The sequence below is a fragment of the Phocoena phocoena genome, chromosome 12 (assembly GCF_963924675.1).
Source record: "Phocoena phocoena chromosome 12, mPhoPho1.1, whole genome shotgun sequence".
In the NCBI taxonomy this organism is placed as follows: domain Eukaryota; kingdom Metazoa; phylum Chordata; class Mammalia; order Artiodactyla; family Phocoenidae; genus Phocoena; species Phocoena phocoena.
In genome coordinates, this window is record NC_089230.1 from 48,664,358 (window position 1) to 48,735,785 (window position 71,428).

At 43.4% G+C, this 71,428-nt stretch overlaps 2 protein-coding genes across 3 annotated transcripts; both read left to right on the top strand.

Moving 5' to 3' along the window:
* Positions 1-4,027: 4,027 nt before the first annotated feature.
* On the top strand, positions 4,028-37,720 carry SLC22A16 (solute carrier family 22 member 16). The gene is made up of 8 exons (XM_065889056.1): positions 4,028-4,152; positions 13,973-14,452; positions 17,570-17,687; positions 23,171-23,702; positions 26,579-26,706; positions 28,827-28,936; positions 30,288-30,387; positions 37,349-37,720. The coding sequence occupies exons 1-8, from the start codon at positions 4,085-4,087 to the stop codon at positions 37,544-37,546; spliced, it is 1,734 nt and encodes a 577-aa protein (XP_065745128.1). The 5' UTR covers positions 4,028-4,084; the 3' UTR covers positions 37,547-37,720.
* Positions 37,721-47,061: 9,341 nt separating this feature from the next.
* DDO (D-aspartate oxidase) lies at positions 47,062-65,127 on the top strand. 2 transcript variants are annotated; one of them, XM_065888786.1, is made up of 5 exons: positions 47,062-47,121; positions 48,962-49,137; positions 53,476-53,584; positions 56,789-56,965; positions 63,679-65,127. In XM_065888786.1, exons 2-5 carry the CDS (start codon positions 48,966-48,968, stop codon positions 64,244-64,246), a joined length of 1,026 nt encoding a protein of 341 aa, XP_065744858.1. In that variant the 5' UTR covers positions 47,062-47,121; positions 48,962-48,965; the 3' UTR covers positions 64,247-65,127. The 2 variants fall into 2 exon arrangements, with proteins under 2 accessions (XP_065744858.1, XP_065744857.1); XM_065888785.1 differs by lacking the exons at positions 47,062-47,121; positions 56,789-56,965 and having other exon boundaries at positions 48,966-49,137; positions 63,679-64,246.
* Positions 65,128-71,428: the final 6,301 nt, after the last annotated feature.

The window sequence follows — 71,428 nt, forward strand, 5'->3', positions numbered from 1 at the left end:
GGCACAGGAAAAAGTAAATAGACCAATGGAACAGATTTAAAGAGTCCAGAACAAACCCACATGTAAATAGAAACTTTATAGATGACAGAGGTGAAAATGCAGAGAAAAGGATGGAATATATTCCATAAATGGTGCTGGGACAATTTTTACATGTATGGAAAAAAACAAAATTGGATATTTACCTCAAATCAAATAATCTGTTCCAGTGGCTTTAAGACCTAAATAAGAAAAGCCAAAGGCTAAAACTTTTAGAAGAAAATAGAATATTTTTGTGACCTCATGGAAAAACAAAAATTTAAAACAAAATACAAAATCACAAACTATAAAGGAAAATATTTATGGATTTGACTTAATTAAAATAAAAAAATACTACTTCTGATCATCAAAAACACCATAAAGAGATTGAAAATACAATTATTCCTAATGCTTAACTGACAAAGGTGTCTGGAATATGCAAAAAGCCCTTACAAATCAAAATAAATAAAAAATAACCTAATAGAAAAATGTGCAAGAATATGAATAGGCAATTCTCAGGAAAGGAAAACCAAATGATCAATGAAGATATGAAAAGATGTACAACCTCAGTACTAATTAGTGAAATGCAGATTTAAACTCCAACATAATACCATTTCACACCTCTGAAACTGACTAATGTTTAAGGGTCTGATGAAACAAGTATTGTGACAAAGGTGTGGGGAATTTTATAGCCTCCCAGTTGGAAGGCAAATTGGTATGACCACCTTGGAGAGCAATTCAGCAATATTTAATAGTTGATGTATGTGCCTTACAGCACAACAACTCCATTCCTAGGTGTATACTTTAGAAAAACTCTAACATATGTACATAGGGACTCTTTATAGCAGTACTGCTGTAGTAAAAATCTGAATACAATCTGCATGTCCGTCAATTAGAAAATGGTTAAGTAAATTGTGGTTTGTTGGAACAATGGAGTACTAAATAACAATGAAAAAGAAATGAACTAGAGCTACACATATTAATATGTATGAATTTCACAAACATTCAGAGGAAAAATCAAGTTGCAGAGTACATGCACATACCTAGATTTTAGTGATATATCTTGCACATTTTTTGGTTAGATTTATCCCTAAATATTTATATTTTCAGTGCTATTAAAATGTTTTTTTAATTTTAATTTCCAGTTGTTCATTGCTAGCATATAGTCATACAATTAACTTGTTGTATATTAATCTTGTTATCATGCAACTTTGCCAAAGTCACTTATTCTAATAGGTTGTTTTGTGTTTTTTCTTTTTGTAAACTCCATCAGATTGTCTACATAGATTATCATATCATCTGTGAATACAGACAGTTTTACTTCTTCCTTTCCAATCTGGAGAACTTTTTCTTTTTCTCTTTTCTTGCCTGAACCCCCAGTACAATATAGCGGCAGTGAGAGTGGACATCCTTATTTTATTCCTGATCTTAGGGAGAAAGCGTTCAGTCTTTCAGACATTAAGTATGCTATTAGCTATGAGTTTTTTGTTGATGACTTTTATCAGATTGAGGAAATTCCCTTCTGTGATATTGTAATATAATAAGAAATACATATGCCGTCTTAATTCTCAGTTCCTGATACAGAGCTCCTAAAGCCTTTGTAAGTTCCTGAGTGATAGGGGTGATAGGAGGATCTATTGTTATCATATTTGGTCTTAATTCCCAGTTCCTGACACAAGAGCTTCTAAGACCCTTAGAATCTCTAGAGTGATAAAGGTGTCTTTCTGGTATGGTAGTAAGATGACAGGTGGCTGGAGGCCCCTAGATAACTTAAAAATGGGGGCTGGTTTCTAGAAAGACCAAAGCAGGCATTAGAGAGTTAGAACTTGCAGTCTTACTTTCTGACCTCCCAGAAGGCAGGGAGCTGGAGTGTGAGTTAATCACCAATGGCCAATGATTTAATCAACCATGCCTGTGTAATGTAACCTCTATTGAGACTGAGAGAGCTTCTGGGTTGGTGAACATATGGGGTGCTGGAAAGGTGGCGTGCCTTCCATGCTCCTTCCTCCATACCTCACCCTATGCATCTCTTCATCTGGCTGTTCATCTGTAGCCTTTTATAATAAACAGGTAAATGTAAGTAAAGTGTTTTCCTGAATTCTATGAGCTGTTCTAGAAAATTATTGAACCTGAGGAGGGGGTAGTGGGAACCCTGATTTTTGTCAGTTTATCAGAATTATGGGAAGCCTCAGACTTGCGATTGGCATCTGAAATAGGGGACAGTATTGTGGGACTGAGCCCTCAACTTGTGGGATCTGATGCTAACTCCAATAGTTAGTGTCAGGTTTGAATTACATTTAGGTAACCCAATTGGTATTTGGAGAGTTGGAGAATTGGTTGTTGGTATGAGCAAAACCCCACACATTTCATGCCATAAGTGTTCTATGGGCAGAAACAGATCATAATACCGTCTATTCCTAGTTTGTTGAGTGTCTTTATTATGAAAGGATGTTAGGTTTTTTGTCAAATGCTTTTTTTTGCATCTATTGAGATAATCATATGGTTTTTCTTTTTTAGTTTGTTAGTATGGTGAATTTTATTGATTGATTTTCAGATGTTAAATCACTCTTGCTTTCTTGGCATAAACCTTACTTGGTCATGATGTATTGTCCTTTTTATAGAAAGATGCATTCAATTTGCTCAACTTTTGTTAAGAATTTTTTATGTCTATCTTCATGGAGTATACTGATCTGTGGTTTCCTTATGTCTTTGCCTGGTTCTGGTATCAGGATAATACTGGTCCATAGAATGAGCTGGGAGGTATTCCCTACTCTTCAGTTTTCTTGAAGTGTTATGTGCAGAATCAGTATTATTTCTTCCTTAAATGTTTGGGCCTCGGCTTTTCTTTGCGGGAAGGTTTTTAACTACACATTCAATTTCTTTAATAGATATAGGGCTATTCTGGTTATCTGTTTTTTTCTTAAGTGGGTGTTGGTAGTTTGTGTCTTTCAGGGAATTTGTCCATTTTATCTATGTTGTGCCATTTCTATTTGGTGTAATTAGAATAGCAGATAAAAGTTCAACTTTCCCCATATCTCCACCCCCCCCCCCCCACCGCTTCCCCCACCATGTGTACCTCCCCAGCATTTCCAACCTTAAGACTTTCTAGTTAGTAAGAATCTACCTAATTAAAAAAAAATCCATTCCAAATTGTTTATTACTTAATGGATTAATCATTCCAGGAGCATTTGCATTTCAAAAGAAAATAGAATTATTCATAGCAAAAATAAATAAATCGTTACTGGTGTTATTTCAGGCTTTGTGACAAGTAGGTAAGGGAAGTACTTTGGGAGATGCGCTTTCCTCTTTTTCAAATCCTCTTCAAGTACAAGTTTGCTATTTTCACTATTCTGCTTAGGTTTCTACCCAGGGAGTTCTCTTTGCCCTTTGGTTAACATAAGATATTTCACACAGCTCTGCAAGATCCTGCCACTTTTCAGGGTCATCAGAATCCATTCTCTATGCCCTGCTCTTGTACATCCCTGTCCTGGCCCTCAAAAGGGTGGACTTCTCTGAGAAAGCGATATTTGTGCCCAAGAGTGGCGTCCAGAAATGTGCATATAAAACCAAGTGCTGGGGTAGACTCAAGCACAAGTTTGAGAGCCACGGAGGTAAGGCGCGCGGCTCCAGACCGAACCCCGGCCTCCGCATTCCCGCCTTGGGGTGTCGGGCGACAACCTTTACCCAGGCACCGGCGCTTCCCTCGAGCGGCGACCCAAACGGACGTGGTAAATGTCCAGAGTCTGATGGGGCGGCGGGGAGGCCGCGGGAAGTGGCGGGGCTGGGCGCACCGTGCTACTGCGGGCTCCGGGAGCACAGCGCCCTGTGAAAGAGGCCGCGGCGGCGGGGACTCGCTCGATGGGAAGAGAGAGGAACAAAGCCTGGCCCCACGCGCGGCTCGAGCACTTTGACGCGCGGGGGACGCAGAAGCCGGGGCGGGCCGAGGCGCGGCGGGCGGGGGCCGGGCTGGGTTGGGCTAGGCTGGGCTGGGCTGGGCGCTGTGCCCGCAGCCCCCGGCTCTAGGCGAGCCTCGCGCGTCCTGCTTAGGAGCGCGGGGCACGGCGGCAGCATGGGGTGCGGCAGCGTGGGGTCCGGCAACTTGGAGCTGATTTTTGACAGCGTGGGGCACTTTGGCAGGTAGGGAGTTGGAGTGGGGGTGAGGAGGGAGGTCGGTGCCTGGGGGCGGAGGGGGAGCCGAGTCGGGGGAGGCGCCGGTGGGGTCTGTTTCTTCCAGTTGCGACGGGGTTCTCGCGCTGAGCTCGCGATCCGAAAACATTTCCATCCCTCCTTTCCCAGAGAAGTCGGGAGGCCTGCGTCCTGACTCCTGGCCCTTGCTGGGCTCATCCTCTCGAACTCTGGCGGCGGCACCTCCCCAGAGCAAGCAGTGGGCTCTGGGGCTTGCTTCGGGAGTGGTGGGTGCAGGGCTCGTCCGGCGCGCCTACCGCTTGGCAGGTGGAACCTGGGGCGCGCCGTCTGCGGGTGCCGGCGTCCGGAGGCCCGGCTGGAAAGCCAGCTCACAGGAGTAGAGGAATGCCGGTTCTTGGCGGCTCATTTCTCTAATTGGCCAAACGGGCTCCTCTTTCACTTCCCCAGACGACTGCTGCCCCGCCCCGCCCCGCGGTAGAGTCTTCCTCAGTGCCTGGCAGGTATTGAATTGCTCCAGAAACAACCGTTAGCGGTTGTTGTTTTGTTTTTTTCTGTTTATAGAAACCTAATATGTGCCAGCTACACAGTGCTTTATTTGATGCCCACGGAATCTTGCAAAGGGGGTGAATCCTTATCTTAATGATTGGGAAACTGAGGGACCCACAGGTCCCTCAGTCTGTGGGTCAAGGACCCAAAGCTACGGCAAGGTGGGACCTAGGTTTAACCTTTGTACGATTGTCACCCTCTTTTCATTTGTCAAGTTAATTTTAAAAATTTAAAGTGTATTCATTCATTCATTCATGGAGAAAACACTTCTCTGTCTGACCTGGAACGTTTTGGGAGGAGAGGTAGCTGGGTGAGGGGCCATACAGCGTGCGGATCAGAGGTTGGGAGCTCAGTCTGAATCCTGGCCTGCCACTCACCGCGAACGTGACCATGGGAATACTGTGCCTCAGTTTCCTATCTGCCAAGTGAGAATTATAATCATTCCTGCCTTTAGCTCCCTCCCAGGCTTGTGGTGAAGAGATGATGATGTGCTGTTCTCCAGGGTGGAAAGTTGCACAAAAAGTTGGTTATGATTCTCAGTGTCCACAAAAAAGAAGTGGTGGAGCAGGTAGAGGAGGGGCAGGAGGTCCCAGCTCTCCCCTGCTTCCTCCTGATACCTGCGTTATTGAATGCTGAGCTGTGCCTGGCTCTGTCATAAGTTCTTTGTATATGTTACCTTCTTTAACCTTCACTACAGTCCCATGATATGGGTGGCATCACTCATTTCACACATGAGAAAACCAGGCCTTGCGCCTAAATCACAAATCTGTTAGTAGCAGAGCAGAATTGGACGTCCATTGGCCTTCACAGTCCATGCTGTCAACCATGGTGCTCTCCTGAGCACGACCCGGGGACTCAGCCAGGTCCTTCATGTATTCCCAGGATCACGTTAGCAGTGAGTGGCAGGCCAGGATTCAGACTGAGCTCCAAACCTCTGATCTGCACGCTGTATGACCCCTCGCCCAATATTCTCTCATCTTAGACTCCTTGAAGAGGAATAGCATGAGGATTACAAAATCAGCTCCGGAGATGGCTGTCTGAGTTCCGATCCTGACTTACCAATTATTAACCGTATGGTCTTGGACATTTGACTTACCACCTCCTCATCTGTAAAATGGGGGTAATAATAGTACTACAAATGTTTATTGTAAGCAATCCACCTTCAGCCTCTCATTTCATCCTCAGAGTAACCCTATGAGGTAGTAGTTACTAATGCCATTCTTTCCCCATGTATTTTAGGGATTAACTAAGATACTTAGGTGCTATAACAAAAAGATCCCTCAGTTGGAGTTTGTTCCTCTCTGGTAACTGTGTAGGGCAGGTTGTGCTCCATGGGGCCGTCCAGGGACCCAAGTGGGTGAGGCAGCTCCACCATCCGCAGCACCGGGGGCAGCTGCTCCATGTCCTTACCCACATGGTCAAATGTGGCTCACCATGGTGGGAGAGGGGAGAATGGATTTTGAGAGACAGCTCTTAGCCAGCCACAATAATGTATGCAAAAGTCTTATTATTCAGTAAGTTCTCAGTAAATCATGGCTATTATTACCTGAGTCCCCATCCTAGTGGGAAGGGTAGATTGTGAAAGCTGCTTATAGGAAGGAAAAGGGTAACAAGTCAATGCTTACAGCAAAAGGTGAGAATAGTGTAAAATATCACAGTACCCATATTTTCTCTAATTGGCATTTGCTCTAATTGGTCTTTTTATTCTTTATAAGTAGAGAGTTTATTGTGTATTATTATTTAGTCTTTTTTTTTTTTTTTTTGCGGTACACGGGCCTCTCACTGCTGTGGCCTCTCCCGTTGCGGAGCACAGGCTCCAGACGCGCAGGCTCAGCAGCCATGGCTCACGGGCCCAGCCGCTCCGCGGCATGTGGGATCTTCCCAGACCGGGGCACGAACCCGCGTCCCCTGCCTCCGCAGGCGGACTCTATTATTTAGTCTTAAGGAAACCTAGTGAAAGTGTTAAGTAGAAAACCCTAATGATCTCTCATTTCTCATTAGTCATTTCTAAGGTGAGGAAGCACTACCCTAATCGCCTTTAAGAGAGGAAAGCGGGACACCTAAGAATTAGGTTTCCAGGACTCGTCCTGAAGCCATATTGAAGTTACAGAAACTTCATGGCTTAAGTCCCATGTTAGAGGGAGTTGAGGAAACCAAGATTCAGGCATCTGTGTTGGGGGATCTAAGACCCTGCATCTTTGAGTTATCTTGGGATAAAGGGAGAGAGGGTTTAAAATTTCAGAGTTGGAATGTTGAGCCTTGTGACTGACTTAATCTATGGATATAGGTACTGGGGATTTTTCCCCCCAATATATGAACTTTTAGGTTTTTTTTTTTTATTTTGGCTGCGTTGGGTCTTCGTTGCTGCACACGGGCTTTCTCTAGTTGTGGTGAGCGGGGGTTACTCTTCGTGGGGGTGCGCAGGCTTTTCATTGCAGTGGCTTCTCTTATTGCAGAGCGTGGGCCCTAGGTGCATGGGCTTCAGTAGTTGCGGCGTGGGCTCAGTAGTTGTGGCACGTGGGCTCAGTAGTTGGGGCTCACGAGCTCAGTAGTGTGGCTTGTGGGCTCTAGAGCGCAAGCTCAGTAGTTGTGGTACATGGGCTCAGTAGTTGGGGCTCGTGGGCTCAGTAGTTGGGGCTCGCGGGCTCTAGAGCACAGACGCAGTAGTTGTGGCACATGTGCTTAGTTGCTCTGCAGCATATGGGATCTTCCTGGACCAGGGATCAAACCCTTGTCTCCTGCATTGGCAGGTGGATTCTTAACCACTGCACCACCAGGGAAGTCCCTTAGGTTCTTTTTTGACTTCACCTTATGAACATCATAATAACTAGCACTTTTATGCACCTACAGTATGCCATAGTGCTTTCCATGTATTAACTCTTTACGTTCCCACAACAACCCATTTTTCACATGAGGAAACTGAGGCTCAGAAAGGGTAAGGATCTTGCCCAAAGACCCAGATGTTAAGGAACCAGAGACAAGATTCAAACCATGGCAGTCTGGCTCTGGATCCATGCTCTTAACAACAATAGGATGACACTAGTTATGCTTCATTATACAGAATTATATAAATCTAGGACCAAAAGTAATCTTCTTCACCTGTCACCCAGATAGCATGAGTCTGTTTCCTGGGGGTTCTGATCATCTTTGCTTTTCCTTGCCTCTGGGTTTCCTGTCTATTGTGTCTGTATGACTCTTTTTCCATTAGCGTTTCTCTCCAGCTGTGGGCACAGTGATATGTTGTGTCTCTGTTGTTCTTTTTTTTTTTTTAATTAAAAAAATTTATTTTGCCCACACCATGTGGCATTGTAGGATCTTAGTTCCCTGACCAGGGATGGAACCTGAGCCGCCTGTAGTGGAAGTGTGGAGTCTCTAAGTCTGTTTTTCTGAAGGGGCCTTAGGCTGGGGGGGACACCTGATGGACAACAATCTTTATAAGGGACAAAGTGATATGTTAGAATGCTAGACACCTAAGGAAGTAGGGTTTTGTTTTTTTCAGGAAGTTATCCTTGTAACAGGGAAAGGGAAATTCAAATTGAAAGAGCGCTCAAGACCTTCCCAGCACGTAGAAAGTATAATTATATGAACTAGCATGGTTTGTTTAGGGACTGCTAAGTGGTTTATTATTTATGGAGTATAAAGTATGAGGGTGAGAGAAGGCCAGTGAGGGGGACACTTACAGTCATCGACAAGAATATTTTTGATGTCATGCTAAGCAGTTTGGGTATTAGGATCACTATGAAGAATGAAAGGTGCATCGGAGGGGCAGAAGTTGGGGCAAAGAGACTGGAGAAGACCCAGGTAAGAGCCCTGGTGGGAGATAATGAGGGTCTGGACCGGAGCAGGGGCAGTGTGAACAGGTAGGATGGGATAGTTTTAACCGGTGGAAATGATGGGTCCTCCAGGCCCTAAGGCATGAAGGAGAAGTGGGAAGGACCATGAGGGGCCCCCATGCCCTGCCCCTACCCCATATTTCTGGTTTGTGTGGATGGTGGTGCCCTAAACTCAGAAGCAGTTACACTCCAGGTGGGGCAGGCTTGGGACTTAGGTATTGAGATCCATTGGAGACTCTTAACGCAAATTCATTGTGGGAATTCCAGGTCGAGACATCCAATAGGCATTTGGGTAAATATGTATTGTTCAGGTAAGACACCTTCTTGTTTTTGTTTTTGTTTTTAATTTTCTTTACTAGTTTTATTTCAGAAGAAGCCAAGAAGTGGTATTACATTGGTACATTAATGATAGAGGCTTGATGGACCCAATTTGACACTTTTATCATTGTAATCATTGTTTTTGAATAGCTAGAAATGCTCATAATGTATATGTCTACACATTCCTATATATTTCTTTTTTTTTGAATGTTGGACCATAGTTTATTCCTGCAAGTCACATTGAAAAGAAAAAACAGCTAACATGGAGGTGGTGGGTGTATGCTGCTGTTAGAATCTTGCGCCACTAAAGTTCTCCATGGCACAAATTATACCCCTTTTGTTGTCATAATAGATACACATAAATTTTTAAAATTTAGAAGTGCCAGTCTTTTTTTTTTTTAAACATCGTTATTGGAGTATAATTGCTTTACACTGTTGTGTTAGTTTCTGCTGTATAACAAAGTGAATCAGCTATATGTATACTTATATCCCCATATCCCCTCCCTGTTGCATCTCCCTCCCACCCCTCTAGAAGACACCTTCTTGTCAGCATGGATTGGGTGGCCAACCAGGGCTGCAGTCTAGACAATACGCACCATGTGGACAGATTGGGTGTGCCTTGGCAGCCATTCCAATCACACCTCAGCAGGGGCATTGGTGAATACTTTTTCCTCTCCCTGGGTCTTGCAAATATAAGACTTCTAAATTGATGTGTTATGTATATACAGAAAAGTGTGTACCTTAATCTACAACTTGATGAATCATCATAAAATGAACACATACGTGTTACCACCCCAGATCACGCCTTCTCATGCCCCCTTTCTCTCCCCCAAACTCACTGCGATCCTCACATCTAACACCATAGGTTAGTTTTGCCTGATTCTAAACTTTGTATAATTGGAGTAAAAACTCACGTACTCCCTGTCTGGCTTCTTTTGCTCAGCACTGTGTTTGTGAGATTCACCGATATCGTATGTCACAGTAGTTTGTGGACTTTCATTGCTGTGTAGTATGTCATGGCATGAATATTCCACAGTTTATTCATTTACTGTCAACAGATATTTGGATTGTCTCCAGGTTGGGTTTATTATGAATAGTCTTTCTTGTATATGACTTTCGGGAGCTCATGTACACATTTCATTGGGTATTTTCCTAGGAAAGGAATTGCTCTGTTACCTGAATGTGCATGTGGTCAGCTGCCAAACAGTTTTGCAAAGTGGTTGTAATAAATTATACCCTCGCACGTTGTTTATGAGACTTCCAGTGGCTCCACAACAATTGTTAAGTATTTTGAATGTGAAACGTTGTGTCAGCATATGGTTAAACCAGGGAATTCAATTTTTCGGAGCAGGAAGCTTACTTGCTTGCTTGCTTATTTATTTATTTATTTATTTATTTATTTACGGCTGTGTTGGGTCTTCTTTGCTGCGTGTGGGCTTTCTCTAGCTGTGGCGAGCGGGGGCTACTCTTCCTTGCGGTGCGTGGACTTCTCATTGCGTAGGCTTCTCTTCTTGCGGAGCACGGGCTCTAGGGCGCATGGGCTTCAGTAGTTGTGACATGTGGGCTCAGTAGTTGTGGCTTGTGGGCTCTAGAGCACAGACTCAGTAGTTGTGGCACATGGGCTTAGTTGATCTGCGGCATGTGGGATCTTCCCGGACCAGGGCTTGAACCCGTGTCCCCTGCATTGGCAGGCAGATTCTTAACCACTGCGCCACAAGGGAAGCCCCTCTCCTGGGAAGCTTTTTAAGCTTGTATAGAGTCCTGGATCCCACCTCAGGCCTCCTGAGGGTGGGGGAGAGAAGACAAATCCCAGCTTCAGAGGCCTGCCAGGGTAGGTGCTCTGTTGCGGGGACTGTGTGTGAATGGAGAATGAGAATAGAACACTTGTGTGACTCTATAGAGAACTCTAGTGACAACTGTGCGGTTCAGGTTGGCTGGGGAAGGACCTGAGGCCAGGAAGGTGGTGACAAACTAGAGAAGCTGGTGGGATTCAAAGACTGGAGCCCTGGACGGTTCAGGAGGTGGGGTGAGTGGGAGGGACGGGGGAGCTGGGAGGATGGGAGGCCGTGGTCAGAGAGCAAAATGTGAACTTTTCAGCAGTGGAGCTGCTCCAGGTGATGAGACTACTTAGGAACCAAACCCAAACGCCTTCAGGGGCAGGTAAACTTCAGACAAACAAAATCTGTCTGCTGCTTGCGGGGGCTGTGTCGTGCTTTGCAGTGTTGGAATTTGTGGGGTGGGGAGGAGTGGAAGACTTATAACCATGATGTATGTTACATTCTCAGTCATATTCATATAGGATGCCTCTTAGGTCCCAAACAGGATTTGGTCGCAAGAGGATCTGGTGCCCAAGTCTTTCATTGCCTCGGTGTCTGGCAGTTAGACACTGGCCCACCACAGACTCCACTCTGTAATGATCTGGACAGGGTGATTCTCCCTCTGTTCTAGACACCAGGAGCTTGCCTTTAGTGAAAGACTCCATGCTGCCCTTTTCCTCTGGCATCTCCCAGGCAGCATTTATAACTTTTACCATAATTTATATAACTAAACTCCTGCTGGAAGACATTTAAATTTCCAGTGTTTTCCAGTTACAGACTAAACTTGTACATTAACTTTGGGAGAGTTGATATCTTTATGATGTTGAGTACTTGTTACTCCAGGGAAGTAAAGAATAAAACTTACTCTCAAGGGCAGATGGTAATACCCATTAGTCTAATATCTTCTAGTGTAGTAGAGATGCTTAGGTGCTTGATTTTAAAAAAAGAATTAGTAAATCTGAACTCTTTTCTTAAGTAAGATTAGCTTTCCACTTTATTTACATGAGTAATTTGCTAAGCAAAGATTGACCAAATTTCAGGTCACTGTCGGTTTCAGTTTGTAAATTTGGAGACCCTACATTTACTTTTAAAATTTTGAATAAACTTTTAATTTTTGGATAATTTTAGAGTTACAAAATAGGTGCAAAGAGAGTAAGGAGTGTCCCTGTGTGACCCTTATCAAGTTTCCCCCATTGTTAACACTTTATATTACCATGGGATATTTGTCAAAACTGAGAAACAGACATTAGTACGTTACTATTAGCTAAACTCTAGACTTTATATAGATTTCATCAGTTTTTCCAGGAATGTCCTCTTCCTGTTCTAGGATCCAATCCCAGGTACCACACTGCATTTAGTTGTCATGTTATCCCACTCTTCTCTGGTCTATGGCAATTTCTCAGTCTTTCCTTGTTTTTTATGACCTTGACACTCTTTAGGCGTATTGACCAGGCAACCTATAGAATGTCCCCCAATCTGGGATTATCTGTTGTTTTTCTTATGATTAAACTGGGGTTATGGTTTTTGGAAAGAAGGCCACAGAGGTGAAGTGCCTGTTCATCACATCATATGAGGGGGAATGTGATAATCCATACAACATCACTGAGGATGTTAACCTTCAACATCCGGTTAAGGTAGTGTTCGCCAGATTTCCCCACTGTGAAGTTTCCTTTTATCCTACTGTGTTCTTTGGAAATGAGTCACTAAGTCTAGCCAAGGGGGAAAGAGTGGGAATTAAGGTCCATCTTCTGTAGAGAGGGAATATGTACAGGTATTAGTTGGAATTCTACTGTAAGAAAGATTTGTTTCTTCTTTCTTTTTTCTCTATTTGTTCAGTCATTTTCTTATATAAGTATGGTGTATTTGTCAGGGTTCTCCAGAGAAACAGAATCAGTAAGAGATAGATAGATATAGATAAAGGTAAGAGGAGATTTATTATAGGAAGTAGTTCATGTGGTCCTGGAGGTGAGAAGTCCCACAATGTGATGTCTGCAAGCTTGGGACCCAGTGCTATAATTCAGTCCAAGTCCAAAGGCCTGAGAACAAGAAGCTGATGGTGTAAGTCCTGGTCTCAGTCCAAAAGCCCAAGAACCAGGAATGCCAGTGTCTTTGGAGAGCAGGAGAAGATGGATGTCTCAGCCCAAGCAGAGAGATCAAATTCGCCCTTCCTCCACCTTTTGTTCTATTCAGGCACTCAACAGATTGGATGATGCCCACCCCCATTGGTGAGGGCGATCTTCTTTACTCAGTCACATGCTAATTTCCTCCAGAGTCACCCTCACAGACACACCAGAAATAGTGTTTTATCAGATGTCTGGGGATCCCTTAGCCCAGTCAAGTTGACATGTAAAATTAAACATCATAGTATAGGACATCATATCATATGACATCATATCATATCATATATCGTATATCCCAAAGTATTAAAAGGATTGTCAGTGCAGGCTATTTTTCAACAGGTTAAAAAAAAAAATGACACGAATGCTCACTAGATCTGATTTGCCTTCTAAATGACGTAGTTGTGAATACATTTTATTCAAAAGCTATCAGCACGTGTACTGCTGGAGTTCAAATAATTTTAAATGTTGTGAAACTAATTCTATTGATGTAGCTAGTGGGTGAATGGCACTTTCACATTACGGTGCTACCTCAGGTTTTAGCTTGACATTTGGAAAGAGCTTGCTTTGGCTTAAGATAGACTGAATTTATCTCCCAGCTCTTAATTCTGTGCTCTGAGCAAGTCACTGGCCTTCCCTGAGCCTCAGTTTCCCTCTCTGTAAAATGGAAATAAAAACTACTTCATGGAATTCTTTAAAAATGTTTTATTTTATTTTATACTTTGGATTATACTGTGCTATTTATTTTGTTGCTCAGATTGTCTCAGCTTTGCCCTTTGGGAGCTCCTTCATACTGGTTCCTCTGTCCCCTTGACATGCCACCACGTTTTTTGTATTTTGAGTACTTCCTTACTTTCTGATACTGTAAGATGCTCCAGGCTTATTTTGTATTCTCCCTGTCCTGGTCTTAGAATCAGACATTTTTCCTGGTTCCTATTATTGGAGAATGATATTTAGAGCCCAAGATCTGGGCACCGATGTGCTTCTGCTATTGGGATATCATTGCTTTTAGGCCCTGTTGACAGATATATACACATATGTATACACACATATCTATAATTATTTCTGTGTTTATCCCTTTATCCAAGCTAAGGCATAATGGAGACTTTTCATATTTGCATATGTCTTTTTTTAGCCCATAGGCCAGATATAATAACTTGATTTTTTTTTCTCTTTGCAGATACCAGATATTCCTCTATTTTATATGTGCCTTCCAGAACATCTCTTGTGGTATCCATTACTTGGCTTCTGTGTTCTTGTCAGTGTCCCCACAGCATACTTGCAAGCCCCCAGGCAATGTGAGTCGGGTTTTTTTCCAAGATATCTCTAGTTGGAGGTTGGAGGACATCTGGACCCAGTTTTCCATCGGCCGTGAAGATCACATCATAGTGCAGCTACAGGACGGTGAGATTTGGGAGCTCACAAGCTGTCACAGGTTCCGGAGGGATGACAAGTCGAGTTTGAACTATGATTATAACGGCCATAAGAGTAGTTTCCCTTGCTTGGATGGCTACATCTATGACAAGAGCAAGTGGCGCAGCACCGTGGTGACTGAGTGGGATCTGGTGTGTAACCGAGAATGGTTTGGAAGGCTGATCCAGCCTACATTTATGCTTGGAGTCCTGCTGGGAGCGGTGATCTTCGGCTACCTTTCTGACAGGTAAAATGAAATGTTTAGTATCGTTACATCAGCGTAGGGTTCATTTTCCTATCTGATCTTCTTAGGGGACAGGGAATTATGTTCAAAACTGGAGTCATTTTCATACCTCCTATCTAAATTCCTTGCTGATCTGTTATTTAGAGACACAAAATAACGTAGCGTTTAGGGGATGGGTTCTGAAGACAGTCTGCCTGTGTTCTGCCATTTATTAGCTGTGGGACCTGGGTGAATTGCCTAACATGTGTTTTAGAATCTCATGTGTAAGCTGGCAATGAAAATAATAGCGCTCACCTCAGGGGGTTATTGCAAAATTAATACAGAAAAAGTACCTTGGACACATAACCACTCAGTAGGTACCTATATAACCACTCAGTAGTGAATTTTTTTTCTTTCAATAGATTTGCTTTTTAGGATAGTCTGGTCCTAAGCAATAATATCTATGAAATTGTGTGATATACCAGCCATATTTTTAAGAAATACACATTAAAATGAATATGTAGCTCTTAAAATAAAGCAAAGTTCATCTCCATATGGACATGGACCACACTTTTTATATCTGTCCTAAAGTACAGAGATGAACTTATTTATTTAAGTTCATCCCCAGAGTTGTGAGTTTTACAGGTATGTGCTGGGCACTGGGAACCTAAAAACAACTGCTTAGGTCAGAAATCCCTGCCCTCAGGGTGTGCTAGTCAAATGGGGCCAACAAACACGTCCAAATAAAAATTATAGGGCTTTGTTTTGTCCAGGGCCATACTAGAAGTAAAAGCAATGGAGGCAAAGACTGTGGAAGCCTAAAGGGAGGAGTACCCAGGTCTTTACCCACCAACACACACATCCCCTCCAGGAGGTGGCATTTGAATAATAAAACTGGAGCAGAAGTGGAGTCTAGTTATTATTTGGTGATTGAAGTTATGTTTCAGTGTTTAAGAATCTTCTGCTTCATAACTGTCTTCCTGGGAAGTGTGGAAGTTAGGGTGTCAGTGGGGAGAAGAACAAAATAGGAGATGAAGAGGTAGATATTCCCTTTTGGTAAGTCTGTCAGTGGAGGAACTGCAAGATGCAAGGTGGCTACCAGCGTGATGGGGTCCAGAGAAGGTTCTTGTCTTTGACTGGAAGAGACTTAAACTGAAAGGGAGAAGTCAGAGGAGAGCGAAAGACAGAGGAAAAAGAAGTAATTGGTAGAATAAGACCTCAGAGGAGGTGGGAAGGGACATGATCCTATACAAAGACTGCAAAATGGTATTTGGAGAGAAAAGGGTGTGTGTCTCTGGAGAGGAGGAAAGAAGAGAAGCCTGAAGGCAGATGCAGGTCATGTTGGCAGGTGGGCAGACCAGGAACTTGTGGGGCTTTCTCCTTGATGGTCTCTGTTCTCTGCAGGAGAGGGCTGCTCATCTGCTGAGAGTGAAGACTTTGTGGGTGGTACAGGGGGTTGATTAGGGATGGATGAAGAATAGTTTTAAATGGCATTCAGGGCTCAAATGAGATTGGGAACATTTATGTGCAGGGCCCACAATCCCAACTAATGCATGTGGGAGCAGAGAAGGCTGAGGCCATAAAAGTGACAGTTTCCAGTTTGCTTGCATACTGCTGCACTGGGCAAGCCTGTTGGTTGGAATCTTAGGACTGTATTTTTTTTTGCCTTACAATTATCTGTCAGGGACATCTCACAGGGAGAAAATATCTGCAAATCACATGTCTAATGATAGTCTAGTATCTAGAATATATAAAGAACACTTATAACTCAACAGTAAGAAGACAAATAACCCAATTTAAAAACGGACAGATGATCTGGAGAGATATTTTGCCAAAGAATATATACAAATGGCCAAAAAACACATATAAAAATGCTCAACATCATTAATCATTAGGAAAACGTAAATCAATGCCACAGTGGGATAACCTCTGCTCACTAGAATGGCTATAATCAAAAAGACAGGCAACCACAAGTGTTGCCAAGGATGTGGAGAAATTGGTGGGATTGTAAAACTGGGGCAGCCATCCTAGAAAACAGTTTGGCAGTCCCTCAAAACATTAAACATAAAGTAGCTTATGACCCAGCAATTCCACCCCTAGGTATATATCCAAGAGAATTGCAACATAACTTTACACAAAATCTTGTTCGCAAATATTAATGGCAGCATTATTCATAATAGCCCAAAAAGTGGAAACAATCCAGGTGTCCATCAACTGATGAATGGATGAACAAAAGGTGGTATTAGCCATGCAATGGAATGTTATTTAGTCATAAAAAGGAATGAAGGACTCTAACATGGATGAAGATTTAAAACATAATGCTTAGTGAAATAAGCCAGGTTATATACTGGGCAACTCCATTTATGTATAGAGTCCAGAATAGGCAACTCTGTAAAAACAGAAAGCAGATTAGGGGCTGCCAGGGGCTAGAGGGAGCAGAGCATGGGGAATGATGACTCCTGGGTGCGGTTTCTTTTTGGAGTGATGAAAATGCCTTGGAACTAGATAGTAGTAAGAGTTGCGCAACTCTGTGAATACACTAAAAGCCACTGAATTGTGTACTTTAAAAGGTTGAACTTTATGGCATGTGAATTACATCTCATGTTTTTTTAAGTCTGCAGGCATATAATTGTTATTTGTTTGCTTTTTAGGCAAAGAAATGCACTTCCCAATTATGAAAATATAGGGCAAGTAAGCAGCTTATTCTAGTAGCAGAATGTAGCCAGACTTCTGTTTTTAGAGGGCCTTAGTAAGAGTTGTCTCCCCTTGGTGGGCTGAGCCAGCCCAACAGAGAAGATGATCCAACAGGTCACAGAGCAGGTCCTGACAGGGAAAGGACAAATCTTCCCTCTCCTTGCTCCCAATCTCAGGTTAGGTGGTCCTTTGGGGACCACCCAGAGTGATCGAGTGTGTATATGAGCAGATCAGGTGGAGACCAGTCCACTGAAAAACTGGCCTCTTGAAGAAATCATGTGTTAACTCACGATTTGCTCAAAATAAATGAATGAGTAACAACAATCAAATATTGATACATAAGCTACTAAAATATAGGTAGCACTTATCTTTCATGAATTAGGGTGGATGTTTTCAACTGTTGCAGCCACACCTTGCTCCTTCCTCTGTGTAATTCTTATTTTTCAGGGCAGGAAGACGACTTGTCCTGTGGGCCACGAGCACTGGTGTATTTTTGTTTGGCATAGCAGCGGCATTCACGTTTGATTATTACAGCTTCATAGTCGCACGCTTCCTTCTTGCTATCGTGAGTTGGGTTGTTGTTGTTGTTTGTTTTGTTTTGTTTTGTTTTGCCTCTTTAATTCCACTGCAGGACTTTTATATTCAACCTTAACTCTCTTAGTCTTGTTCATTTAGAATCTAGTGAGAGAGATCAAGGACTAATCTTTGTTCACTCCACCGCAGAAGTCTTCCTGTAGAATATTAGTGTCCTATGCTTAGAATGAAACTCATTAAAATGAAAAATTGTTGCTTAGTAGGCAGAAACTTTACATTTGACTCAATGCCTGACAGGTAATCCACATTCCATGATTGCTAACAGCAAGGATTTGTGGAACATCACTTCCACTTGGCATTGTACTGGGGATTCTAGCCGATACTCTAAAGCAAAAGAGAGAGAGGAGACAGGGAGAACAAGAGGGAGAGAGGAAGGCATAAGGGGAAAGAAAGAAAAAAAAGTCATCATTTGTAGCCATTACAAATAATCGCTACAAATTGTTTTACTTCTGAGCAATTGTATGGGTCTAGTCAGGCTTTGTATGCATGAGCCAAACAGAAGGTTCAGTTGTATTGTTAAGAAAGTCATTTGTATAATGTGCAGGAAGAATGAGAACAAGAAGGCATCGGGCATTTCTGTTATGGGGAACAGGGGAGTAGAGTGGAAAGGGCATGAGTTTGAATCCCAGCTTTGTCATGTATTGGCTTCTCAACTGTATGACCTTGGGCAAACACCTTATCCTCTTCAAACCTTAATTTCTGATCTATAAACTGTAGAAAATAATACCTGCTTCACTGGGCTGTTACCAGGATTCATGTAAGCATCCACAGTTCAGTACCTGGCACGGACTTGGCACTCCCTACAAGGGTGCTATTACTGGAAGTGGACCAGAGAGTGAGGAAGCTGTTTGCACACTTGGTGAGGCTTCCAGACAGCTTCCAAACTACCAAACAACAGCAGCAGTGGTTCTGTTTGGAGGTCACTGGTCAAGGATAACCAGGTGAAGTTTTATCTTCAGGGAGAGCTTGTGATCTTGCTGAACACAGAGCAGGGCATGCATCCCCTCTCACCAGAATGGATGATCCAAGGGTCTGGAGAGAAGCCAAGGACTTCAGTCTCAGAAGAAGAGGTCACTGCACCCCCTCAGAGGGCAAGGTGGTGTATTCTCTTTTGGAGTCTTCATCGATGGCTGGGAAGTGTTCCTAGAAGGCCACACAGATGGCCAAGGATAGGAGGATGCATTAAAAAAAATTTAGGAGAATTGAAGGTGTTGCATCTTAAAAAAATGTATATATATCTAGGTATGTAGAGAGTTTTTAATACAAAAGATAACAACCAGCGGTTCTGTCTCCACTGAGGATGGAATAAGAGGAAATGGCTCTGTAGCTACAGAGTGAGATTTGATAAGAGACCTTCTGGTGAGAATGATGGTACAACAGAGGCACAGACAGGACTTGAGAGGGTGTGGAGCCCTCTTTTGGAAGATTTAAGAGGATAATTCTAAAAATATCTGTTTCAGTCTTGCAAAATACCATGAGTTGATTTCCAGAGCCAAGAAAATGAGACAGGCCACCCATAGAATACATCTGTAAAATGTGGCCTTAATTTTCTGTGGCTCCTTCCTTTGGTTTTTATAGGAAATGTATTTGTGATACAATTTTGAGTAGGGAAGATGCAGGCAGATTCATTCACTCAGCACATTTATGGATCTGCCTACAGAGTGTAATGCTAAGTAAACCTGACCAGGCTGTTTCAGTATCCCTACATCGTAGGGCAAGTCAAGACACTGACGGGCCATTTTAAAAACCCATACAATGTTGACGATGGAGGACTAACAGTGGAGGGGGTCCCGCAGCGGGGGATGGGATGGAGAGTCTGGAGAGTCAGGGGCCTTTTAGTCTGAGGGGTGGATGAGAGAAGAACCTTCCAGGCAGAGGCAGCAACAAGTGAGAAGGCCCTGAGACGTGAAGAAACTGAAGGTCCCGATGCCTGGAGAATAGAGAGGAGGTGAAATGCATGATAAGGCTGAAGGAGAGAGAGAGGACGAGGCAGGGCCTTGTAGGATGACAGTTTGCCTGGTTTCATAAAGGCAATGGGAATTCCCTGAAGGAGTTCAGTGAATTCAGGGGTGAAGTGGTCATTTTGGCTGCTATATTCGGGGTGGGGTCAGGGTAGATGTGAAGAATAGAGTGTTATTAGTAGAGGTGACAGGTATGAATGGTGTCAAGGAGGCTTCTGGAATTATTTAGGCAGTTGTGCAATGGATTGTTTGAACCCAGTGACAGAAGTAACCAGTAGGAAGTGGGAGTGAACACAAAAAGAACTGGCATGAAAAAAACATTTTGGGGACTGATGTTATAACTTACTTTAATGGGGAAATGTGTAGTATTTGAAGGTTTAAATTTACCAAACAACTGGATTCTTCAGTATGGGAGTCCTCATTATCAGGGTTCGTTATTGAGTCTTGCAATTACAAGGTTTCGTGGGGAAATAAAAGCTGTTGCCACAAAATATGAAACTGACCATTAGTACAATAGTCCCCATCAAGCACCTCTCTGCTTACTGCTAGTAGGCTAGCCTCTTTGCGACTCTGACGCAAAGTGAAATTGCAGATCTTACAAAAGATTCTAGATTACAGAAAGTCTTTGAAAGCAGTGGGGGAAAACTGCCTGAATCCTACACAGATCCCTTGACCAATTGGGATCTGGCAGAGATAAACCAGTTAACTTTTTTTTTTAAATTAATTTTTATTGGAGTATAGTTGATTTACAATGCTGTGTTAGTTTCTGTCGTACAGCAAAGTGAATCAATTATACATACACATATATCTACTCTTTTTTAGATTCTTTTCCCATATAGAAACCAGTTAACTTTTGAAGAAATTAACATCCACAAGGATAATGACAAGATGAGCCTTCAAAAGAGTATGATTCAAATATCAAAGGATTAAGAGAGGCCTTTGGAGAAATCAGTGGCACTCTAGAATAATTTTGCAAAAATTAATTTTACGATTTGTTTTATAAAAGTCAAATGTGAAATAATTTTGTAGGAAAAATTCTAATCCTTTCACCACCACCCCCCTCCACACACACACAAAAAAATCCATCATTTGTTTCATTCTTTGTTTATTCCATGAGGGGTCACATATTGTTATTATAATCTAAATTTTGTTAAATTAAAGATAGGCCTATTTTGGGGGGCTTCCCTGGTGGTGCAGTGGTTAAGAATCTGCCTGCCAATGCAGGGGACACGGGTATGATCCCTGGTCCAGGAAGATCCCACATGCCGCGGAGCAACTAAGCCCATGTGCCACAACTACTGAAGCCTGCACTCTAGAGCCCGCGAACGACAACTACTGAACCGGGTGGCTAGAGTCAGTGCTCTGCAACAAGAGGAGCCACCACAATGAGAAGCCCGTGCACCGCAACAAAGAGTAGCACCCCCCCCCACCCCGCTCACCACAACTAGAGAAAGCCCACACACAGCAACAAAGACTCAATGCAGCCATAAATAAATACATTTATTTATTTATTAAAAAAAAAAGATAGGCTTATTTTCAAAATAAAGTTTTTTCCCCCATTTTTTTTATTGTGGTAAAATACACATAACAATATTTACCATCTTAACTATTTTTTTTTCTTTTTTGTGGTATGCGGGCCTCTCACCGTTGTGGCCTCTCCTGTTGGGGAGCACAGGCTCCGGACGCGCAGGCTCAGCGGCCATGGCTCACGGGCCCAGCCGCTCCACGGCATGTGGGATCTTCCCGGACCGGGGCACGAACCCGTGTCCCCTGCATCGGCAGGCGGACTCTCAACCACTGCGCCACCAGGGAAGCCCCAATCTTAACTATTTTTAAGTGCATATAGTTCAGTACATATTAAGTACATTTATATTGTTGTGCAAGCATCACCACTATCCATCTCCAGAACTCTTTTCATCTTGCAAATCTGAAACTCTATATTCATTAAACAATAACTCCCCATTCCCTCTTCCCCCCCGACCCCTAGCAACCACCATCCTGCTTTCTGTCTTATGAATTTGACTGCTCTAGGTACCTCATAAAAATGGAATCACATAGTATTTGTCTTTTTGGAGTTAGCTTATTTCACTTGGTATAATGTCCTCAGAGTTCATTCATGTTGGAGCATATGTCAGAATATTCCTTTTTTAAAGCTAAGTAATACTCCATTGTATGTATATACCACATTTTGCTTATCCATTCATCTGTTGATGGATGCTTGGCTTGCTTCCACATTTTAGCTACTGTGAATAATGCTGTTATGAACATGGGTATAAAAATATTTCTTTGAGATCTCACTTTCAGTTCTTTTGGGTATATTCCCAAAATAGGATTGTTGGATCATATGGTAATGATATTCTTAATTTTTTGAGGAATTCCCATACTGTTTTCCATAGCAGCTGTACCATTTTACATTCCTACCAATAGTGCATATGGGTTCTGATTTCTCCACATACTCACCAACACTTGTTATTTTTTGTTTGTTTGTTTTCTTGATACTATCCATCCTAATGGCCATGAGGTGGCATCTCACTGTGATTTTGATTTGCATTTCCCTAATGATTAGTAATGCTGAGCATCTTTTTGTGTGCTATTTGCCATTCCTGTATTTTCTTTGAAAAAATCCATTTTTGAATTTGATTGTTTGTTTGGTTAGCAGACGTTTGGTCCTGTCCAAAGCATCCATAAAACATTTGGTCCAGGCCAAAAGGTACTTGATATTTGGTCCTGTCCAAAACCATTTGACATAGACCAAATATGCTCGTGGATGTTTTGGATAGGAGCAAATTTCAAGGACCTTTTGGTGTGGACCAAATGTTTTGTGGATGTTTCTGACAGAACCAAATATCCTGTAAGGGTTTGTTTTATTGTTGAGTTTTAGGAGTTCTCTACATACTCTGGATGTTAGTCTCCTATCAGATACATGATTTGCATATATCTCATTCCGTAAGTTGGCTTTTCACTCTGGTGATAGTGCCCTTTGATGCACAGAAATTCTGAATTTCCCTGAAGTGCAGTTTGTCTGGTTGTTTTGTTGTTATTGCTATTGCCTGTCAAAATGAAGTTTTTATCAAATCTTTTTTCTTCTCACTAGTTACCATAAATTGTCCCCATTTAAAATTTAGGATTTGATAATAAGGCTCTTCTCTATATAGATGAATTGATACACACATTTGCAAGGAGCTGAGACATAAATTCACACTGTGAAGGAATATTTAAATGAAGCAAAAGGCAGTGTCTAACATTTATATCATGCATAACCACTCAAGTTTTGCCATTTGGGGTGGACAGGGTGTGGGAAGATGAAAGGACCCATTTAAAGAAGAAGGATGGATCGGATTAAACGCCATTGTATAAACATGATACGGGTTTCAGAAAACAATGCTTTGTCATTTTCCTTCTTGCCTATGTGTGATTTGCAGAGAGATTTGACTCCTTAGTAGTTATGTGTGTGACCTTAAATCTGGACCACCCTCCCTGCTTTGTTTTGCAGTCTGGAAGTGGCTATCTCGTGGTGGTGTTTGTCTATGTGACAGAATTTGTCGGCATGAAGTCTCGGACGTGGGCATCCATCCACTTGCATTCCTTTTTTGCTTTTGGAACCATGGTGGTGGCTTTGACGGGCTACTTGGTCAGGACCTGGTGGATCTATCAGATAGTCCTCTCCACAGTGACTGTCCCCTTTGTCCTGTGCTGTTGGATGCTCCCAGAGACACCTTTTTGGCTTCTCTCAGAGGGAAAATATGAAGAAGCACAAAAAGTAATTGATACGATGGCCAAGTGGAATAGGACGAGATCCTGTAAACTGTCAGAACTTTTATCACTGGATCACAATGGTTCTGCTGGTAATAAGCCCTCTCAAGTTGAGAAGCACACCCTATCAGATCTGTTTTATGACTGGAGTATTGGAACAAGGACACTTATTGTTTGGCTGATTTGGTTCACAGGGTGTTTTGGGTTCTACACCTTCTCCTTGAATTCTGTTAATTTGGGAGGCAACGAATATTTAAATCTCTTCCTCATGGGTAAGTGGTTAAATTACATTTAAGTTGTAGCCATGAAGTGAAATTTCTACCAAGTTTTGAGAATGTTTCTATTGTCTTTTTTTCTACCAGGAACAATACTGCCAACTACATGATTATGGTCTCTTTTAGTGTTACACATGTATATATTCTCTTTTTAAAAAATGCAAACAGAAGACTTGAGTCCCTTCTTCCTCTTCTGCCTCTTCTCCTTGTTTGCTTCCTTTCTTTAAGCCCATTGCCATCTCAGAACTATCTTTCAGAGGTAACTTCTATAAACTTTGGCTTGTACTTTCAGATCTCTTTTTATGCATCTCCATACATTTGTGCAGATAAACGTTTTATATTTTAACATAAATGAGATTATTCACTACATACTGTTCTTTGCAAGTTGCATTCCTTTTAATATTTAACATGTCTTGGAGATCTTCTGGTATCTTTCTACCTTCGAATGTCCTTAATTTAGGAATTTTAGTCAGTAAAATAACCTAAATACATGCAACTGTAACTTATGTTGTCATGCTTCTTTTAATTCAGTAGCAGGTTAAAATAGCTTCAGATACTGCTGTGATAGCTTGAGGTGTGACTCCTAGGGTAAACCAAATTCACACCAGACACGAGAGAATTATCAGAAATGCATTTGTCCAGCTGGTTACTTCCGTGTAGGCTGCTTGTATTTGATATTATCCCCAGAAAAGTTTGCTTTAAAATTTTTATACATAGCTAACATCCCTTCTCATTAAAGTGTTCTAATGAGACACTGTTTTTGTTTATTATAGCTCAGCAGAAATTATGAGAGAAGTAATTTGAAGAAAAAAACTTTACTCTTTCTTTGGGCAGACCAACAAGTTTGTAAAAAGAGCCTATCTTGACTTCAAACACATTCTATGTGTCAATTGGAGAAAGGATGCAGTATTCGTAGAACAGAGCAGCAAATGATAGGAGAATGAAGTAGGGTGGGGTGTGGCATGGGGAAGCTTAGGAGTGCTGGAGTTTTCGATCTTTATGCTATAGTCTTAATTTTGATGGAGATGTAAATTCTCAAGAAACCGGGCAATCTCGTAAATATAAAAATCTTTCCGAGAAAAATACCATGGTTTTATAGTCTCCACCGCCTTTGATTTTTCATGTCATTATCCTTGCCAGCAGCCCTCTGCCTGAGAGGTGATTCTAGTCAACACTTCCGTGCTGTGAAATTTTTGCACAAGTTTTCATCTCCTGAGATGGTTTGGTGCTGGTGGGAATTTCAGCTTAGGTTTTGTGCTACTTGCAGGTGATAAGCGCTACAGTAGCCTGAAGACATATCTTTGAGGTTATGTGGAGACAGGAGCAGAATGGGGTTATACATTATAAAGTAAAGAAGATAAGGGCACATGGTCCTAATCCCAGACAGATTGGGCCTCATTGGTTGCACCATTTCTATCCCAGACATAGTCAAGTCAAAATTTAGATGCAGCATCTATACAACAACTCAAGAAACATCAAGGTGGAATGTACTTTAAAAGGTCTCTTCAGCTGTTTCCCAGTTGCTGTGCAGCTTTGCTAGACTCCAGGAAGTCGGTTGCTGGCCTTGCACACAGTGCTGTAGAGAGGGGAGCCCTGAGTCAGACGTGGAGGGAACCAGACATGAGGGAGGGAGGTTGCAGGAAAGGGGCCTTGGTTCCCAAAGACCAGTCCCTGAGCTGTCACTTACTCACTGGGCTCAAGTCATTTAATCTGAGTTGGAAAGTGGGGGTAATAATCCAGGCCTATTCCCATGAGGTTCTCATGGGAATCATTGATTTATTTGACCTTGAAAAGTGTTTGATAAACAAACAAGCAAAATAAAGAGTAGAGTAATAGATGTACCTACTGTTCGGGCCTGGAGGCATGGACCCTACAGCAGGGTCCGTGAAAGGGAGGCCTTTTCTCTGGAGTTGTTTATTTTCCATGTTAATGAAAAGGAGGGAGGCTGTCTCTCCAATGGGGCTCAGAATGTTAGTTTTTTGTCTTTGCCCAGCCATTTTTTTGGGTTTTTTTTTCTGAGCAGCTGCAACTGAGTTTAATTTCTGATGTACTGCTAAGAATATTAACTCAGAAAATATGTGTCCACCTGCAGAGATATGTTCCCAAAATTGTAAGAGACATGTAGACCCAGACCTGCCGGTCCAGGTGCTTGCAGCATTCTGTAGTTGAATGGGAAAATGCACATCAGTCCTAAAAGGCAGTGGTGGGTAGTGTCCTGGGGTTAGGCAAGCTCCGGAGGGTCGAAAGAACAGACCTTTGAATTACGTGGACAAGCTAGGCTAGTAAACAGTGACAGTTTCTCAAAGGCTATTATTGGGTTTGGTCAGTTTTGCTGAGAGAACTTCTTGCTTGCTCCCTGATGCATTCTGGCTGATAGATGAAAAGCTGGCACTGAATTTTCTACTTTAATTGCTATGTTCGAAGTTACAGTACAAAGATTTCCCCATAGTTCTGCCAAGCAGAAGAAGCCAAAGGTCAAAAAAGATCAATGTTGCCTATTAATTTACATATTTATTCATTCAACCAGCCCATGCTCCAGTCACTGTGTTGTGTCCTGGGGAGCTTCCTGCCTAGTCCGGGATAAGATTCCGAAGACAGGGGATAAGTGCTAGGCAGATTATGTGAGCGTTAGTGCACGTCACAGCAAACATCCTGCCCACTCCAGTGAGTTTAAAAGTCGTGGGACTTGCTGCCTCTCAGGCAGTTGTTAGATAGTTCTTAGAAGCCCCTGGCAGCAGAGAGAGGGCTGACTATTCCTTTTGGGTGGCATAGGGAAGCTCTTTAGAAGGCAGGGTCCCCTTGTTAGAAGGCAGGGTCCCCTTGTTCAGTTGGACACTGTGGCTATTGAGATGTATCATTTTGCTCCATGACAGGTGCCGTGGAAATTCCTGCCTACATCTTTGTGTGCTTCGGGATGGACCATGTGGGGAGAAGAAGCATTCTGGTTTTCTCCCTTCTCTCAAGTGCAGTGACCAATGGTGTGATTCTGGTGATCCCCAAGGTGAGTTACTTTATGTTTTATTTAGGGAATGGTTAGTTATACTATGACAGTGTGATGGGAGCATTTTCAGCTTATGAATATGAAGAGGAATTAAGACATATGGATAGAGTATATGCTGTACATAGTATTTTAAATGTTTTCTTTAACAGTGATTCTTTCTCTGTTACACAGATAGTTGAAAATTTAAGGAAAAAAAGGAATGTGGGGCGGGGGTAGAGGGAAAAGCCTATAATCCTACTTCCGAGAGATGGCCACGGTTGTATTTTGCCAACATGACCATCCTGAGTGAGAAGAGTAGATTGCACCTTCCAGTAATTATCGTCATCTTAAACTTTTATTCATTCATGAGAGATCTATCCAGCATCTAGTATGTGCCAGGTTCTTTTCTAGGTGCTGAGGATGTGCAGTAAGTCAAGTTTCTCTGAGTATAATAAAAAAAACAAAATAGGACGAGGGATGGAGAATGACTGTGTATGGAGGGGGAAGGCACATGTGAACAATTTTATTTTATCTAAGGTGATTGAGGATGGTGTGCCTCTCAGAGAAGGTGATGTTTGATCAGAAACCTGAAGGAGGGAGGGAGCCATGGAGACAGCTGAAAGATATGATATGTCTTATGTTCAGGATTGTTCCAGTTGAAGTAGGCTTGTGTTTTTTTTTCTCCACTGTGGTAGGTTAATAGTTTCCAATTTCTAGTGTGCATAAATCCCCCGAGGGGCTTGTTTTTAAAATTCAATTTCTTAGTGAGAAACAGTGCCATAAACTACTGAAACGACTTTCACATTCCTGTATTTTGGCAAACTCCATCCCCTAGCATACCTCTTGCACCCAGAAGTGCTCTTCTCTTTCCCCCCAAAATGGAAAACCTGTATTTTCATTCTCAATATGGAAAATATGGTCACTATAACAATACTTTAAAATACTTTGTTTTAAATCGATTTAATAATTATTAAGCAATAGTATCTCAACATTTAGATCAAGGCATTTTAAGTTTTACATATTGTTTGAAATTTAACTTAAGCTAACCAGTGACTGCCTTTTATAGTAACGCTTCACTTAATTATCAGGTTTGGTGAATCAAATGTTTTATGTATTGACGTTTCCAGGTGATTGATATATACAACTGATACACATCAGTTAAAACTGCTTAAGATGAGGAGGTCTCTGCCAATTTGAGGGAGCTTCATCCACACCCTTTTTGTTTGTGTTTTTACGTAGCTTGCAGTTACATTTGTTGAGTTAATGGCAGCTGTCTTTGAGCGGTGAAGATTTAGGGAAACCCTAGAACCTTCAGGTTCTACGGTGGTTAAGCCCCAGCGGCAATGTGGAAGACAGGAAAGTGGCTGATGGGGATTTCTAGAAATAGAGTACTAACCCTTAGCCACAAATTTTTCCCCTCTAATAAAACTTCTCTCCAAATGGTAATGTCAACACAATACAAAATTTTTAAGTCCCATTAATTCATTCAACAAATATCGTCTACAATAGTAATTAAGGTGACAAGGTGACACTGGTTGCCTTAGTAGAGGCACCACCAAATCTCAGTAACTTCACATCATAGACATTTATTTCTTGCTCATAGAAAGTTCGATGTGGGTGTACCTCGTTGGTGGCTGTGGGAGTGGTGAAGGGGGTGTTTGGCTCCATGGAATCATTCAGGGACTCGGGTTGACAGAGGTGCTGCCACTCCTCACACATGAGCTCCAAGGTCACCTGGGTCTCAACACCCATCTGGCAGACAGAGGAGGAGAGAAAAGATCGACTGTGGGAGGTCTCTGAGAACCACTGCAGGAAATAGAACATGTCAGGGACAACAGCAGAAACCATCTGGGAGGGTCTCATTCCAAAGTGTCTCTCCCCAAATAGCTTTTCTTATTTAGAAATTTGAAATCTCCAAGGCTGCAGGGAGGCACAATAAAACTTTCCTCTAAATTTCATAAAGATGGAAAGCTTTTGCAGACCATGTGTTGAGTTTACAAAATAAAACTCTTCATTGTTCTGGAAAATACTGGAGAATTAGAAAGTTTTAAGTAATAATTTTAAGGATTTTCTATTTTTCTTTTAAAAATATTACTTGATGACAAAATGATGGTCTATTTTGCTAATATATATTTTTTCAGGATTACCATGTTTGGTGTGTGGTGGCAACTATGGCTGGAAAATTTTCCATAGGGGCAGCGTTTGGCCTTATATACCTTTATACAGCAGAGATGTATCCAACCACTGTAAGGTAAGAGTTACTTATTTTTCTGTTGTTTTCTTGTTATCTTTCACTTATGTGTCATTTGATTTCATCTGGCCTTTGAGTATAAATACTTTCTTTCCGTAGAAGTTACTGGAGCTCCGAGCTATGGGGGGGTTACATGATGATGCTAATTCTGAATCTGAGGCTTTGTCTATACGTCATTAGCAAGGATATTAGAGAACTTGTTTTGAAATAACACTCTTATTATCCTAAAACCATTTTAAGTCTCAAACACAGTCGACTTACATCGACTCAAGGCTAATTTTCTCAGGTTGTATCTCTTGATGTCCTGATGTCAGTTGTGTTAGTTTGTCAGCGCTGCCATAACAAAGCACCACAGACTGAGGGGCTCAAACAACAGAAGTGAATTTTCTCACAGTTGTGGAGGCTAGAAGGCTGAGATCAAGCTGTGTGGCAGGTTTGGTTTCTCCTGGGGCCTTTCTCCTCAGCTTAATAAGAGATACTTATTCATGTTGAAGGCACATTCTTTGCTTCCTACTAGACATTCTATAAGGTTTAAATAACTTTTAAAGGAAAGCACGTTAAGATATTGCTTGACTTTAAAAAATTGAAATAGGATGTTCCATAGATATAAATCTTTCGGTTTCCCAAATCCCGACTCCATACCCCAAATAAACTCCTGCTCTACAAGACTGATGTTATCCGCAATATTAGACTCAATGAGCGTATGTAAGGGCCTCATCTGCATAGCTGATGCTGATTGGTTTCCCTGCTTTTTTGGTCTTGAATTGTCTTGAATTATCTGCATGTTTGTTTACACTGCTGTTTCACAGAATGAGAATATAAATCATGAACGATTCTTAAAAAATTAAAGTAGGGGCTTCCCTGGTGGCGCAGTGGTTGAGAGTCTGCCTGCTAATGCAGGGGACACGGGTTCGGGCCCTGGTCCGGGAGGGTCCCACATGCCGTGGAGCAACTAGACCCATGAGCCACAACTACTGAGCCTGCGCGTCTGGAGCCTGTGCTCCGCAACAAGAGAGGCCGCGATAGTGAGAGGCCCGCGCACCGCGATGAAGAATGGCCCCCGCTTGCCACAACTAGAGAAAGCCCTCGCACAGAAACGAAGACCCAACAAAGCAAATATAAATAAATTAATTAATAAACTCCTACCCCTAACATCTTAAAAAAAAAAAAAAATGCATTAAAAAAAAATTAAAGTAAAATTATTTCCAAGTATATTAAGCTAAGTTTTACTATTTATTCTCTGCTGGAAGGGTGGACAGGGGCTCTGGGCAGCTGTTCCCTCACTCTCTGCAACCTGTGCCTTTCTTGTCTTCTGTTCTTGCTGCTGTATTAATCCTCTCCGCGTTTCCAGGTCGCTGGCTGTGGGGAGTGGCAGCACGGTGGGCCGTGTGGGGAGCATCGCGGCCCCATTCTGCATTTACCTCTCCAGCGTTTGGATCTTCATGCCACAGGTGTTCATCAGTTGATAGAACTTTACTGAGATAGCAGCGAGGCAGAAGAGCTGACTGCCTTCTATATTTTTATTTATTGGAAGCCAATTTATAATTCGGTTATGGGGGTTTATAGAAACCTAATTAACAGCTCACCAGCTGGTAAGTAGGGTGGTGGGTTGCTGTTTTTCTTGTTCGTTGATTGCCTTCTCCCCCTCTTCCCTATCCCGCCCCGCCTCCGGCTGTGAGCTGTTAATCGCAGCTCTGCCAGCCAGAGCAGGGCCTCTGCTCAGCACATTGTGAAGCCGGGACTGCGCAGGGAGAGCTCTGGTCTCTGGTCTCTCAGCCGGCGCCCCTCTGTCTGGATCCGCAGGCTGCCTCCCACCCCCAGCCCTTGCCTCTGTGTTCTCACCGTGTGACGGCTGGTCAAGGCCAGTTCTGGAGGCTGCTGCTCCCGGAAGGACCCAGTGGTGTCTGGCGGAGAGGTGTAGGGATCTGTGGTTTCCAGCTTCCCCGAAACTTGAGGGGCTCTTCACAGGCAAGGCTGCCTGCGTGCTTCCTCCTGGCTCCGGCAGTGTGAGCCGTCCTCCTGGTTATGAAGTGTGCGAGGGGTTCTGTGCAGTTTGCACGTGTCCTCGTGGCCGGGCTGAGAGTTTGGGAAACCACGCGGACCACTGTTACACACCCGGGTCAGGAAGAGGATGGGGGGAGGGGAGGGGAGGGGGCAGGGAAATGCGGACAGTGCGGAATGTGGGGGGTGGCCTGAGGGGCTGCACCACCAAGGGGAGAGCCCTGGGTGGGCCGGCCCTCCCTCCCCCTCCAGGCTCCCTCTCCGGGACTTCTTTGTCCTCGTTCTCTCTAGGCTGTTCCCTCTGGGGCTCCTCCTGTGCTCCTGTCTTCTGATTGCTTCATTCTCCAAGAGCCATTCTGGCTGTCTTTTTCAGTCCCTGCGCGCGGGTGACCTCTCCTGATTCTGACTTCTCTTCCAAGCAGCAGACCCACTAGCCCCATGGATAGTCTCCCTGGGTGACTAAACAGCTTCACCGTTTCCCAAACCCAGCCGGCCGGTGACTTGCACTTCCTCCACCCGTCTCCCCTCTGCGGTAGGAGTCTGTGGCCTGCAGCGTGACACTCGAGCACCAACTTTTTATTCTCCCACCCCCTCCAACCCACGACACCGAGTCCTCTCCTTCTCTCTCACAACCAGCCTACTCACCTACTCCAGTCCAGCCCCTCATCACCGCCTGCCTCTCTGGTTCCTTCCCTGCACACGCCCCCGGCCCCATCAGAGTAGTTTGCTGAACCGGAGCTCTGGTACAACTGCCCCTCACCTTCAGAGCAAAACCCAAACTCTGCCTGATACTCATGGCCTTTCCAGACTGACCCCCCTGCCCATGTTCCCTATTTTGTTTTGTTTCCTTACACACTTCCCCCTCCTCTCCACACCCTGTTCTCATTCATCCCCACCGGCGTCCTCTGCCCCAACACCCCCTCTGCAGAGAATGCTCCTCCCCCCACAAACTTCATGTATCTTTTTTTTTTTAAGAGAATGGGACCAGTTTTATACATTCTGTAGCCATGAAAGTAATGTTAAAACCAGAAAAGCAGATAAGGCTAATTGACTAAACCAGGACCACCTGTGGAGGAGAGAAGGGGAGGCTTCTGGGGTGCAAGCAGTGTTTTCTTGTGGGTGATCAAGACCATGATGTGTTTGCTTTATAATTATTTCTTAAACTGTGCATTTATTTTATGCATTTAAAAAAATTATATCATATTTTACGGTAGATAGATATAGACCTTTTTTTTTTTTTTTTCCTTTTTGAGGGGTAAATCCAAGAACTTTTAGGATCCAGGCTGCCTCAGAAGCTTGCACTCCATCTGGGTCAGAGCCCTGAGGGCTCCCAGGACCGTAAGATGCGTTAAGGCAGTGATTTCTTCCCAGTATGTCTATGAAGTCCCTTTCACAGGGTCTTCCTGGACTTCGTGGAGAGCAACGGCCTCACCAGGTTCTTCTGGATGAGAGTGTCCTGGAGCTTTAGTGGCTGTGACTTGCATGGCTGGGGAAATGAGACCAGAGCTGGACCCACTTGCCTCATTCCTAGTTCGTCCTCCTGCACTGCCTCTGCCGGACAACTAGTGGAAGGCCCAAAGCTCTAGGGGTTTAGATGAGGCAGCTAAACCTCTTTTAAGACCAGAGCAAACTCCACCTCTTTAAGAAGCCCACCCAGATCCAGTGATGCAACCTCTCCCTTTCCCAGGTCTGCATAGCACTTCGTGTGTACCCTTTCCGCAGCCCGCTGTCACAGTCTGGCTGTATTATTCACATGTATGTCTTTGTCCCCCAGTTAAATTGTTGAACTCTTGCAGGATAGGGCATTTTGTGTACCCACAACTGAGTCCACCGGAGCATTTCTCTCACCTTGCGTGCCATTCATGCTATAATTTACTTAATATTTTAAATCAAATAGAATGGCTTTTAAAATTTAGCTTTGCCCTAAACAACAATAACAGTGAAATCATGGGTGTTATACTAGTTACATGTTTTTCTAAAATTCACTAACAATCTCATAAGTAGTAAAACAAATTGAGACGTCCTTAAAAAAAAAAAAAAAAAAATCACCTGGTATACACAGGTGGTATGCGTCTGCTCTTTGGGAATCATTGGCTCAGCAGGGTTCTCTCTTGTGTCCCAGTAAAAGGCACTCAGTCGTTTGCTTAATTGGGGGCGTTGGGTCTGGCCTACACAGAAAGGAGTTTTGGAGAATCCACCACTCTTTTTAGGTCACGGACTTTTCCAGAAGCATCTCCTTTGTGCTAGCACTTTATGTTCTTTGTTAAATAAATAAAAGATAAAAATGGAAAAGATGTTTTTAAAAATAAGCTAAGACACACAGAAGAAGATAGACAAATCTATAAAAGCAAACTGCTATAAAATTACTAAAACCAAATAAAGATTTTTTTAAAGAACATCCATAACGGTCCATTATGGACTACAGAGTTAAAAGGGGTTTTTAAATTTTATTTAACAGGTACTTAAATAGTGCTTGTTATGTAACAAGCTCTATTTTTTGGGGGTTTTTTTTGCGGTACGCGGGCCTCTCACTCTTGTGGCCTCTCCCGTTGCGGAGCACAGGCTCCGGACGCGCAGGCCCAGCGGCCATGGCTCACGGGCCCAGCCACTCCGCATCATGTGGGATCTTTCCGGACCGGGGCACGAACCCGCGTCCCCTGCATCGGCAGGCAGACTCTCAACCACTGTGCCACCAGGGAAGCCCACAAGCTCTATTTTAAGTGCTTTACAAGAAGTAGTCTTCACAGGATGCAGGTACTGTTTTTGTTATCCCTATTTAAGTGACAGAACTTGGGTTCAAACCCAAATACCATGCCTTTTGCATAGGTCAAACAAATAAACAAACAGTCCTAAAAGGGATGCAGAGAAATAAGTTTTTCCTCCACCCTGACCCTGGTCCCCCCTTCCCCAGGACAACCTCTGTCAGCAGGGTCTTGTGTATATTTGCAAAAGTATTCTGTGAAGGTACTTCCTTTGGATGTAGTATATGTTACTTGTTATTTTTAATGAGTAAAAAATAAATTATTAAATTTCTCATTAAGCTTATTTATGGGTGTCAAACTGCCTAGGGAGCCAGTATTTTCATTTTGAGGAATAGGAATGGTAATCTAGAAGATAAGCTTATATTTTCTCTTTCAAAAAGAAGCACGTGAAAATCACTCCTTCTGTTGCTTTTATTATCAACCATCATTTTTTTAGTAATCTAAGGAAAAAAAGTGGACACCTAATTCATATCCTGTTTGTATTCATGAACTCATTTGGCAAAGGTTGAGTGTTGATTTTGAATTAGCCTCCCTGCTAGGTGATAAGCAGTAGAGATGAAAGAAACAGCATTTGTCCTGAGAGATGTCCAGTCTGGTGCAGAAGGCAGAAGCCCCAGAGAAGAGGGCTGTGGTAGGGAAATGCTGGGGTTATGGGGTGGTAGGCGAGGGCTACCAACCGAGCCTAGGGCCAGAGGGGAGGTTTCCCAGAGGAGGGGGCTTTAATCTGTGTCTGGAGGAGCCAGTGAGAGTCAGCAAGGTGGAGGCGGAGAGAAGGGAGTTCCACGCCGAGGAAACAGGAAGGCAAAAACTTAGAGGGAAAAGGAACTTGACCAGTTTGAGTTTGGATGCAAGCATTACTGCTAACACCCAGGGTGGGTTGAGGGAGCCAGGAGATATGGGTGAAAAGATGGGCAGGATCTCAAAGGAGAGCAGAACAGAAGAACATTCAGACCTAAAGGTGGGTTGGAGAGGACAGGATGGAAAAGTTGTATCCACAGGACCCGTGATGAGTTTGCATATGGTGGAGGGGGGCAGCTGGAAGGATGGGAAGGTTGTCCTCGGGGCTGGAGGGAACCCGGAGGGGGAACAAGGTTGAGGTGGGGAAGGACAGTGCACTTGAATTGTGGGTGATGAATGTGAGGTACCTGCTTGACGGCGGAGGCTGGGGGAGGCATCCAGGAGGCAGGTCTGGAGATCAGGGGACACCCCCATGGGAGGTACAGATTTGGGAGTCAGCTTATGAAGAGATGAGGGAGACTGAAGAGCAGAACCCTGGGAACGGTGGCGTTTAAAGCCTGATGGGAAGAGAGGTCCAGGGCAGAGACTGAGATGCAGCAGCTGGGGAGCCAGGGAGGTGACCAGAACCCCAAAGGAGGAGGGCAGGTGAGGAAGGTAGGACAGGACAGCGGCTAAGAAAGAGCAGAACAGGAAAACGTGCATCAGGTTTGGCAGCTAGGAATCTGTGGCCTGGGAAGAGCAGCTTCTGTGGGTGGTGGGAGTGGGCCATGCTATGAAAAGCAGGATGGAAGGAGAAGCAGTGAGCGCTGTGGAGAGGATGGGCTGGGGGCTGCAGTGGGTGTGGGCTGAGGCAGAGGGCCTCTTTTGCTTGTTTCAAAAGACTTGAGAGTAGTAATGATAGCTACCATTTATTGACTCCTTAACATAAGCCAGTCCCTGTTTTGAGTGCCCTAAATGTGTTACTTAATTTTATCCTTCCAACAGTCCTTTGGGGGCAGGTAGTAGTATTATTTCCATTTTACAGATAAGGAAACTGAGGAGCAGGAAAGTTAAGTCACTTGCCCAGGGTCATACAGGTCGCAAATACAAGTTCCTGGGCAGAGTGGGTACAGAAATTATAAGAGGCTCAAGAACTTCTATTTTTACCGAGGGAAGCTAGCCAGTGGAAAGGAAAGGATCAAACATCAGTGAGAATTGGGATTGACATATAGAGACTACTATATATAAAGTAGATAATCAACAAGGACCTATTGTATAGCACAGGGAACTCTTCTCAATACTCTGTAATGACCCATATGCGAAAAGAATCTAAAAAAGAGGGGATATATGTATAGGTATAACTGATCCACTCTGCTGTGCAGCAGAAACCAACACAACGTTGCAAATCAACGATACTCCAATACAGATCTTATAAAAAGTTAGATCCAATTGATGCGTTCCAAAAAAACAAATCAGCGGGTAAGAAGGGAGGTCTACTGATGGAGGAAGACCCCACCCCACCGGCACCCTTCCACCTCCCACCCGCAGGAGGAGGTGAGAGGCGACAAAGGCTCCTCCTTGCCGGAGGCGGGGGCGGGGGGGGGGGGGGAGGGGGCGGGGGGGGAAGGGGTGGGGGGAGGGGAGGTTTTTGGGATGCTTGTAGTGGGGTTGGGGGAGCTGGCCAAGGGCCGTGGGAGACCAGGTCTTCTGCTGAGAGTGAGAGAGGAGATGGAGTGTTCTGAGTTTGTTTAGTGCCTGACTATTCTTACCACCAAGTTAAAAAGGAAAATCCATTCTTGTCTTGGGTATTCCATTTGATTCTATTTCTTGTTTAGACTTATTCAGTGTTTTTCAGACCCTGGCAGAGGGCTCTTCTGGGGTTTCTACGTCCTTTGCAATGTCACCTTAGATTCTGTTACTGCTTCTAGGCTTACTCATGTATTTCTAGATTTAGGTTGTCAGCGTTCTGCAAAGAAAGTAAGGAACCGTCTTCCCGGGTCACGTCTGTTAGTGATGTGGCCTCACAGTGCGTCACAGTTGCACTGTGTCTCAGAGGCTGTAAAAGCACCAAGTATGCAGATTTATCAGAAAAACCGTGCCTTAATTTATTTTTATGGGGTCTTCCCGGGCAGTATTTTTTGCTAAAGGGGTTTAAATTATATAAGGACAAAGTTTTTACAGACCATAAAGAGATTTAGTTCTAAAATCCACCCAAAATCTACATAGTGATCAACAGAGAATAGATGTGCAGACTTTAGTTTTTAATGTGATTTGCATTTTTAAAAGCAAACACCTTGGTGCTAGTCTAAAAGTTTGCCTTTTATGTGTCAAAACCTGGAAAGTTAAGAAATACTGAATTTTTACAGGAAATCACTTGGACCCACCCCTCCCCCACAGTAGCAGCTAGTTTCCATTGCCTCTGTTTTGTTTCCCCCTAAATTCTGTAGGTTTTGGTTCATTGAAACATTCATTTGTGCATACATGCATTCATTCATTCCCCACCATTTATTGGATGCTGATAGCATGTCAATTTTTGGGGCCGGGGCAGGGTTGACTAAGACAGTCCCTGGCCGTCAAGTCCAAATCCAAGACTCTGGGTTTCCCCATGAGACTCTGGAGTCTGGGAAGACAGGGCAGGGACTTTTTTTCCCCTGTGTAGCTCCTAGGACAGTGCCTACATGAGTAATAATGCAGGTAATAACTGGGATTTATTTAGTAGGTGGTTAATGAGTGATCAGATTAAGCCTAGTCAACAAATTAAAGAACCCCTGGACCAGCATAAGTAACCAAAAGGTCTCACTGAGGAATAAATGACAACTGTTAGGTCAAATTCAATTCTGTTGCCCTCTGAAAAAGGTTCAGAAATGACTATTCTCTGAAGGATACCCTTCTTTCTCCATGTGTCACTTATTCTTTTTTTAATTCCTTCTAGTTGCTTGTTGGGACTTTGGCCTTCGTGAGTGGAGTGCTAACGTTCATGCTTCCAGAAACCCTCGGGAAGCCTCTGACAACTACTTGGGAGGAGACTGAAAAAGAGAGCAGTTCAGGCAAATTACTTTCCACGACCGATAATACTGCGTTAGAAAATATCGCGGTGGTTAACTCTGAGGATTCCGGTCTTAATAAATAAATGTGCCAGACGTGCTGTGTAGCACCTGAAATATTGTTTAATGCTTTTGTATTAGAGGAACATTATTCTCATCTCCTGCATGTCACGTGTATGTGTCTTTTTTTTTTAATTTTGTAGGAAAGTTTTGAAACAATGGTTTTGTAAAAGTAGAAGAAATAAAAAGCAAGATGAGAATTCGCATTTTTTTTACACTGCTTTCTTATTGCCACAAAATATTTTTCCGTATTTGTTCTTCTGTGTCACTGATTCTTGCAGCCCTGAGGGACTGCTACACACTCCCTTCAGTATCAGGATCCCCTCCCCCCAACACCGGGACTGTCGACTGGGAAGACGAGGGGGCATGTGAAAGTGTTTCTTTTGACAAAGCTGCTCGAAGATTCTATTTCTGATATTCCTTCATCTCTTAGGAGAATCATAGCTCTAAATTCAAGTTTTCAAGTCATTCAGAAATGCCCCATCAAAAAACACTTGTCTAACCATAAAAATTGTAGCTACACAAAAAGATACCTTGCTTTCCAGCACCCTGAAGGAAGAGGGCTTGAATATGCAGACACATGTGCTTGTGTTTGGCCCAGTTAAGGGACACACATCTGCTAGGGGCCAGGAGTGAGTTTTCTAGCCTGACAGTCTGATTTTTCCTAAATTTACCAAATTCTCTCCGTAAGTCTCATTCCCTGTACATAGAAGCTGTGGCATTTTAGTGTATTGCAAACTTTTTTTTTTAAAAAAAGGGAACTTGATTTTTATTTATTTATTTATGTCTGTGTTGGGTCTTCATTGCTGCGCGGGCTTTCTTTAGTTGCAGCAAGCAGGGGACTACTCTTTGTTTTGTGCAAACTTGTTATTGCAGTGGCTTCTCTTGTTGCAGAGCACGGGTTCTAGGCACACGGGCTTCAGTTGTTATGGCTCGCAGGCTCTAGAGTGCAGGATCGGTAGTTGTGGTGCACTGGCTTAGTTGCTCTGAGGAATGTGGTATCTTCCCAGACCAGGGCTTGAACCCGTATCCCCTGCATTCGCAGGCGGATTCTTAATCACCGCACCACCAGGGAAGTCGGCAAATATTTTAAGTTTGTAGATCATCTAGGAAATTGACATCTAGATCTGTTCCCAATATTTAAAAAAATTTTTTAAGTATTCTTGCCTTTTAAACATAATTTATAGAAAGATTTACTTTTGTAAAGATTTTACTTTTGTAAAGTAATAAACTTTGTTTCCTCAACTTCACTTTTTTTTTTTGCGGTACGCGGGCCTCTCACTGTTGTGGCCTCTCCCGTTGCGGAGCACAAGCTCCGGACGCGCAGGCTCCGGACGCGCAGGCTCAGTGGCCATGGCTCACGGGCCCAGCCGCTCCCTGGCACGTGGGATCTTCCCGGACCGGGGCACGAACCCGTGTGCCCTGCATCGGCAGGCGGACTCTCAACCACTGCGCCACCAGGGAAGCCCTCAACTTCACTTTTATTTCGCAAAAATAGATTAAGATTCTGAACATTTCAGCTGCAGAATTATGGCATAACCTTATCTGTTAGAGGAGTTTGCATTCTACATAAGTTTCCCATAGGTTTTGGGTATTTTCTTCACTTGGGTTTCATCAGAAGTTCATTATTTTTTCCTTTGCTCTTGAAATTTAGCTGTTGGATATGTCTTACGTCCAGTACATTAGAATTGATGAAGCGTTAGTGTTATCTGCAGAGGCAAGTAAAAGATTAAGACAATCGTAGAGATACTGTTGTTTAAAAAGCATTGCTGGGCTAAAAAGCATTGCTTGGGTCTTGATTTGTGACCCAAGATATGATCTATCCTGGATAATGTTCCATGAGCACTTGAGAAGAAAGTATATTCTGTTGTTTTTGGATGGAATGTCCTATAAATACCAATTAAGTGCATCTTGTTTAATGTATCATTTAAAGCTTGTGTTTCCTTATTTATTTTCATTTTGGATGATCTGTCCATTGGTGAACGTGGGGTGTTAAAGTCCCCTACTATGACTGTGTTACTGTCAATTTCCCCTTTTATGGCTGTTAGTGTTTGCCTTATATATTGAGGTGATCCTATGTGGGGTCCATAAATATTTACAATTATTGTATCTTCTGCTTGGATTGATCCCTTGATCATTATGTGGTGTCCTTCTTTGTCTCTTGTAATAATCTTTGTTTTAAAGTCTATTTTGTCTGATATGAGAATTGCTACTCCAGCTTTCTTTTGATTTCCATTTGCATGGAATATTTTTTCCATCCCCTCACTTTCAGTCTCTATATATCCCTAGGTCTGAAGTGGGTCTCTTGTAGACAGCATATATATGGGTCTTATTTTTGTATCCTTTCAGCCAGTCTATGTATTTTGGTTGGAGCATTTAATCCATTTACATTTAAGGTAAATATTGATATGTATGTTCCTATTACCATTTTGTTAATTGTTTTGGGTATGTTATTGTAGGTCTTTTCCTTTTCTTGTTTTTCCTGCCTAGAGAAGTTCCTTTAGCATTTGTTGTAAAACTGGTTTGGTGGTGCTGAATTCTCTTAGCTTTTGCTTGTCTGTAAAGGTTTTAATTTCTCCATCGAATCTGAATGAGATCCTTGCTGGGTAGAGTAATCTTGGTTGTAGGTTTTTCCTTTTCATCACTCTAAATATGTCCTGCCACTCCCTTCTGGCTTGCAGAGTTTCACTGAAAGATCAGCTGTTAACCTTATGGGGATTCCCTTATATGTTATTTGTTGTTTTTTCCTTGCTGCTTTTAATAATTTTTCTTTGTATTTAATTTTTGATAGTTGGATTAATATGTGTCTTGGCGTGTTTCCCCTTGGATTTATCCTGTATGGGACTCTCTGTGCTTCCTGGACTTGATTATCTGTTTCCTTTCCCATTCTAGGGAAGTTTTCAACTATAATCTCTTCAAATATTTTCTCAGTCCCTTTTCTTTTCTTCTTCTGGGACCCCTATAATTCGAATGTTGGTGCATTTAATGTTGTCCCAGAGGTCTTTGAGACTGTCCTCAATTCTTTTCATTCTTTTTTCTTTATTCTGCTCTTCAGTAGTTATTTCTACTATTTTATCTTCCAGGTCACTTATCCACTCTTCTGCCTCAGTTATTCTACTATTGATTTCTTCTAGAGAATTTTTAATTTCAGTTATTGTGTTGTTCATCATTGTTTGTTTGCTCTTTAGTTCTTCTAGGTCCTTGTTAAACGTTTCTTGTATTTTCTCCATTCTATTTCCAAGATTTTGGATCATCTTTACTATCATTATTCTGAATTCTTTTTCAGGTAGACTGCCTATTTCCTCTTCATTTGTGAGGTCTGGTGGGTTTTTATCTTGCTCCTTCATCTGCTGTGTGTTTTTCTGTCTTCTCATTTTGCTTATCTTACTGTGTTTGGGGTCTCCTTTTTGCAGGCTGCAGGTTCGTAGTTCCTGTTGTTTTTGGTGTCTGTTTCCAGTGGCTAAGTTTGGTTCAGAGGGTTGTGTAGGCTTCCTGGCGGAGGGGACTAGTGCCTGTGTTCTGGTGGATGAGGCTGGATCTTGTCTCTCTGGTGGGCAGGTCCACATCCGGTGGTGTGTTTTGGGGTGTCTGTGACCTTATTATGATTTTAGGCAGCCTCTCTGATAGTAGGTGGTGTTGTGTTCCTGTCTTGCTAGTTGTTTGGCATAGGGTGTCCAGCACTGTAGGTTGCTGGTCACGGAGTGGAGCTGGGTCTTGGTGTTGAGATGGAGATCTCTGGGTGATTTTCACCGTTTGATATTAGTTGGAGCTGGGAGGTCTCTGGTGGACCAATGTCTTGAATTTGGCTCTCCCACCTCAGAGGCACAGGCCTAACACCCAGCCGGAGAACCAAGACCCTGTCATCCACACAGCTCAGAATAAAAGGGAGAAAGTAAGAAAGAAGGAAAAAAAGAAAGGAAGGAAGGAAGGAAGAAAGAAAGAAAGAGAAAGAAAGAAAGCAAACTAAAAAAACAAATCCAGCAATGATAACAAGTGCTAAAGACTATACTAAAAAAAAAGGACAGACAGAACCCTAGGACAAATGGTAAAAGCAAAGCTATACAGACAAAATCACACACAGAAACATACACATATACACTCACAAAAAGAGGAAAAGGGAAAAAAAAAAAAAAAAAAAAATATATATATATATATATATATATCTCTCGTTGCTTCCAAAGCCTACTGCCTCAATTTGGGATGATTTGTTGTCTATTCAGGTATTCCACGGATGCAGGGTACATCAAGTTGACTGTGGAGATTTAATCCGCTGCTCCTGAGGCCGCTGGGAGAGATTTCCCTTTCTCTTCTTTGTTCACACAGCTCCCGGGGTTCAGCTTTGGGTTTGGCCCGGTCTCTGCGTGTAGGTCGCCTGAGGGCTTCTGTTCCCGCCCGGACAGGATGGGGTTAAAGGAGCAGCTGATTCGGGGGCTCTGGCCGCGGGGAGGGAGGGGTACGGAATGCGGGGCGAGCCTGCGATGGCAGAGGCGGGCGTGACATTGCAACAGCGTGAGGCGTGCCCTGTTTCTCCCGGGGAAGTTGTCCCTGGATCACAGGACCCTGGCAGTGCCAGGCTGCACAGGATCCCGGGAGGGGAGGTGTGGAGAGTGAACTGTGCTTGCACACGGGCTTCTTGGTGGCTGCAGCAGCAGCAGCAGCTTTAGAGTTTCATGCCCGTCTCTGGTGTCCACGCTGATAACCGCGGCTCGCACCCGTCTCTGGAGCTCGTTTAGGCGGTGCTCTGAATCCCCTCTCCTCGCACACCATGAAACAATGGTCTCTAGCCTCTTAGGCAGGTACAGACTTTTTCCCGGACTCCCTCCCGGCTAGCCGTGGCGCACTAGCCCCCTTCAGGCTGTGTTCACGCCACCAACCCCAGTCCTCTCCCTGGGATCCGACCTCCGAAGCCCGAGCCTCAGCTCCCAACCCCCGCCCGCCCCGGCGGGTGGGCAGAGAAGCCTCTCGGGCTGGTGAGTGCCAGTCGGCACCGATCCTCTGTGCGGGAATCTCTCTGCTTTGCCCTCTGCACCCCTGTTGCTGTGCTCTCCTCCGCGGCGCCGAAGCTTCCCCCCTCCGCCACCGCCGTCTCCGCCCGCAAAGGGGCTTCCTAGTGTGTGGAAACCTTTCCTCCTTCACGGCTCCCTCCCACGGGTGCAGGTCCCATCCCTAGTCTTTTGTCTCTGTTTGTTCTTTTGCCCTACCCAGGTGGGGAGTTTCTTGCCTTTTGGGAGGTCTGAGGTCTTCGTCCAGCGTTCAGTAGGTGTTCTGTAGGAGTTGTTCCACATGCAGATGTATTTCTGATGTATTTGTGGGGAGGAAGGTGATCTACGCGTCTTACTCTTCCGCCATCTTGAAGTTCTCCTTTTAGCCATTATTGTGGTTTATCTCTCCATTTACTTGGATCGTCTTTAATGTCTTTCAATGAAGTATAATTTTCTCCATAAATCATGCACATTTCTTGTATTTATTCCTAGGTACATATTTTTATTACAATTAGAGATGTTAAGTTTCTAATATATTTTCTACTGTTTATTGTGGGCATAAAGGAGGGTGCTTGATTTTTCTATGTTGCTCCTATATCCAGCAACCTTGATAAAAAGTGTTTTTAACTCAAAAGGAAGAAAACCCCACTTTATTGGGAGAAAAATTGGGCTTTACAGCATAACAATTCACAAATATGTCATACAGGAAGCCAAACATACTTTGTTCCTCTAGCATTTCTTAGTATGCACAGATTTCTGATTTTATACTTGAAAAACAGTGATGTTGTATATCTATAATAGTTGGAAGCTAGTCATACGTAGCACGTCAAACCCGTCTCTGGTTGTAAACATTTCAAGGAGTACTTTACCACCGCATTGGAAAGCTCAGAAAACAACCCACATACAAGTAGGTAAACTTCAGGCAGGTGACCTTGTTACCAGTTCTGTTTAACTGTGGACCATACATCAACTTGACCTCAACAGGCAATGAAGTGTGAGGGGCAGTGGAAGCACGTGGATTAAAACAAACAAACAAAAAACCTGGCTATCAGCCTTCTCACTTGGGCAAATCAACCTCTCTTTACCTCAGTCTTCTCATTTGAAAATTCAGGATCATAATAAAACGTCGCTCACAGGATTGAAAAGATGAGATACTATATCTACATCATTTAATGCCACCCTGCACAGCCCAGATACTGTACCATGCCGTTTCTCCATGCACTTTATACGATTCCACCATGCAGTCAAGGAGAGTGTGGCAGCCGTCCTGTCCAGCCTTGGTCTTGGCCAGTTGGCATTTGGAGCCCATCATGCTGTCCCTGTTCGATGTGATTGTGTCCTACAACATATGTTTCTCCCTTGAGGACTCTGCAGTTTAGATTGTTCTGGTGATAGTTTTAGCCCATAATAGCCGCAGGGAGGACTTACTGTGAAGCTAATGAAGCACAAACTTCAGACTCACCTCCCTCACTTGCACGGGCTCTTGAGAAAGACCTTAGCAATTGGTTTATTTGGTTATAAATCTTGGTAAATTTTGTAAAAAAATTTTGCAAAAGTAAGATCTATTCACTGCAATCAGTTAAGACCACTATCTCTTTCCACTCTGTTTTCCTTCTGTAAGATTTCCCCTCTGTCAGATGACATCAAAGTGGTTACAGACATTTTGTTCTTTCATGATTTTCTGTATATATATATATATATATATATATATATATATATATACACACACACACACACAAAAGAGGGCTTAAACCTGTATAACTTCAGATCCCAAAAGAGCTGAATCTGTCCTCCTCCCCCCACCCCCTGAATCTCTGTTAATAGCTATGTTGTTAGGTATAAGTTCACATTAAAAATATACTCTCCGAACATATTCAGTTGAACAGTGAGTTCTGAGGGGCTGACCTGTCCCCTTTTGATCACTCTTATCAAATACTTACCACATGCTCAATACAAAGGGTTCATTCTGTAAAATGGCATTATGCGAAGGGGGTACATAAACTCTTGTGGTGGTGAAGAGGAATATTTTCTTATTTAAGATTGTGAATTCTGACTATGGAAACCAGTCTGTGGTATCTCCCCCCAACAGAGTGTCTGGGAGTTGTGGGCGTTCATGTCTTATCTGAATTTGCCAAGGGTCAGTAATGGCTGCTCATTTTATCTCTGAAGCCCACACTGTACCAGTATATACTGACAGCTTCTTGTTCCCTAAGTAACTTCATCTTCTTCATTCATTCCCTGCCTCTCCCTGTGCCCACCTACCCCATCAGGGACCAAATGTTAGAGATTTTCTTGGATGTACAGGTAAGTCTTTTTTTAAAATATTTATTTATTTATTTGGCTGTGTAGGGTCTTAGTTGTGGCATGTGGGATCTTTTGTTGAGGTGTGCGGGCTCCAGAGCATGCAGGCTCAGTAGTTGTGGTGCGTGGGCTTAGTTGCCCCGTGGCATGTGGGATCTTAGTTCCCTGACCAGGGATCAAACCTGCGTCCCCTGCATTGGAAGGTGGATTCTTAACCACTGGACCACCAGGGAAGTCCCTGTACAGGTAAGTCTTAAAAGTCTTATTTTATAAGGAAGAAAGTGTTCAATTATAGACTCCGCTCTACTTTTGTGTCCCAAGTCGGAGATAAGCCAATGTATCACAGACTCGAATCTCCCTGAACTCACCCCTCCCATGCTTCCCTGCCCCAACCTGCAGCCATACACTGCTGAATCCCTGGTCCCATGAGCCTTGCTTCCTCAATAGCCTCTGAAGAGGCTATTCAAGTCCCATTGGCTTGAGGCCCTTGATGTACTGGCAAACTAACACACCAGCAAGGCTAACATGTCTCGAGCCATTGACGCCCATGGAGAGCAGAGCAGGAGGGGCTGGTGGGCAGGGAGGACCCCAACACACTGCACAGGTGAGGCTCTGGGGACCTCCAGAGCCCAAAGTAAAAAGTTCCTGAAAAATTGTTGGAGAGGAGTGTGAAGCTGAGCTCGCCAGCAGTCTCAGGGAGATCACATCAACTCCTGGACTTCAGCACCTTGGCAACCACAAGTCTGTTCTCTATGTCTGTGAGTCTATTTCTGTTTCTTAGATAAGTTCATTTGTGTCACATTTTAGATTCCACATATAAGTGGTATCATATGGTATTTGTCTTTCTCTTTCTGACTTACTTCACTTAGTATGATAATCTCTAGGACCATCCATGTTGCTGCAAATGGTGCTATTTCATTCTTTTTTATGGCTGAGTAATATTCCATTGTGTATATATACCACATCTTTATCCATTCATCCGTCGATGGGCATTTAGGTTGCTCCCATGACCTGGCTATTGTATATAGTGCTGCTATGAACATGGGGGTGCATGCATCTTTTCAAATTATAGTTTTGTCTGGGTATATGCCCAGGAGTGGGATTGCTGAATCATATGGTAATTCTATTTTTAGTTTTCTGAGGAACCTCCGTACCGTTCTCCATAGTGGCTGTACCAGTTTACATTCCCACCAACAGTGTAAAAGGGTTCTTCTTTTTCCACACCCTCTCCAGCATTTGTTATTTGTAGAAGGAATTTTACACATCTTAATTCAGCAGGTGCTCACAAAATTAGTTCATTTCCAATTTTCAAATGGGGAAACTGAAACTCAGAAGCAAGGTGACTTGTTCAAAGTAAAACAGACAGGTCTCCTGACACCAAAGTACATGCTTTAGTTAAGACTTTGAGCCTTGAAATCTAACACTCAGATGAAGCTTTGCCACTTAAGAGACTTTGGGCCTGTGCTTAGTCTTTTGGAGCCTCAATTTGCTCATCTATAGAGTGGGAATAATAATAATAGTACCTACCTCATAGGGTGATTGTGTTACATGGTATCATGAATGTGTCTGGCACAGGGTTAACGTTAAATACATATTAGTTACAATATTATTATCATTATTCTGATACTTCAAACTGCTTCCCTATAAACAGACTCACTGACTGTAAAGTGTCTACCACACAGTGGACACTCAGCAAATATTTGAATATGGGGGCTAAAGAATCATTTGATTCTTATCCTAGATTAATTCCTGAATCATTTTTTCCAGCTGCAATCAGGTCATCATCTTAGTGATCAAAAACGTTATTCTGCCCTCACCCAACCCCACTCCCACCCCCATCAGCTGACTCAGCAGAGCCAGGCACCAGGAGAGGGCCGCTAACTCGGGGCAGCCAAATGAGGAAAACGCATCTGCTTTTGGATGGAACGTGCTGGAAGTTGGACAGGTTCACCCCTTATTTACCACGCTTACAAATCAGTTGGAGAAATCCCAGATTTGTGGCAAGACAGAGGGTTTGTAAACCAGGAAGAGAAGCGAGGGCTGCCAAGCACGGACCGGCTTCCAGGGGATCAGCAGAGCTGCAGCTCCACGGACAAGATGAGGTCAATCGCTCCTTTCTCCAGGGTAATAAGTGACAGAGACAGAGGCGTGTGGGCCAATGGAGATTAAGATTAGAGGGAATGTCCTTAATAAATCCCCCAATGGGAAGCAGTTTTGCTTCTTCTGTCTCTTAGGGCACTAGACCAACCACTCACTGGGAAAACAAGTTTTGGTGCCAGAGCCTTCGGTGGGTTCCAAGGCTGCCTTTTCGGAGACAGGTACTTGAATGCTCCTGGGGTGGTTCTGGACCTACTCCACGAGTTTGGGGGGGGGTGTCTAAAGGGGATCAGGTGACAGAGATTCACAGGTCACTAGACCAGAATGTACCCCCTTTGCTGGGTCACTTTTCTCTTCCCTGATAGCTGGATATTCTCAGCCACAGGTTACTTTCTCTTTCAACTTAATTTATTCAAGCTATATTTTGAGAAAGTTGCTGGGAAGGGGAGGCCTTGTGAAATAGAAAAGCCGGTAAGGGGATAGGTGTCTGCTTTCTACCTCTAGGGGCCACGCACAGGACTACGCTTCTCAAGCTTGCCCCCCATCCACTAGTCTGCTCCTTGCCCTGGACCCTTCCTTTCTCTTCCTTCTGCCCTGGCAATCCTGTTCCTTCTCAGCTAGCCAGCCCACTGGGGAGCAGTCAGATAAAATTATGGCCGAGGAAACTGTATACTGCTTGAGAAATGGAAATAACACACATTAAACCACTGAAGACTTTACAATATGTCAGTGCCAGAGACCTTCAGAGATGGAAGTGAGCACTGACTGCCTTTGCTGTACTCACGGTGGAGCGAACCATGCCACTCCCTCCTGAGAAAAGATGAATTTTACGTGCAGGTGGCCGTGTTTTGTACCACATGACCTGATGCCCTGGCTATTGCTGACTGGACAAGGAAGGGCACCTGTGCCAAGGGCAGATTTATAGGCTCTGTCAGCCCAACAAGCTGGGCTGGGGATAGAGCTTTGTGTAATAGGGCTGGTGACGACCAGTTGGACTAATTGCATTTTCTCTCTCTGGAGTTTCCACCTGAGACCTATTAGGGGAAGTTAGCTGGAACCAGAAGTGGAAAGATAAGCAGGGAAGCATGGGGGGACACGGGAGCTGACAGTGGAGAGGGCTCAGTGGACTCCTGGTGCTCAGAGGTGAGGCGGTGGGAGAGTGTTGAATCCTCATCAACCCTCTGGTTTCCACCCTGGGTGCCGGTCTCAGGATGCCCAGCCCAGACCCCTGGATGTCTGTCTTCTGCATTTCCATATGGACTCTCAGAAGAAGCCCCCTTTACAAGACAACCTCAGTGCATCTCTGTTATTTACCACCCACAGGATCTAATAAAGAATTCACCTGGCCTGGTTTACAGATGAGGGAGTGGAGGCGTGGAGACCATGGCTAGCTCCCCAGGTTACGGAATCAGAACTCGAGTCCACAAAGGAATCCAGACTCCTTACCTGGAAAGCCTGCTCTCAGATGATGGGGTTTCAGGACAGAGGTTTTTGTGGGAGGAGCGGGTTTCCAGTTAGAGTGAAGAGAAGGAGAGATGCTGAGTTCCCTTGTTCAGACTTTGTGTCACATTGTTATAATTAAAAAGCAGTTTGTAAACAGTAACAGCTGAGTTCTAAATTGCCCCAGGGTCTGGGTCTGCCCTCTCCGTGGCTGCTCTTCAGGAGGTTTCTGGGAGCAGATGCAGCAGCTCTGCTGCTCTTGTCCACCTCGCTTATTTCACCAACCTTCCCTAGGCTGTGTCCACAGGGAAAAGGGTTTAGGAATGAGTAGAAATCCACCCCCAAGGGCAGACTTACTCAGCTGTCCTTTGTTCTAAAGGCAACTCCAGGCAGGTTTGGGACTAATGTCTAAACTCCATGGAGACCTTGTTGTCTGTACCCTGACATTTAATGGAAAGAGGGCTTACAGGGAGCTCTCTTTATCCCATGAGAAATGTCGGCAAGAAAGGTCGTATTTGGAGAGGCTGTGGACCTAAGGAAAGAACCTTCAGGGCCAAGCTTTGTACTGGATGGAATAACTCTTGAAACAAGGTTTGTAGCTCACACTGTGCCTCCTCACAGGCCCATGGGTACAGTACGGATTGCAACTGTGGGAGCTGGTGTGATGGGACTCTCCACTGCTGTGTGCATTTCCAAACTAGTCCCGCGATGCTCCATTACAGTCATTTCAGAGCAGTTCACTCCCGAGACCACGAGTGATGTGGCAGCCGGAATGCTTATTCCTCCTGTTTATCCAGGTAAGAAAGAGATTTCTGCTCCTCTGTCAGATATGATATGGACGTTAGATAGAATGACGTTGGTGGAATTCTGTTGACAAAGACAGCTGGATGTTCACGTAAGTGTAATGTGCACTTTTGACATCTTGTTAGTTCATCTGTTAGGAAAGGCTCAGTTATGCAGCAAGACAGAAAGAAACTTCAAATCTTAGCAGCTTAAAAAGCAACGGTTTATTTCTTGCTCATGCTGTATGTTGATTGAGCATCAGCAAGGGTTCTGTTCATCACTCAGGGGTCTAAGCTGATGAAGCAGCCAGAGCCTTGAATGTGGTCAGTACCTGTAGCTGGGGATTGAGAGCTCTGAGGGGTCTTGCCTTAGCAATTAAAGGTTCATGGCCAGGAAGCAACATTCATCACTTCTGGTGACAGCTCATTGGCTAGTGCTAGTCACATGCTCCCACCCTTCAGAAGGAGGCCAGGAAGTGCAATTCTATAAGGCTCCCAGAAGGTAGACAGCCAGAGTATTTGGTAAACAGCACCAATGGCTACCACGTTGGTAACTGGTAACTCGAAGTCTTTCTACCGATACCAGTAGTGACCATCAAGTCAGAAAATACTTGTAATGGGACTAACATTATCCTCACTTCTAAGCCAGTTTAAAAACAATCAGTCAATATGTATTCAGGAATAAAAATGCATTGATTTTTCTAAAAAATTAATTAATTAGTTTATTTATTTATTTTTGGCTGCGTTGGGTCTTCGTTGCTGTGTGTGGGCTTTCTCTAGTTGCCACCAGCGGGGGCTACTCTTCATTGCATTGTGCAGGCTTCTCATTGCGGTGGCTTCTCTTGTTGCGGAGCGCGGGCTCCAGGTGCCCAGGCTTCAGTAATTGTGGCAGGTGGGCTCAGTAGTTGTGGGCCGAGGGCTCTAGAGTGCAGGCTCAGTAGTTGTGGCACGTGGGCTCAGTAGTTGTGGGTCGAGGGTTCTAGAGTGCAGTCTCAGTAGTTGTGGTGCACGGGCTTAGTTGCTCCGTGGCATGTGGGATCTTCCCAGACCAGGGCTTGAACCTGTGTCCCCTGCATTGGCAGGCGGATTCTTAACCACTGCACCACCAGGGAAGTCCCAATGCATTGATTTTTAAAAACATTTCCACGCGTCCTTTCCATTCTATATTTGTCATACGAAATGGGAAGAGGAGGAAAAAGCATTAAATAGGAAACAAAATCACTTTGCAGCTAATGAAGTTTATACTCAGTGTCTTCACTTCCTCATTTCCACTCTCCTTTCTCCCCTTTAATTTTAGTTTTTATTTTTGTATCGAAGTTATACATGGACATAGTTTAAGCAGTCAAATGATTATGTTATTACAAAAAAACAGCAATCTGGACTTTGAAAATTGCCCTGCCCATTTAATCTGGAAACTCATGTCTCCAGTTCAAGATACAATCTCTGAGTTACCCAACTGCCGATTCCTCCCTCCTGCCGTCTCTGCCTTTCTGTCCAGAATTGCTGTTTTGCTGGGCTTCCTGGACGAGTCCTTCCATTGGCTCAATTTTTTCCCCTTCCTATTTCTATCTTTTTCTCTTTCTATTTTACTTTCTGGGAGATTTTCTCAATTTTTTCTTTTTGCCTTGCTGTTGGATTTATTATTTCTACCATAGCATTTTTAATATTCCAAAGATCATTTTTATTCTCTGAATTTCCCTTTGTTATACTATTTGTGTTCTGTGGTTGCAATGTCTTATCTTTTTGAAGACACTAGTAATAGTTTTAAAAGTTTTTCCTCCCTGCATAGCTTCTGTTGTCTCCAAGTTGTGTTTTTTTTATTTGATGTGCTCATTTTTCATGTTACAGGTTTTCCTTGGCCATGTGGTCTGGTCATCTTTACCTGTCTGTTGACCTTTAAGAACAGGATCCTAAACAGCTGATGGGAGTTTCTGGGTCCTTGCGTAGGGCTTGTTGCCTTGAGGCTCACTGGAGTGAGATGGGAGTGCTGTTTGGTTGGAGAACCTCTGATGTCATTATATTTAAGTCTTTCTTCTTGGGCAAGTCATGTTTCCCAGAGAAGAGGCTTCCAGTCCCCTGGCTGGGGTGGGTGAAGGCCTGGCTGGCAGCATTCCAGGAGGGGGAGAAGAGGTCTGAGGTCTTAGCATGTGGTTTGCACATGTTTCCTTAACGCTCTTGTTTTCACTAGGGTATTCCTGCCTTTGCCTGCACTTGGTGTTTTCCTAGTCCAGAGACACCCCCTGCTTCACCTAACAGAGGATAAACCCATTTTCGGCCAGGGTGGGGAGGGCAGTGGCCTCACTATTGCAGTCCAGGAACTTGGCTTTGTCAGCACCCGTGATGCTAATGTACCTCTTGGGAGCTGCCTTGCAGGAAACAAGCACAGGAGCCTGGTGTGTCTGCAGAATGCTAGTTCACACTGGACACCTTTCTTGTGACCAGAGTCCTTGTGTCCATCTCCCAGGCATCCCCTTGTAGGCATCAGGCCCAGGTGAATAGTGAGAAGGCTGCCTGATAGTCATGGAATCATCTTCAAATAAGGAGGCTCACCTGAGAGTTCATTCAGGCCACTGAGGCCCAGCTCACCCTTTGGCTGGGTGATTGGGGCCCCTGGATCAGGGTCTTTCTCTCTGGTGCTGCTAGATAGACTTTGGTTTTCTCTCTGGGCTTCTTTCAGACCAGCCCCAGTGATGAAAATCTTCTGTGCCCATAAATGTCAATACCATATGGGGACCATACTGTCCCATGGGTTTGTTGTGAGGATTAAATGAGTTAATACATTTAGAACAGTGCCTGGACATAGTAAGTGCTATGTCAGCCCTTGCTATTGTTATTACTGCTACTCTGGCTACAGTTTTCTTTTACCAGCACTTGAACATGAATTAGGTCTCAGGCTTGCTTTACCCACCGTTGAACTGGAATTGTCTATTCTTTTGGGGGTGACTTTTGCAGTGTGTGAATAGCAGTCACTATTTTGTTTTTTAAGGTTTGGAGTGGGAACGGGGGTGTGCATTTCAATACAGCCTCGTACACTGCCTTAGATTGTTGGGGTGTAATCCATATGAGGTCTAACTTAGTTCTTTGCAGTTTATTATTTATTTCCTCCTTATTTTTAAACCAGTAGACCCAGTCTGCAATTTTGGGAGTGTTGAGTTCACAGGGGCATATGTTTGAAAACAACAGCACAGATCCACTACTAAAGAAATATTTATTGGCTCCTGAACAAGTGAATTGCTTTAAAACCTGCCACTGAAATGCTCTCATTCACCTGGAAGCAGGATGCCTCCAGGGGCTTTTCATCTCTACCTGAGCTCTAGGGACATCTCTCCAAGCAAAGCTGACCCAGTATCCTCTCTGCTCAGTTCCCCCATCTCCTCTGTGTCTCCGCCTATAGCAGCCCCTCAGGATTACAGTTCCCCAGTAATCCTGACCCTGGACTCTTTCTCGTGACCTTCCCACAGGGATCAGATGGCCAAATACTTCATCCACAGTTGGATTTGTCAGTGCTTCTGTGTCATGCTTGCTCTCTGTGCCTACACTGGACACTATTATTTTGGGGCTTGAACCCTGACCCGTATTTTCTCCCTGGCAGGCCTGGAACCCTTCCAGAGCTATGTCCAGATCCAATCTCCTGTACACAGGCAGGGATGCCTGAGGGATAAGGGGCACTGTTCCACAGGACTCTGACAGAGAGGTGTGGTCCCTGCACACCCCTGGTGACCCCAGGAATGCTACTCCAAGCTGGTCTATGATTCCATGGAATGGAGGGGAATGGAGGTAATGGCAGCCTTGGATGGGGCTGTAGGGAGCTCAGTTCCACAATGCAGGCCTTGTTTCCTTGTATCAGAAGGGTGAGCAACCTTGGCTTCCCACTGATGTTCAGTCTGTTCTTCGACCTGGTTGATCTCCCCTTATCTCCTGCCATGTTTTCAGCCCTCAGGAAAGAGGCCCTGGGTTCTTTCTCCTATCATCTCGACTGTGTGGCCAGCTGGATGCCTCAGCCAGATTGGCTAACTTGGCTCAGATTGGTTATGGACCTTTCAAGGACCTCTGAAATATGCCTAGTGCCAAAGGCCAATACGCCCTTTCCAGCTGGCCCATATGTTAGATTTTTTCCCTCATCGGTTGATTTCCCCTCTGTTGATTAATAATTATATGAACCGACCCTGACAGCAAGTGTCAACATTCAAAACTCTGGTGGCTGACTGATCCTCCGCCACAATGTGGTACTTTATCTAAATGTTCCTCCCTGCCTCTTTAGTTTTTCCCAGTTTGTAGGAAGGAGCTTCTCTGAAGATAGTCATTGTCATTATTTTCCTTTCTGTTCTGCTGTGCTTTTCTCCACCATCACAGACACACCCATTCACAAGCAGAAGCAGTGGTTCAAAGAGACCTTTGATCACCTGTTTGCAATTGCCAATTCTGCAGAAGCTGAAGATGCTGGTGTTCTCCTGGTGTCTGGGTAAGGGAGGGAATCTGAAGTTATTTTAGAATTTAGAGTGATCTTAACAGACTTTAGAGTTCAACAGAAAATATTACTGAGTACCTGCTATGAGCAGAGTGCTGAACTAGATGTAGGAGGATTTGGAAGAACATTTTAGGCTTTACTCCAAAGAACTCAAGAAAGACAAGTTATAACATTGGACTTTTAAACAATAAACAACCATTATAGTTTCTCATCACAAATGCTATTTTGAGTTTCCTCAGGGAATATGCAGTGATTTACAAATATGGCTAAAAAAATATATAGCAGGTAAACACTGAGTTTGGGTTCTATGGGGCTGATGGGGGCTGATGGAAAGCAAACAGGTGTGATTGATATGGGAATGGGTACAGAGGCCCAAGGCACAGGCACATCTTTCTTATTTGGTGTCCATGGAGAATGAAGTGTTCCAAAAAAGCAACTATTATAGGTCACTAAAGTTACCTTTTAAAGTGCCATTTGGGAAAAAATATTTCTGAAATGGTTAGCAAGCTTCCTTTGATTTTTCACATCCAATTTCCGAAGAAATGCAAAATTAAATAAAAGAGTTTAAAATATTAAACATTTCTAACACAAACTAGCACTTAAAATATGACAATACCTTTCTATATCTTCTCAGACAGAAATCACTAACCATACTGTCACTTCTAAGTTACGACATAACGCATACATTGTCTGTGTTATTCTATGTGATAACACAACTATGCCCTACAGCCTTCTGAAGAACAGAGGGATGTCTGCCCTTTACTAAGTTCTCAAAATCACTGCATCTTTTGTGCTGTTTAAAAAAAAAATGTCCTGTCTCCTCTTTTGAGTTCAGGCTGTCTGCTGGTGAACGTACCTGCATCAGGCAGATTTCTACTCTATTCCTCTTCTTGCTCTCCCTCACCATTACAAACACCAAACGCTATTGATATCACTAATTTCTCAAAGTCCCTACCCAAAGGAGCAGCTTTAATTCTCTACCTTCTGAAGATGGATTGAAACTGTAACTGTCTCCAGAGCCAGTTGATAAGCCACATAGAAACATCGTTGTCATTGATTTATGGTCACGCTTTGTTTTTGTCCAAACCCAGCACGACCCAGTCTAATTCACAAACATCAGCTCTCAGTAGTTTTTGGAAACAGTTGTGTCCAAGATTCAAATGTCCTTTCAAGAGCAAGACTTTGCCACTATTGAGGATATTAAAAGGAATGTACTTTAAGCCATTCTAAAAAAGAGTTATTTATTTTCCTCATATGAATGATTTTTATCCCACTTGCTTCCAAAAAGTATTTGAATCAGTCAAGTGAAGATAAGGGCACAAATGTCCTATGCACCTTGGCATAAGTATAAACTTTATTCATGTATTTATTCCTTCAAAACAATTTACTCAGCATTCACCACTATCAGGTAGTCTTCTAGGAATTAGGGAAATACAAATGAGCAACTTAGTACATATTGCTTGGCATATAGTAGATGCTCAATAAATATGTGTTGCGTGACTTTTTAGGAAAGACAGACATGGTCCTGCCCTCATGTAGCTTATGTTCTGTTGGGAATGTCCTAAATCTAATGAGTTACATATGAGACATGAGTCACCAAGGGAAGAGTACAGGGTGCTATGGAAGCATTTATCTGGAGAATAAACTTGTTCTGGTAAGTTATGAGAAACCACTCAGAAAAAAAGTGATGTTTCAGTGGAGAGCATCCACATGAGTGTAGGTTAGTCTGCTGACCCTGTAGAGGTGAAGGGGACAGAGATAGGGTCCAGGGCAGAGGAGGCAGCATTCAGGGAGAAGCAATAGTACATGCATAGACCTGAATCTAGGGTGACTCTGGTGTGTTGGAGGGACTGAAAAACGCCTAGGGTAATGGAAAGCCATTGAGGGATTTACACAGTGAAGTAACTGATCATATGTGCATTTCAAAAACATTCTGTCTGCAGTGTGGAGAACAGATTTGTGGAAAGAGAGATGATGGTGGGATAGATTAGGTGTTGATAGTGGGCATAGAGAACAGATGGATTTGAGAAATGCTTATGAGGAGATTAGATGGGACTTGATAATTGATGGCATGTAGGGGGTGAGAGAGGAGAGAAGGTCAAGGATGATTCTCTGGTTTCTGGAGTTAGCACCTGGGTGGATGGGGAAAGGGGGAGGGAAAGAGCGGTGGGCATGGGGTAAATGTCTGAGACATGGGGGTAGACTTCTCCAGTAGAGAGTAGGCAACATGGGTCTGGATCTGGTTTTGGAGCTCAGGAGAGAGAAGAGGAGATGTAGTCTTCTGAGTGTTTGGCCTATAGTATGATGGTGAAGACGGGGAAGAGGACAATCTAGCCCAGGGAGAGTGGGCAGCATGAAACAGCAAGAGGGCCTGTTGTAGAGACCTGCAGCAAACAACAGTTATACCTTCCACAGGAGCCGTATAGAATGAATTACTTAGAGATACAAATTCCAGTACATTAATTACCATAGCATTAGCAACCATGTATAGCACTCAAATGATTTCCCTTGCTACTTTAGAGCAGCCATGCTTTACAACATTTATTCCTATTGATGTAAAGAGCCCGATACTTATAAATCCAAACATATGCCTAGCAGCTATTGATAGCAAAGTTATAGGCTTCTTGTTAACAACTAATATCTTTCTAGCCTCATCAGCCCCAGCCATGACTGAACGATAACAGGGCTTGTCCTGACAACCTGGCTTCTCTTATCAAGAATGTAACGTGATAATCTATAACTTAATTCATAATTTGCAGCCCTGTCTCCTGCACCACCACCGTTGCTTCTTCTAACTTATTTTGTTCAGAATTGAGGCCAACCGTTAACCTTTTGATGGTTTACTTACGCTTTATGTAAAGCATTATGCAAAACAGAAAAATCTTTCCTCAAAAATGCATCATCATAAGTAAATAAAGAAAATCTGGGCAAGAGCTTTTTAGAAAAAGAGAGTTAAGTTCAATCTTTAAAAGGCACACAACTTTTAAAATGTCTTATTCCAATGCCACACGCCCCACCCCCGCCATGAACATTTTAAATTTAGCTACTGAGTTATCTGAACCTGAGAGAATCGAAGAATAATTTCTTTCTCTGTATGGGTATAAGAAGTGTGTTATAAAATGCTTTAGAGAATGTAACATGGAGTTCACTAGAAATTTCTTAGAACTTCAGGAAATTTTTCCACTTACTGTGTTTGAGTTGGCAGATATTTCGGAGCATTCCTACTGAGGAAGTGCCATTCTGGGCTGATGTGGTGCTGGGATTTCGAAAGATGACTGAGGATGAGCTGAAGAAATTCCCCCAACATGTGTTCGGTCAGGCTTTTACTACACTCAAATGTGAAGGCCCTGCCTACCTCCCGTGGTTGGAGAAAAGGTCAGTTGAAGTGGCTCTTTGCTGCTTTCTTTGTCTGTCACACCCATAAATAACTTCGTAGCTTCTCTGTGGCTCCTCAGAGCTCTTGTACACTGTGTCTTGCTGTTCATTAATGGCTAGGGCTTTGTACAACATTCTGAAGACACTGTGTCACAAGGAGTGAGTCACACCCAAGTTAGTAACACGTCCATCTTCTGCTTCACTGTGCACCTTGATGCACGATTTGGTCCCTCTCTCCCCACCAGTAAGACCCCCTCGTTGAAACAGTATCTTACTTTGCTCATCCGTAAACTGAGATGTTTGGAGAATATGCTTCCAGCTGTAAAATGATATGATTTACTCTAGTTCCTTTGAGAATCTTAGGCTTATTATAAGTTATTTTTGAATTTTTTTCTCATTAGTGAAAAAGAAAATAACCCCATTATTTTATTTTGTTATGAGCGAGAACTTTAAAAGTGAGGGCTTATCTAAATTAGGTAATTGCTTCCTTACCAAGTTCAGCCCCAAATTTCATGAACTTGCATTTTGGCTTGGTTTTCAGGACTTTCTGTTTCCAGTTGGTTAGGAAACACATCAAGGGTATTTTTATTTAAGACACATCAATAAATCTCTCCTTAGTTTCATCTTGAAATTGCAAGCATGTTGAAGGTTATGAAACTTTGGCCCTTTCAATCCCCAAGTCTGTATATTTGGTAGATGAATAGGAACAATGCAAATTATCGGGTAAAAGTTGGAAAAGTGACTTCAGGTAAGCAGTGGCAGCAATGGCTTGGTCCCAGATGTAGGAGATAAGAGAATTAATTGGAATAATTAATTAATTCCACAATTATTCGTTGAACTTCTATGTATACCTAGCACTGTGCTAGAAGCTAGTCAAAAATGGATAAAATATGATCAATTTTCTTAAGGAATTCATAGTCTATTTGGGGATGATGGTGGATATATGTGTGTGCACATTGATATACATGTTAATTAACAGTAACACATGTGATGAGGGTTAAATACAAATTTATGAAGGTGGATTGGGAGTGCAGAGGAAGGAACCTAAGTCTGTTAGGCACATGCCGGGAGCACCATGATATATTTTTGTAGCTTTATAAGTGCTCTTTTCACTTTTATCTCTTAGCAATTTATATGGGACTTTTTTCTTCTTAAAGTGCCAGTTTCATAAAACCTACACTTTTGTGCCTTGTCGCTGGCCCATAAACCCCTGTTTGTATGCTAAATTTAAATCACCGTATATCAGCTGATAAATGAACATTTGAGCCATCGTGTGATGGAGTTACCCATCAGCCAACATTCCAGTTTCAGGGCATCACCATCTTTTCCGAGTGGCAAGGTTGTGTGGTGTTGCATTTTTGTCTTTATATTATAAAAATGCCTGGAAAAATAACATTGGAATTGCTAATGCTATTGATATGTAGTTGAGGTATTGTATATCTTAATAAAATTCAGATAAGGGGAAATTATTAGGCAAGCCATAAGTGGCAGAGCTCTGCTGTAAATATATACATATTTATTTTGGGCCACCCTCAGCCAGTTTCACATGAGAACATATATTACCTGAACAATTTGTTCAAGTATCACCTTCTAGAAAACAGGCGCCTTATTTCCATAATAACCTTATTTTCGAGCCTAATCTCTAATTGTGGGATGAAGGCCTGGGAAAAGTCTTGATTTTCTCTCATTAGTTGGAAGCCTGCTGTCCCCGTTTTACTTTACTTAAAATAACCCTGAGCGAGTGGTACTTTGTGCCAGTGGGAGCCACCTCCCGAGTGCAGCACCATCGGGCCTGGTGACCAGCCAGCTGGAGTCGTGCCTTGGGGCATGCTGCTTCCTGTCTGTTTTTAGGTGACAGAGTCAAGGACAAGAGGTCTGAGGGGCTGCTCTTGTCCCCATAGAGTCCCGGGGAGGACTTTTTAGGTCCATTTGTTTGATATACGTGTCCACCATGACAGTGGGTGGGGACATGTGTGCCTCAGACAGACAGTACACACAGTACACACTGTTGCAGGGAAGCCACGAGGAGACCCTCGTCCTAGCTGTCCCACCCCCGCCCCACCTCCTGCTTTGGTATCCCATAGGTCCCTGATACTTCATGCTTCCTCTTAACCCCCAGTGAGGGGCCTGCACAGACAGTATACAGGGGCCTCCTCTCTGTAAGATTGGTCACCCCCCCTTCCCTCAGGCCCTGGCACCTGACCAGAAGGCCAATGTGGGGGAGGAAGAGGGTCACCCGTTCCCTTTACTTCTGAGGAAGGCTTTGTAGGGCTGGGACTCCTTTAAGCCCAAGGCAACCCTCTCAGAGCAAGGACTTCAGGCCAGGTGGGAGGCCAGGCAGCATGGTGGTGAGAGCGTGGGACCCCTGGGGCTCCCTCTGTAGGCTGCCACCCACTTTCCACCTCGGATGACCCAGCTGGGGAGCCATACAATCCCTGCTTGTTCCTCACACCCAGGGTCTGTTATGTTGCCTCCTACGCCCCTTCTACACAATGTGAGTGTTCAGCCTGCAGCGTTCTGACTCAAAAACAGGCATTTTACTTAGCAAGCCGCATAACAATGCCTTCAATTTAAGCTCTATCCTTCTGAAATAATATTAATTTCCAGGAAAGAAAAAAAAAGTTTATAACCACAAAGTAGATCGTTAGCATTTTTCAAAGAACAGAAGGAATCATCCGCTTCTCAAAAAAAAAAAAAAAAAAAAAAATCCAATAATACCCAGAACCAACAAATAAACAAAACCCCCTGAGGTTTAATCAGCCATGCAGATCATGTTTTATATCTTTGGCCAGTGGATTTATATTCTGCTGCTTCGTACTTGCCCTTCCAGGAAATGAATCACAGAGGCAATAAGTCAACTGAGCCTGTCTCTTCACCAGGCATCCCACCTAAATAAATCATCCCGGCTGGAGCAGGATGGTCCTGCCTTGGGAGACATTCAGAAAGCGGCGTGCCCCATTTTGGTGCTGGGGGCCCTGTAACGTTGGTGCGTTGCCTTCTTTCCAGCAGACCACGCCTTATTCCGTGGCCCTGATAAGGGCCCTGCACTGAGCACAGCACTAACCACACTGAGCTTCTCTCCCTGCACTTTCCTTCCCACTCATCTAATGAGTCCTCTCTGTTACTTTCCCTGCAGGGTCCCAGACTCTTGTCTCCTATAGCTTCTGTTCTCCTACTTGGCCTGACTCACAGCAGTGCCTATGCCACTCCCTCGACAGTTGGACAGAAATATGGATTGTGTATCAGGCATGTGACAGGTCATCCCTGCCTAACAAATGTCCAACTTGCAAAGGTCCCTTCCTGTGCACAGTAGACCCCTGCTCCCCCATGCCCAACACACCCCGTGCCCACCAGAGCACAGCCTTCCTTTTCCAGGTCCCTAGAGAGTTCCTCCTACTCCCAGCATTGGCCCCTGGCCCTTAACCAGAGGAGCCATGGGCAAAAGTTGGCCTTAGACACAGCTCTAATATGAACGCCCCACTTTCTTCCTGGTTACACAAGGATGAGGCAGGAGGGCACCAGCCAGGAAAGTGGAAAATGATGGTGGTTTTTTTTCTTTCAATTTATTTATTTATTTATTTTTGGCTGTGTTGGGTCTTCGTTGCTGCGCCTGGGCTTTCTCTAGTTGTGGCGAGTGGTGGCTACTCTTCGTTGTGGTGTGCGGGCTTCTCATTGCGGTGGCTTCTCTTGCTGCAGAGCACGGGCTGTAGGCGCACAGTCTTCAGTAGTTGTGGCTCGCGGGCTCTAGAGCACAGGCTCAGTAGTTGTGATGCATGGGCTTAGCTGCTCCGCAGCACGTGGGATCTTCCTGGACCAGGGCTCGAACCCATGTTCGCTGCATTGGCAGGCAGATTTTTAACCACTGCACCACCAGGGAAGTCCTATTTTTTCTGAGGATGGCAACAAGTTTAGTAGGGAATAGATGGAGGCTGGCTGTGGTGCAATGGCCTTGGGGGCTTCCACTGGGGCTCCAATTGCTGCCCTAAGGCAGTGGAAGAGGGGAACCCCACCTGCTGGACTAAGGGTGCATGGCTGCTCCCCTCTGGACCACTCTGCCCATAGAAACCCCAGGCCTCATCCACACCTCCTCCCAAAAGGGAACAGAAGCTATTCCGTGACTGAACAGGGCTTAGACCGATTAATATAAGTTCGTGCAGTGGACAAGGCAGAGATGGATCTTCTGAGAAGTGGGAAATAGAATGCAGTTTATTTTATTAGAACATGCATTGCAGCAGAATGAGTGAGCAGTATGGTCATCAGATGAGGTTAAAATTATCAGGTTAAAATTATATGGCGAGAGAGACAGAGAGAGACAGAGAGAGAGAGATTTAGTTGCTTTGTAAACCTAAAATGCATTTTAAAAATTCTAACTATGATATTTTAAGTATAGCTACATTAAGTGTCACTGGGAATAAACAGTGCATTTTCCCCCTGAATCTATATGCATAGCATTATTTGCCAACTGAGATTTTCAGTTAGTTTTCTTCTCTTTCTCCTTTTCTTCAGACAAATGGACTAAAAATTGTTAATTTTCTGATTGCTGTTAATAAAATACCCTGCTTCAGGTTTGAAGCAAGGATGCCAATGTGGTACCACTCTCTATCTTTTAGGGTTCTCTAGAGAAACAGAACCAATAGAAAAAATATATATATATATAAAGAGATTTAATATAAGGAATTGGTTCACACAATTATGGAGGCTGACATGTCCTAGGATCTGCACGGTGAGCTGGCAAGCTGGAGACCTAGGAGAGCCAAGGCTGTAATTCCAGTCTGAAGGCTGGCAAACTTCAGACCCAGGAAGAGCGAATGTTTTAGTCTGAGTCTGAAGACAGGAAAAAGCTGATATCCTAATTTGAAGGCAGTCTTGCAGGAGGAAGTTCAGCCTTTTTGTTCTGTTCAGGCCTTCAACCAGTTGGATGAGACCCACGTGAAGGAGGGCAATCTACTTTACTCAGTCTACCAATTTATGTGTTCATTGCATCCAAAAATACCCTCACAGAAACACCCAGAAGAATGTTTGGCTAAATATCTGGGTACCCCATGGCCCAGTCAAGCCAAAACATAGAGTTAATCATCATATACCCAAACTAGGATTTCATATTGTCTTCAGTATTGGCCAATACTCATGTCAAGTCCACTAGGTTTTGGGCATTGAGCTGGGTCATAGGTGTAGTGAGAAGCATGAGATGTAGTCTCTCCCTTTGAGAAATTTATAATTTATTGACATCAGTCCCCTAGAATTTGTTGTGCTCACATCTTGTGAAGCACTGTCATGCCTATTATTTCACTTGAACTTGAACTTCACAGCCGTCTCTGAAGCAGGCAAGGGAGGTGTCATCCCCATAACACAGATGAGGAAACTGAGGGTCAGAGACAAGAGGTGAGTTGGCCAAGACCTCAAAGCTAAGCTAATGTGAGGCAACTGGGACCTAAACCCATGCTTTCCAATTCTACATCCACCTCTCATTTGGAACTTACTTCATTCTGCCAAGTATTTACACTCTGTCTCCCAACTCCTGTGTCAATCCTGAGGAAGGGCACTTTGCCTCTAAGCAGTACCTTGCACACAGGCATTCAACCTGCACCCTGGTGTAGAGAGCTGCCAATAGTCTTTTTCTCATATTACGTCTCCTATATTCTACAAGTGACCTATGAATAAGATGATAGGACCTGGAGTTATTGTTTAATAGGTACATAGTTTCATTTTGCAAGGTGAAAAAGTTCTGGAGTTGGATGATGATGGTGGTTGCACAACAATGTGAATGTATTAAACTTAATGCCATTGAACTGTACACTTAAAAATGGTCAAAATGGTGAATTTTGTGTTATGCGTATTTTACTACTATTAAAAAATAAGATTACAGAACTTGGATAAACCATTTCTTTTCATTCTTGATGTACTTGGTCCAAAAAATCATTAGCAACCACGACTGTTATTTAGTCCGTCAGCTGCAAATATTTTGTGTCCCTCTTATGCTAGCATCCCTGTGGTAGACATAAGGAGAAGTGCATGTGAGCCCTGTCCCAACCATCTGGTTAGGGAGAACAGAGTAGTACACAGGAACATGCAAGAGTTAATTAACAACATGAGACAGAACGTTCAAGGCAGTAAATTTTTTTCTTTTTTTTTTTTTTGCAGTACGCGGGCCTCTCACTGTTGTGACCTCTCCCGCTGCGGAGCACAGGCTCCGGACACGCAGACTCAGTGGCCATGGCTCACGGGCCCCGCCGCTCTGCGGCACGTGGGATCCTCCCGGACCGGCGCACGAACCCGCGTCCCCTGCATCGGCAGGCGGACTCTCAACCACTGCGCCACCAGGGAGGCCCCCAAGGCAGTAAATTTAAGCGCTAAATAAATGGCATGAACAAAAAGTGCTTGGGGTTTTTAAAATACCAGGTTAACCTGGTATTTATTTAGCATCTAGAATGATATAGGAACTCCATTGAACATAAAAAGGATGAAGCAGGTAGTCTGCTTTAAGTTTTTGAAATAGGTATTTATTTAGTTAGGTTCAACTTTAGGAATCCCTGGTTTCCAAGGATGTGAGGCAGTCAGCTAGAATTTGGCCTGCTTGGGCCCTGGAAGCTCTGGAGGTATTTGATCATTCGACGGTCTCCTCAGTTTTGTTTCCGAGTTCCTGTTCATCACTTCTGTAAGGGGTTGAGCAGGAAACTGCTATGGCTCACTTCATGGTCTCTCATTCTCCCCAGGCTAAAAGGAAGCGGGGGCCTGATACTCACCCGACGAATAGAAGACCTGTGGGAGCTTCACCAGTCCTTCGACATTGTGGTCAACTGTTCAGGCCTTGGAAGCAGGCAGCTTGCAGGAGACCTGAAGATTTTCCCAGTGAGGGGTCAAGTGCTCAAAGTGCAGGCTCCCTGGGTGAAGCATTTTATCCGAGATGGGAGTGGGCTGACATACATTTACCCAGGTATATCCAATGTAACCCTGGGTGGAACTAGGCAAAAAGGAGACTGGAATCTGTCCCCAGATGCAGAAATTAGCAAAGGGATTCTTTCCCGATGCTGTGCCCTCGAGCCCTCTCTCCATGGAGCCTGTGACATAAGGGAGAAGGTGGGCTTGAGGCCCTCCAGGCCAGGTGTGCGGCTGGAGAAAGAGATCTTAGCCCAGGGCAGCCGGAGGCTGCCTGTGGTCCATCACTACGGCCACGGTAGTGGGGGTATAGCCATGCACTGGGGCACTGCTCTGGAGGCCGCCAGGCTGGTGAGCGAGTGTGCCCAAGCCCTCAGGACCCCTGCTCCCAAATCAAAGCTGTAGGCATGAAAAGACAGCAAATGACCCCAGAAACTATTAATCAAAATATAATTTAAGTACCAGAAGAGATTCAAATAACTTTTCCATTGAATGAAAGTTTAATTGGACATGGCTTTGCTTTCAAAATTAGAAATGATGCAATATGTATCAGTAGACTTAAGATTAGTACTAATCTAACTTAGTACTAGACTTAAGTCTAGTACTAATGACATAGGGCATAAAGCTCTATTTTTGTCAAAAAATACTTGCTATAAAGTAAGATTTCTTTTAGATCTTGTGTCCAAGGATCTATGCCAATTCACATGGTTGCAGGGATTTTTTTTGGCTCATAAATCCACAGGAGGAGTTAATGTATGGAAAACAACTCACTGTCGGTTGCAGAGCTGCCCATGATGCTCATAGGTTGCAGTCAAGTGAACACTATAATCCTTTAAAATTACACAGTGATATACAATTCAGGCTTATTCCATTTAGTGGAAGACAAAGCATGATTCCTGCTAGTGCTAGTGGCAACCTCTACTTCCTCTCAGCTGGTACTGATGGTAGAACGTAGGGATGATGTTGCCTACAGGTGTGGCATTAACTCAATTGCCGTCTCGGGGCAATCACCTAAGGGGTGTACTTTCCACTACTACAAATGATTGAGAGCTGGTTTGTTGGACGGTTGACTTTGCCTGAGCATTTTTGAAGATTGAATAGTATGTGCAGCCAAAGGGCTAATTTGCTAATTAAAATGGAACAATCACTCTGAATAAAATATAAACAAAGTTTTCTGCAAGTTGTTAAAAGGTACTGGGGAGGAGTGGAAATGTATCTAATGATAAAATGAGTTTGGGAATTGCTGAATAAATAAATCTAATCTGGATTCTTGACTTGGTCTTTAATCTGTTCATGTGTATTGTGAATTCTTAGGAGGGTTTTTGGCTGAGTGAATGGTAAAGGAGATGCTATTCATTGAGGTAAAGGAGCTTGGGAGAAATATATGTAATTTTTTTTTATGAGAATAGTCTGTTCTATTTGACATTTTCTAGCACTGGAGAATTTCTAAGTTTGAATATTTCTAATTTAAATATAGGCCTAAATAGTAGGCCTTAATAAGATGTAATGTGTATGGTTTTTATGTTATAGTTATCGGGACTTCCCTGATGGTTCATTGGTTAAGACTCCATGCTTCCACTGCAGGGGGCACAGGTTCAATCCCTGCTTGGGGAACTAAGATCCCCCATGCCTGTGGTGTGGCAAAAAAAAAGTACAGCTATCATTGAAAAGGTGAATGAAAATATATACATGAGGGTCAAAGAAAAGAAATATGTGTAATTCTAATTTTTTGGGGATATGGCTTATGTTTAGTGATGATAAGTTCTATTTTAGACATCCTGGGGGGAGATGTGGAACTGGCAAAGAGAATGGGAAAGAGAAAGCCCCCAGCACAGCTCCATTCTTGCTGTTTTGTTCGTTGAGCTTTTGCATATGATTTTTTTTAAACATCTTTATTGGAGTATAATTGCTTTACAATGGTGTGTTAGTTTCTGCTTTATAACAAAGTGAATCAGCTATACATATACATGCATCCCCATATCTCTTCCCTCTTGCGTCTCCCTCCCACTGTCCCTATTGCATACGATTTTGTTTGCAGAGAATGTTGTGCTGGGAGAGAGAAAGATGGAAAGAGCGGACGTGCATGCCAGTGTACTGAAGGACCTTAATCATCCCTTGCAGTATTAAAGTTCCCAAGTTAAATCGTGTGGATTCTTTTCTATGGATTTCCACCAGGGGGTGGTGGTGTATCAAATTCAGATAAATTGGTACATTGGAAAATTTAGAAATGGTTAGAAATAAAAATTGGATACCAAGTGTGTGGAGTATGTGGGTGATTCTTTTGAGGTTTTGGAGTTTATATGCCCCAATGCAATTGTTTTGAATTCTGTTTAAAGTATTTGAGAAATGTACAAGCTCTGATAGACTGAAAATACACACATCCATCCACACACTCACACATGCACTCACTACATATGACCTGTGAGAAATAATATGTTATGACAAATGGCATTTTGAAGAGGGGGAATACATCTTTTAATGGTTAAAAATGAAAATTTTCAGAATAGGTGTATTTCAGTCATTGTTACAGCAGTTTTAAGTGTACTCAGTTGTTCCTTATGCCCACAGTTTAGATCCTGCAGCATTTTCATTTCCTGTACGTAGGTTCATACTCTGACTATTGCCTATTTGCAATGGTCTAAGCAATTACTCTAGTTTAATTTAACTCTGCATTTTATACAAGACTGAAAGATTAGAGGTTTCTTGGGAAAGTGGTCATGGGGGCATGCCCTGATTTCATTTTTACTAATTGATAAATATTTGCTCCTTCTCTTAAAGGTTTATTCATTTCGATCAGTACCTGCCAACCTGGGTTGCACATTAAAGTCACCGGGGAAGTTTGAAAAACTAATCATTCCCAGCCCTGCTCTAGTAAATTAGCATTTGTTGGGGGTTGGGTGGGGCCCCGGCAACAGTATTTACACATAACCCGCAGAGTTCTATCCAATAGCTGGGACTGAAGGTTATGAGCACTGTTTTACTCCTCTACTCCCGGGGCTCTGCCACTTCTATAACCACTCGCCTCCCCTTCCTTCCTCACCATCTTGGGGCATTGAGCTAAGAGGGATGTTCTCACATATGCAGGTGTGTTCTTAGGCACTCCTGGGCAAGGTGGTAGGTAGGAATTAGCTGTCTCCCACAGTGGCTCTCTAGAAATGCTGGGAACCACATTGTTGGCTGTAGGTCAGCTGCCCAGAGACAGCTAGCTGCCTGTCTGAAAGATGAGAGGCTGAATATACAAATGGACAGTGGCCAGACTATATATAAAAGAACTCTGATCCACGGTCTGCAGCAACCTGCCTGGGAAACTAACCTCTTTCTTTACAATAGCCAGCAAGGGAGCCAGTCTGCTATAGGTCAGGTTTGTAAGAAGCTAAATTGCTATCTCTAGTAACAATCCAGAAAGTTAAACAATCATTTCTGGAACAATTGGTTCCAAATGGCCAGTACTTGATTAATAACTGCCAGCTGCCCCAATTTCTGTCCTGTTTCCAACTTAGGACCAACCAGAGAAAGCCAACTATGCACCCCTGACCAATCACACAGGATGCCCCACTTCTTAATAGCCTGCCGACAGCTTCCCCACGCCAAGAGCATCCATTCAGGGCACACCTGAAGTCTTCTCTTTTGTCACTATAAAGCTTTCCCACTCTTCTGCCTGCCTTGGAGTTACAGTGGCTGCACTCCCTTACTATAGCAAGCTCTGAATAAATAGTCATTGCTTTTCTCATTTGGCTGGTCTTTTTTTGGTTGTTGTTGTTTGTTTGTTTCCACAAAGATTTCCTGTTTTTGTAAGCTGAAGTCTTAGATCACTATGCTAAAGCCCGAGAATGGGCTCCCATTTTCTATTACAGATCACTTAAAAACTTTTTCATAGCATGGAGAACAACCGATTTCCTTCTTAAATCCCTGCTTTCAAGTGTCTGACATTTGTGGCTGAGCTAGGACCTGCTGCAGCCATGACCCAGTGGGACACAGCAGCTTTGCTGAACCTCTTCTTCAGCAGACAGAGGTTATGTAGACTTTGGGGATTTTATTTGCTTAGGAAGAAAAAGTTAAACAGAAAGGCCATAGCCCACTAGGACACGGTTGTACAGAAGAAAGGCTATTTTAAAAAATGATATAGATTCTTCCTTTTATTGAATACATGCATTCAACCCAATTGATATTTGAACTATCTTTTTTTCTTCAATCCATTAAGAGCTTTTAGAGAAAAGGAAGAAAATGATGGTGGGACCTGTGTCCTCTGGGAGTTGTAGTTCTGGGAAACCTGTTCCAGGACTCTCATAACTTGTCAGATATTTGAAATGAATGTAGCACTTAGAGTATTTTTTTCTTGATTCCTCTCATCTTCTTGAGGGTGTGAATGATGGAAACACATTTGAAACCTGTTTTCTCTGGGTATCATTCACTGAGGAAAAGCTGAGGGAGATGTTTAAGTGGTCTCTTTCTTCTTGAAAAATCTCTGCAGTTTGCCACCAGGCCTGGGGGCTTTATTATCCTAAGTGACTTTGCCGCCTATAAATCACAGCCCTAAGTGGCTAGAGGGAATGAGTTAACCAAATGCCTGAAAAAATGTAACCAATGTTTCTTCAATTATTAGCAGAACAATTGACTTGCATCTGGTCAGGGCACCTGCAGACCTGGCCTGCAGTCGTGTTACCTATAATTCCACCACTCAGAGCCTAAATTTTCCTTGTATTACACTTTTTACTCTGATGCATGTTCTGAGATATCAGTCCACCCCCCAATTTTTCATGTGTCCTAGTATTTCTCTTCCATACAAATCCAAGTGGTCTGGCAATGGAACTCAGCTATTGTAGTGAATACTCCAAATGGTTTGCCTGCTCTACCCAGGACCCCTTTTCTGGGAAATCTGCTCAAACCTGGGAGTTCACTATTTGGGCAGTATCCCTGGTACCCTGCCTCTCTGGTTATAGTTATTGGATCAGAGGAAACTTTCAGTTAGGTTTAGGTTCAGTAATAGGTAACAGAAACTCCCCCACGTAGCTGCTTAAATAAGATGGGCATGCATTTCTCTCTTACTTGGTAGAAGCCTGGATTTAGGCAGTTCTGGGCTTGTGTGGGGACTTCATCAGTGATCCAGGCTCTTCCTGCTCATGTTCTGCTATCTCAAGGGTATGGTTCCAAGATGGCAGTTGGAGCTCCAGCCATCGCATCATTAATCCACCCCCAATGAAACTTTCCAGAAGACTCACACAATACTTTTGCTTATATCTTATTGCATAAGCCTACACTAGATTCAAATGAAGCTGGGGATGTAGTCTTTTGACTTTGTGAACAATGTAAAAGTCAAGGTTTTAGCAGGTTCTGCTAAAAGTAAGTTGGGTTAAGCTAGTCAGATTCTTAAGAATTTGCACGAAAGGATTCTAAAACTGTTTCCTGGTAATGGCAGGCTCTGGAGGCATGTAGACTTGGGGCAACAGTGCAGGCTGTTCAGGTTTATGTAGAGGAAGCAAGGCAAGAGAGAGAAGGCAGAGAAAAGCAGAAAACGGAGAGAAGAAAGCCCAAGGGGATGTACTTCGGGGGAAGCATCAAGAATGACCCAGGTCCTGACCCAGTTCCACTCCTCAGGCTGTCTGCCTGGACAGTCAATTCGGCATTCCTCAGAAAACTCATGTTTTTAAAAATTGCTTTTCAGAAATTATTGTGTTAAGAAGAGGAAGGGGATGGGAGCTGGAGAGTTTCAGATTTCCCAAAAAAGAAATTATTTTTTCCTGGGACAATTAATGATACATATTATAGCTATAAGAGTAAAATCTTAATATCATGGAGCAAATCTAGCATTTGCTGAATTCTATCTTTTACTTAAAAATCTTGTCCTTTCTTTTCCTAAACAGGGACATTTTATATATCCTTATATCCTTATCTCCTTTATAGCTGTTATCACACTTTGTTAGGATAGACAAAGTCTAAACTACTCAAATAAATCTCTTGTGCTCTAACATTGGTGTTACCCTACCTCCTGAATACATTATCAGTCCCTGGTCAAGATCCTATTGTAATCAGTGGTGTTCTTAGTAGTGCATATTTTGGCCTTTAATTAGTATAATTGAATTATGGCCAATTTGTATGACTGTAGGAGTAATATCTGTATTTCATTTCCTGTCTGTGGATTCTATGGGGAAATATTTCACCATAATCCCCTTTTCTCCTTGAGCCCATTAAGTAGATCCTCTCCTTTCAGCCAAAAACTTTTGTCTAAGTCTGCTTATAAAAAGTGAGTGGATCCCTGGGATAAAAAAACAGATTTCAGCTATCCAGTTAGACCAGGGGCAGCAAATTGCTTCTGTAAAGGGTCCAGTGGTAAATATTTTAGGCTTCGCTGGCCATGCAGTCTATGTTGCAACTTATCTCCTCAACTCTGCCACCATAGCTTGGGAGCAGTCTGATAATGTGTAAACAATGGTCACGGCTGTATTCCAATAAAACTTTATTTACAAAAACAAGCAGAGGGCCAGATTTGACCTAAAGGCTTTAGTTTGCCTTGTACTAAACTATAAGCTCTATTTGGGCAGGGACATATCTGATTTGTTGAACAGTTTATACCCAGCTCCAAATGCCAGGTCTGTTTCTTGGTAAACATTTGTTGAATGACTTGGTGAGTAAACTAGCAATGTGACATCAATGGACAGATTATTCCAGCTTAAATTTGAAAAAAAATTGTCTTTCCTGTTGGCTTTCTGACTGATTTTCCTTAAAAATTGTGAAAACCTATCTATTACTAAAATCTCACAGTTTGAGAATATCACAGAGGATTTCCCTGGTGGCGCAGTGGTTAAGAATCTGCCTGCCAATGCAGGGGACACAGGTTCAAGCCCTGGTCCATGAAGATGCCGCGGAGCAACTAAGCCCGTGCACCACAACTACTGAGCCTGTGCTCTAGGGCCCATGTGCCACAACTACTGAGCCCACGTGCCACAGCTACTGAAGCCCGTGTGCCTAGAGCCCATGCTCTGCAACAAGAGAAGCCACCGCAATGAGAAGCCCACGCACCGCAACGAAGAGTAGCTCCTGCTTGCCACAACTAGAAAAAGCCCGCGGGCAGCAACGAAGACCCAATGCAGCCAAAATAAATAAATAAATAAATAAATAAAATGTATTAAAAAAAAAAAAAAGAATATCACAGAGAATACATTCATGGCCTGGATTCCCAGGTGGCTGAATTACCTAACCAGCTAGAAGGACTAGGACGAAGAAAATTTTTTTAGGAGCAAAGCCATGATATCTGTGCCCCCATTCAAGCCTGTATATCTCACTGGTGTTATTCTACTGGACAAAGGTCTTGTCTTCATGGAGCTTACATTCAATTAGTGGAGGTAGAGTACATAAGTGCATACACTCGTGTTCGGAGGTCTTAAGCGCTATGAAAAAAAACTTGTTAACTGGGAGGCTCAAAGCCTGCTATTTTATCTAGAGTGGTTTGGTTAGTGTACGGAGCAGCACACACAGTGGACTGTGGTGGAGTGCTGTGAGCGAGAAGGAGAGTGGGAGCAGATTGGCCCAGCCATGTAGACGCGGGTCAGATTTGCAGCTGTGGTAAGGATCTTGGATTTTGTACTAAGG

Coding starts and splice junctions, on each gene's coding strand:
- SLC22A16 (XM_065889056.1), top strand. CDS start 4,085: ATGGGGTGCGGCAGCGTGGGGTCCGGCAACTTGGAGCTGATTTTTGAC. Junction 4,153..13,972: donor AGCGTGGGGCACTTTGGCAG/GTAGGGAGTTGG, acceptor TTCTCTTTGCAG/ATACCAGATATTCCTCTATT. Junction 17,688..23,170: donor CACGCTTCCTTCTTGCTATC/GTGAGTTGGGTT, acceptor TTTGTTTTGCAG/TCTGGAAGTGGCTATCTCGT.
- DDO (XM_065888786.1), top strand. CDS start 48,966: ATGGGTACAGTACGGATTGCAACTGTGGGAGCTGGTGTGATGGGACTC. Junction 49,138..53,475: donor TATTCCTCCTGTTTATCCAG/GTAAGAAAGAGA, acceptor CCACCATCACAG/ACACACCCATTCACAAGCAG. Junction 53,585..56,788: donor GGTGTTCTCCTGGTGTCTGG/GTAAGGGAGGGA, acceptor ACTGTGTTTGAG/TTGGCAGATATTTCGGAGCA.